At 50.4% G+C, this 67500-nt stretch overlaps 1 protein-coding gene across 6 annotated transcripts; it reads right to left on the reverse strand.

Annotated features, from left to right (window-relative positions):
- Window positions 1-20947: 20947 nt before the first annotated feature.
- Brpf3 (bromodomain and PHD finger containing 3) lies at window positions 20948-54268 on the reverse strand. 6 transcript variants are annotated; one of them, XM_023720406.1, is made up of 13 exons: window positions 54114-54268; window positions 48967-50440; window positions 45813-45969; window positions 43489-43620; window positions 41661-41789; window positions 41056-41368; window positions 40059-40334; window positions 37883-38389; window positions 34775-34868; window positions 30660-30757; window positions 28059-28156; window positions 24081-24235; window positions 20948-23051 (listed from the first exon to the last, which is right to left on the reverse strand). In XM_023720406.1, exons 2-13 carry the CDS (start codon window positions 50412-50414, stop codon window positions 22868-22870), a joined length of 3591 nt encoding a protein of 1196 aa, XP_023576174.1. In that variant the 5' UTR covers window positions 50415-50440; window positions 54114-54268; the 3' UTR covers window positions 20948-22867. The 6 variants fall into 6 exon arrangements, 5 of the variants coding, with proteins under 5 accessions (XP_023576174.1, XP_004624247.1, XP_023576171.1 ...); XM_004624190.2 differs by having other exon boundaries at window positions 40059-40355; XM_023720403.1 differs by lacking the exon at window positions 54114-54268 and adding an exon at window positions 52389-52470 and having other exon boundaries at window positions 40059-40355.
- Window positions 54269-67500: the final 13232 nt, after the last annotated feature.

The following is a 67500-nucleotide window of genomic DNA, read 5'->3' on the forward strand; positions in this document are numbered from 1 at the left end:
TATATAATATTTTAGAACCGGGTGTACAGAATCTCACTGCGTAGATCAGTAATCTACCTGTTTACAGCCTCCGGAGGGCTGGGATTACAGGCGCGCACCACCACGCTCAATCTCAATTGCTGTTTTAGTGTGCCCCGGGGGCAGGGCTGGCACCGCACGCTGGGGATTGAACTCCCTGGCCCTTGCATCTGCCTAAGCAGGCACTTTAATCCACCGAGCTATTTAGCCGGCCTACCCCAAAATATACACAAGGGGTTTAAATACAACATCAGCTGTAGTAGCAAGGACCTAGAAATAAGCTGGAAACCTATCTGTGGAAAGCTGGGTAAATAAATTATGGTATAACTGACGTAATGTGATGCTCAGCAGCTATTGAAAAGAATAAAGCTGGTGGGATGTATTCTTAGGAAAAGATCCCCAAGGCACATGGGTAAATTGTAATGTTAAAATAGAAAACAAAACAAAGGATTCAAACAGCAAGTATAGTGTGCTACGGCTGACAGCCATAAGGGCTGCGGAGACGCCTCTGAGCGCCGCCGACAAAACAGCTCAGGGTGGCTGCCCCTAGGAGGAAGGGGCAGGGCTGCAGAGGGAGGCAGAACAATCCTCTGCGTAGTTTCCATTGTTGCTGCACCCAGGAACCAGCAGAGGCTCGCCGGTGTTCACACAGGCTGCCCCTGTTCTTGGCCTTCGGAGTCCTGGGCGCAGCGGGGCTTCCAATAGCTAAAAGAAGGAGCTGAAGTGCTGGGGCCGCAGGGCACACGCACTGGCCGATGGGACCGGGGCTCACTGGCGTCTGTGGGAAGTGGGGTGCGTGGGATTGGGGGGGTCAGGGATGTGGATTGAAAGTGGGGCATCTGTGAGCCAAGAGCATCTGCTGGGCCCCTGAAGTCTGGGAGGTCCATGGTGCAGCTCTGGGTCCCCCTGCCTTGAGGGGACAGGAGAAGCCCTGAAAGCTTCCTTGGGACAGCAGAGCCCCCATCCCCCTCCAGCTCCAAGCTCTCCCTGTGAAATGCAAGAGGAGGCAAAGGGACCTGCGGACCAGGCTCCATCCACAGAGCAGACAGAGCCGTCCCCAGCGCCACAGACAGTGCAGCCTGCTAGGGGTCAGGTGGTGGCGGCATGAGTGGCACAACTGGGAAGCTATTTAACATCTCTATGCCTCAGTCTTCACTCCAAGAAATGGGGATGTGATGCTACTTCTGTAGTAGGGGCTGTCTGAGCACCTGGGCACTCCTGCTCTTCATTATTTATGGCCGCCCAAACTTTAGCACGGCTGGAGGCTCAGACTGCAGGGTGACCACAGCGGGGATGGTGGATTTTCATCTGAGGCCTGCGCACTGGTGGAGGGCGATGCCTCAGCTGTGTTGACTAGCTGTGAGCTGCCGTTGCCCCGGGTGGAGCTACGGCCTCCCCATCACGGCTGTGGGGGCTGCGCTCAGGCTCCCTCGGGAGGGGACACATCTGGCTTTCCCTGAGGTCCCCTGCTGCTCCTGCAGCTTGTGGCTGAGGCCCTCAGGGGAAGGCACTTTCGCTCACAGCGGGATCCCGAATTATGAATATTCGCCGAGCGCTTCAGTGCTCACTGCGAGTTCTCCGTGTTCTAACGCGGGTGGGCGGGAACCATCTAGCCGGCCCAGAGCAGAGACTCGCCCGCTGCACGTGGGGGCCTCCGAGGCGCACGGCACTGAGGAGGACAAGAGAAAGGATTACACGGAAAGACAGAGAAGGGCCCTGGAGAAACAAAAGAACTGAAAAATGGTCGGAACCGGATGTCGGCCATCTCTATATTTCAGGGGAAAAAGTAAGATTCAGAAAAGGGCGGACAGTGTGCAAATTCATGCAAAAAGGGGGCAAAGAATAGAAGACTTCACAAGCAAACGTCAGCAGACAATGCCTGCAGTGAGGCACTCAGGACGGAGCAGTTGGTGGCTGCTGGAGCAGGGACCTGCGGAGGACAACAGAAGGACGGTGGCTGCTGAGACCATTTCCGTGCCTGAGTGTCGAGCGATGAGAATGTCTGACTCAAAAATAAAAACACTTTCTGGTTTTAAAATGTGCCTACTTTTCTACTACGTGCTTCAATTCTAAGGTACCTATTGTCCCTTCCCCAACATTTTAGGTTTTTGGTATCAGAATGAATCTCACCATCAAGAGTCATTCTTAGCCAGTAGTTATGGTGTTTGGTGTTTTTGTTTTTATTTTTTCAGACAGGGTCTTCATGCAGTTCAGGCTGGCCTTGAATTCACTTTGTAGCCCAGACTGGTCTTGAGCTTGTAGCAACCCTCCTGCCTCAGCCTCCTAAGTGCTGAGATTATAGGTGAGCACCAGCGTGCCTGGCTCAACTCTTCCTTTAAATAGAGTTTAAACTGTTTTCAGGGGACAGTCAGTGGTTAGCACCAGGGTGCAGATAATCAGCAAGGTGACAACCCTGGGAAAACGGCTATTTCTGCAGCTCATTTGAGCATAATCATGGACCAAGCATGCCCTGGCCCTAAATTGAGTTGAGTTACAAGGACAGCTTGTTCTTGTGTGGCAAGATCTCTTGTCACGTGGCCCCAGTTCCAGCTGTTGGTTCAGACCTCAACTTTGGGGAGGACCATTACTGGGGTTCTCAAGGTCACAGTTGAGTTGGAGACACTGGTAAGACCCAGAGCCCACTGGTGAGACAGCAGTGTGGTCACACGCACTGAACAGTGGGACCAAGTGGCCTTGGAACTCCTCTGCTTCCAGAAGTTCAGACCGGTCCTGACATGTGCCCCGTGGGTAAGAGGCTGACTCACCAAAGGGACACAAGCAGGAAACACTGCAGCTGAGGCTGAGGTGAGTCTCCGCAGAGTCACACCACCAACCTTCACATTAAGGCACCAAAAGGTCCTGTGTGGCAAGACCCGCTGGCTTATGGCCTCTCGCCTTTCCTCCCCCTCCCTGACCCCTCCCGGTGAGCAAGCCCTGACCGTGTTTATCTTCTTTGGGGCAGCTGTGTCCTTGGGGAAAGCAGGCCTTGGAACAGGGAGATTAGAAGAGAGCAGATGAACAGCACTCTGGCCGATAAGACACGGAAGGAGTCTGCTGTGGCATTAGGAGGGTTTCATCCTCGACAAGAGCTCTGCATCCTGCGGCGGCTTGGTTGCTCATGCTGGACGACAAACCACTCACAGGACAAAATTCTAGAAAGCAAGGGAGAGGATGTAAAACATGGCTATGGGGGCAGGAGGAGGGAACAGCACTAGGCTTTTGATTTTCTTAGAGCTTTTTTTGCCTGAAGGAAGCCCTTAGGCAGGAGGATCATTTTCAAGTCTGAGGCCAGCCTGGGCTACAAAGCGAGTTCGAGGCCAGCCTGAACTCTTTTTTTTTTTTTTTAATTATTTATTTATTACATTTATTTATTGTGTGTGTGGCCAGCTCAGCCCACCAGGGGGCGGGGCTGGCTGGCATGTGGTGCTGGGGGATTGAACCGCGGTCCCTGTGCTTTGACAAGCTTGTTTCAAGTAGGTGCTTTAGACCACTGAGCCATCTCTCCAGCCCCCTGAACTCTTTTTGATACCCTGTCTCAAAAAAACAAAAACAACATAAACCTGCAGTTGTCCTGGCATGAAAAGCCAGAGGACGGTGTGCTGAAAGCAATCTAGCTGGAAAGCGAGGCAGGAAACCCTGGACAGAACGAGCCACAGCAGGAAAGCCCAAGTTCTGAGTGTAGACTCTGCAGGCCTCAGAGCCTACACATGGGACAGAGGCCTGGCTAAGGCTGAAGGCTCTGCACTGAGATTTCAGCTCCTGTCCCATCCAAGGAAAAATAGCATTTTCAGTTTGAGAAGTCAGGCAAGTTAATTAACTGCTAAAAATAAATAAATAAACAACCCCCTCCCAAACAATATTCATCAGCAAAATGAAAGGTAGCCAAAGTGCCTACACTCACAATGTTTAGGATTCAGCCCAAAGACACTCGATATTAAAAAGAATGGGAGGGCCGGGGAGATAGCCCAGTGGAATAAGAGCTTGCCTGGCAAGCTCAAGGTCCTGAGTTCAATCCCAGGTACCTCAAAAAAAAAAATTAAAAATAAAAAGAATGGGGAAATCTGGCCCTTATAAAAGAGAAAATAGAACCAGTGGAAACCAACCTCAAGATAAAAGAATCAATAAAGAATCAATAGACAGCATTTTTTTTTTTTTTAAATGTACAGGGACTCGCCACACAGCTCAGACTCGTAGTGATCCTGTTTCCAGTCTCCCCAGGCACTGGGATTACCAGTGTGTGCCACCACACCCGGTCTCGGGGGCCAGCTCAGTGCACCCGGGGGCGGGGCCGGCATGGCATGTGGTGCTGGGGGTCGAAGCCCTGTCCCTGAGCTTGCCTAAGCAGGCCTTAGTCTGCTGAGCTATCACACCAGCCCTAACAAGATTTTAAAGCAGCTACAATAATTATGTTTGAGGACATAAAGTATTTGCACAATGAATGAAAAAGACATGAAAGCTCAGCAGAGGAACAGAAACTATAGAAAAGAACACAATGAATTTTTATTTTATTTTATTTTAAGGAAGGCTCTACATGGTATTCAGGGTATTGGGTATCACTACTAGATCGGACTCGCAATCCTCCTGTTTACAGCCTCCCAAGAGCTGGATTACAGGGGAGTGCCACCACACCCCGTCTCAATTGCCTTCTCAGGGTGCCTCGGGGGCGGGTCCAACCCCTGGCCCCTGCGCCTGCTTGCAGGGGCTTTAATCCGCTGAGCTATTTGGCCGGCCCCTTAAAAATTTAGAACTAAAAAAATACAAATATGTAAAAGAGAACCGAGAAACAAGAGTCCGTTTTCGTCTCCGGCTGTCCTTCCTTTGGCCATCACCCTCAGACTGTGATGCTTATTTTCCTATAATCAGCTTGAGGTCATGAGGACGCCAGCGCAAGGGTGAGGTCCCTGGGTGGCAGAGCGGGAATAAGGTCTTGGCTCCTTAATGATATCTCGTCTGTTTGACTGTTTGAGACAGGGTCTTGCGGCGCAGTGCAGGCTGGCCCTCCAGCCGCTCTGCAGCCCAGTCGGGCCCGCGCCCTCAGTGATGCCCCCGCCTCAGCCTCCCGCAGGTTGGAATCACAGGCGTGGCCCGCCACAGCCAGCGTGACAACGTCTTTAAGCCACTGGGTATACTAATCTGTAAACTTCTCTGTTGCCATATTTCTGATATTAAGGGAAAATAAAGTGTCCTTATTTATAGCATTTCTCTTTTTTCTTTTTTTGCAGTACCAGGGATTGAACTCAGGACCCTGCGCTTGCCAGGCAGGTGCTTATTCTACTGAGCTATCTCCCTGGCAATTTATAGCATTTCTGTTGCACTCTGTTATGTATATGCGAAATCAAGTATCCTAACGATAACGCTCAGAAGTAAAGAACTTGGTCTAACTTGTAGTTTGTTGTTCTTGAGACAGGGTCTCCCTATACAGTTCAGGCTGGCCTTGCGCTCACTTTATAACCTACACTGACCTCAAGTTCAAGGCAATCCACTGCCTCAGCCTCCTGAAGGCCAGGATCATAAGCACGCACAGCCATGCCTGGCTTAATTTGTCTTCTATCTAAGTGTATCTCCAAAGATCCATGTGTTTATATCGATTTGTTCTTTTGGGGGGAGTGGTAGGTGTTGGGGATCGAACTCATGACCTTGTGCTTGCCAGGTAAGGAACTTATACCATTGAGCTGTTTCTTTGGCTTCGTGTGCTTATAGGTGAGGACTTTGAAAGGTGGCTGGATCATTGGTGTGTGATGCTAGACTCTAGGCCTGTGATAACTAGATCAGTCTTCTGATTGGTTTGGCATAGTTCTAGGTATGGATATTGAGATGGCCCACCCTGGGTGTGGATGGTACCAACCAATGGGCTTGCAGCCTGGGTGGAATACAAAAGGAAAGGAGGCATTACTGTTTGCTACCCCTGCCTACCACGGGTGGGCTTCCCTCTGCCACACCCTTCTGCCATTCCCTACCTTGGAGCCAGCCAACTCAGGCCTGGAACCTCTAAGAACTGCGAGCTAAAAATCTTCCCTCTTTAACTTGTTGCTGTTGGGTATTTTGTCCCAGAGATGAGAAAGTAACCAAGACAATTTGTTTAATTTAAGGCTCACAAATGTATGTGACCACATCTTCCTAAAGTGACATATACTGACATATCAAGCATACTTAGGAAAATCGTGTGTAGGCCCTGGATTCTGCCTTCTAACCTACACTGTCCAAGTGTATTACTCATAGGATAGAAAAGGCCACAGGTGAGGTCAACAATATAACAGGTAGGGTACAGAAACCACCATTGTAATTGGTGATGTAAGTCTGCCAGGAACCTACTATTAGAGATGTTCAGGTTTGTAAATTGCTATAAACCTCATTACTCAGAGTGAGGGGCACCCAGCCTCAATAATCTCTGCCTACCCCAGGCCCACTGAATCGAGGGGCTGGTGCAGTCGCAAGGTCCGGGCTTGAAGCCACCCTAAAACATTAAGGTTTGCAGAACCACAGCCTTTTGTTTCCAGAGCCGCAGCCTTTCCAGGGTGTCCTGTGCAGACTCATGCACATCAGGCTCTGAGAAGACACTTGTCACTGCAGATTGAAACATAGGTGTTCTCTGCATTATTGACAAAGCAAAAACTAGACTAATAATTTTTTAACCTGATTTTAGAGAACATCACAGAATCATCTCCTTTGGCTGCCACAGCAATACTATACTTCTGTGCCTATTTTTAAAATCCCTGCTTGTGGAACGGGACATGAGATTCAGAGGTGTAAGGAGACACTTCATACAAGTTGTAGCTAGTCCTATAACCTAAGGACATGAGCTGCACTCTCGGCTCAGACCCTGAGCTATATCCCCAACCCCTTTTTATTTTTTTATTTTTTTGTTTTGATACAGGATCTGACAACATTGCTAGCCTTAAATTTGTGACCCTCCTGCCTCAACTTCCCTAAATTCTGGGGTCTCAAGCATGTGCTGTCATCCTACCTCTATTTGCTTGACTATTTAATGGTTATTTTGAGGTTTTTTTTTTTGGTGGAACCGGGGATTGAACTCAGGTCCTCGCGCTTGCCAGGGAAGTGCTTATTCCTCTGAATCATCTCCCTGGCCCCTTAATGGTTATTTTGTTTCACAATTTAATAAAGAGTTATGACTTTTTAATTAGTTAATTATTTATTTATTAGGTGCAAATCTCATTATACAACTGGGACATAGTGCTCCTCCTATCTCATCCTCCCCAGGGCTGGGATTATAAGCACGTGCCACCACACCCAGTTCAGTGGCCGGCACAGTGCACCCAGGCTTCTGGGGCCAACATGGCACGCAGTACTGGGGAGTTAATCCAGGTCCTTGTGCACACCAGGTGGGCACTTAGACCACCTAGCTATCTCCCCATCCATGACTTGCTTTTTTAGGAGTTGTAAGGGAACATTACTTTCTAGCTCAGCTATTGCACTATCTGCAATTTAGGCCCTACAGTCACACGTAGGACTGGGAGGAAATCTAAGGACCCAAGCAGAAAGGGATGCTTCCGAGGCCTGGCGTCTGTCTTGCCGCTCCAGGCGATCACAGCCCACGCCTTCAGTGTTAGAATTCTCATGGGGAATGATAAGAACATTTGGAACATGATCTGAGCGCTTATAAAAAAATTCCTAGGGCTGGTGAGATGGCTCAGTGGTCTAAAGTACCTACTTAGAACAAGCTTAGCAAAGCACAGGGACCGCGGTTCAATCCCCCAGCACCACATGCCAGCCAGCCCCGCCCCCTGGTGGGCTGAGCTGGCCACACATGCACGCACACACACACACATTAAAAAAAAAAAAAAAAAAATCCTAACACTTGTGTTTTAGGTGAGACTTGCTGCTTTCAGTACCTCTTTCAGTGAGCAATACTCTTTCAAGGCATTTACCCAGCAGAAATAATAATTAGAAAATAAATAATAAAAAAGAAAATTTGCCCAAAGGTAATAACCCCAGCATCAAAAAAGTCTAGACAAAAGTGGTCCTCACATTATTTTCAATATTCAGGCACAGAAAATCCATGTTGTCTGAGAGGAAGCGAACTCTTAGATGATCTCTGCTGCACACACCTGATGAGGCATGAAGTAACCCTGTCTTCACTGCTCACATTCAAGGCACACCTGGTGTACGCCTAGATCACCCTCTCTCATCCTTCTATTCCATAGGTGAAAATGCTTGGAACAACGTTAAAAAGGAAAACCGCAAGGCGAACACTCTCCGTAAGGCCCTAGCTATAAAGTTTGCTCTCAGGCCAGGTGGACCCAGCCCAGACTCTGGCCATCTCGTCTACCCGCATCAACCCAAACCCCGGTGCAGCAGGCTTCGTGCCTGCACAGAGCAGCCTCCAACCCGGAAGCTCTGTTCTTTCCTTTTTTTTTTTTTTTTATTGATGAATAAGTTTATTGGTCTTTATCTGAAAAATCTTCATAGAATTTTGGTTTAACTCTCAGCAGCCGGCTCCTGAGCTCTGAGCACCTCTTGCCTTCTTTTGAGCTACCCGATCTTTCTTCTGGGCAAGGGACATTTTGGGACGGTTCCACCTCTTCTTTTTAACTTCTCTCTTCGGCTTCTTTTCATAGACTGGATTCTCTTGTACAGCAGCATGAGCTTTCTCATACATCTCCTCCATCATGTCTGGAGTTACATTGTTCTTTATGTACTGAGAGAACTGTTTCTTGTAGGCATCTTCATCTTCTTCCATTGGGTAGCACATATAGCCTGCAACATTCTGCCCCATGATGTGCTTCCGATGTACTTCTGCGCTGAACTCCTTGCTTTCAGAGTCATAACCAGGGAATCGTCTGGTACAGTGAGGGACAGACAAGCCTCCATCCACAGCACCCTTTAGGGCTCCAAAAACTTCATTGCCAGTTGTAGTTCTGGCGAGGCCTGCATCCAGGTAGCAGGTGGAGGCACCAGGTCTGCCGTCAGTGCTTTCCACATTGTGTTCATCCCCAGTCACCTCCACCCGGCCTTCATAGAGCTTATCCACGCCAAACCTACCGAGAAGCCCGCAGGCCAGCAGCAGGCCAGTGCAACACGCTGCAGCAGAATTTGTTAGGCCAACTTTCACACCGTATTTTGGTAGTTCACAAGCATATGCTGCGCAGACTATCATATCCCCTTCAATACGGGCATAAGCAATCTGACAAAGGATAGCTCTGTTAGTTACACGAACTATCATCCTGTATTTAGGCGTGTTGTACTTATTTTTGTCCCGTATTACCAAGCATTTCCTAGCATAGTAATCATATTTTGCCCTCTTGTCATCTTCTAAACTTCACTTGGTATCTCTTATTCTTGACAACCTTAACAAAACCCATCCTGTGTAATATAGACCCACGTCCGTGGCCCTCCACAGACCTGCAGGCCCAGCAGCACCACAGGGGAAAACGTTCTTTCCTTTGTTTGGGAACAGCGCTCTAGAAGATTGTCCCCAGGGACTGCTCTCTGGGACCTGCCCACCACCAGGACGATGCCTCAGCCCCAGGGGAGGCTGGGAAGGCCCTGGTGGGGCCCTGTCCATCTTTCCCATGGGACACAGGCTCTGGAAGGAGGAAGGTGAAGGTGCAGCTCCTACTAGTGGGGAACCAACATCATCTCTCCCACCTCCCTCCATGGGGTCCTCCACCACTGTAATTTATTCCTGACCCTGTTGCTACTCATTCATCCATGTATCCATCCATCCATCCATCCATCCATCCATTCAATTATTCATTCATTCAATGAATTATTCATTCATGCATCAGGCACTTTCCTCTTGGTTATGTGGCAGGAACAATCACCTGTCAACCTCCAGTAGGTCAAAAGAACAAAGGCAGGAGTTTGGTCATCATGTGAGCAGAGAGAGCACAGGGACCTGCAGCTCCCCACCCTAAAGTGACACATATCACTTCCACTCACATTTTTCTGGCTCAATCAAGTCACATACATAGCCTCACCCAGCTCCATGGTCACCTACAAGGAGCACAGTAATCTTTTGTGCAGGGCTACCCTCCTGCCTCAGCCTCCAGAGCTGGGATTACACACCTATGCGCCACAGCTGGCTGATCCTATCCTTTCTTGTAAACCTAATACCTAGAAGGGTACCCAACACTACTAGAAACTTTATTATTGTTTGCTGACTGGTGTACAAAGTAGGATGGACTCAGGTACAAGGACACAGCGAGAAGTCTAGCAGCCAGCACCAGTAGGCTTGATGTCTCTGGTCAGTAATGTCATTCAGACTCCTACACTCTGATATCCTCAGATTTGTAGGGTTTCCTCCTTATGATTTTGCCTCACAGTCACAAAACTGCTACCACAACTCCAAAAGACACAACACAGTCATATTTTAGATAGAAATATGAAAAACAAAAAAACAAAAAAAAAAACCTTCCCAGGAGTTTTGCTGGGACAGAGGCCAAGCAAATACATGAATTTTCTGAGTCTATTTTTGCAACCCTATGACGGAAGTATTACCAAATCTCTGCTTTACATATGAAGAAATTAAACCCAACATCCTTAAGCACCTTGCCTGACTTGTTCCTTACTAGCTCACAAGTGACGCAAGAAGCCTTTGATGCCCAGCCCGGAGCTGAGAGCTGGATTAACACAGTGCTGGGACGGAGGCCCAGAGATGAGGGGTGATGTGCTGAGGTCACACGCAAGCCCAGCTCCTGCCCAGGACAGGGTTCTCTCTGCCACCCTGGAGCAGTCTCTGTCTGGACACTTCACATTGACCATGAATCTGTAGATCTTTGGGAGAATGAAGTGCCAACTACAGACCCTGTCAGTGATTTAAAAAAAAAAAAAAAAATTGTATTTGATTTAAAGCTTGGCACATGAGATTTAGGAGAGTTCTTTTTTTGGAGTCAAAGGTTGGTGATAAGTTGCTTCAAACTCTTCCCCGTCTCCATGGCAACTCTAGTCCATTCTCAAAGTGCAGGAGGAAGACCGTGATGGCCACACCTCCCGTCCATATTCTGAGCTCAGGACCAGGACCAGAAATACTGCTCAGCTGCGTCTTGCCTCACAGGGGCCTCGGGCGTCTCCCGGCACAGCAGACAGTGGCCCCTGCTATCTGTGACATCTCCTGTCCCAGGCCCATGGTGGGAACGAAGCAGAGCAAACGCACAGCAGCACCCGAGACATAGCACTTGGTCACTGTCTGTCCCCTAGGCTGCTTCCTCACGGCGCTTCTCCATGACAGACATACGGCCAGCATCCAATGTTACCAGCGTGGTGACAGTGCTCCACGCTAGTTCTGCTCCAGGAGGATCAAGGGTTGGTGATGCGAGGTCTTGGTTCTATCCCCAGTGCCATGACATTAAAATTAGCTGGGCAAGCCCAGCCCCAGCAAGTAGGCCCGCGGTGGCTCTCAGCCAGAAGTAGTTATCTGAAGACAGAGACCGCGGCACCCTCGGCACCCTGTAGAGAACCCTGGGGTCTTAGGATGGGGAAGGATGAAGCAGGAGATTAGGACGAGGAAAACTGGCAGGCAAAGTGGGCGTGGCCTGTCCTTCATGGAGCTTCGGGATTTGCATGGAAAAACGGCTATGAGGCCTGAACTTGGAGCCAGTCAGAAGATGCTGTCTTAGGGCCAGGGAGATGGCTCAGTGTAATAAGCACTTTCCTGGCAAGCGCAAGGGCCTGAGTTCAATCCCTGGGTCCAAAAAAAAAAAAAAAAAAAAAAGAGAAGACGACAACGACGACGCAGCTGCCGCAGTTCAATCCTCAGTGTGCTGTGCCAGCCCTGCCCCCGAGGCGCAAAGATTGAGACTGGACATGGTGGCATGTGCCTGTAGTCCCAGTGTTTGGGAGGCTGAAAACAGGAGGATCACTCTGAGTCCAATCTACATAGTGAGACCCTGGACTAAATACAAAAAAAAAGAAGAAGAAGAAAGAAAATTAAGCAAATCTTTGATAGGACAGCATGGATCTGGGGTCACAATGGGGGAGGCAATAGCCATTGACCTTGAGGCTGGTGTCAAGGTGTCATTCTATTCACTGGCCTACACTGCCTACTGTGGTGGTACACACCTGTAATCCCAGTGCTGGGGAGGCTAAAAACAGAAAATCACTTGGACTCCTAGCTGCACAGTGAGACCCTGTACCTTTTTTTAAAAAAGTGGTCCAGACTCACTCTGCAGAGCGTGTTTCTTTTCCTGTCTTTGATAAACATAAAATCTCACTTCAAAAGAAACGTAGTGGAGTGTCAGCAGGCAGTGGCACAGGCCTGTGACCCCCGCGCCCTGTCTCCAAATACAAAATGAGAAAGCATCTGAGGATGTAGCTCGGTGCAAAGGCCCTGGGTGACTTGTAGATCGGTCGAGTCCTTTGGAGCACTCAAACCTTCTAAGAGCCGGGCCAGCGAGATAGCTTAGTGGACTAAAGTGCCTGCTTAGGCAAGCACAGGCACTATGGTTTGATCCCTTGCACCCCATGCCACACTGGCCCTGCCCCCTGGGCAGGCTGAGCCAACCAGAGTCCCAGTGTGATGGTGCATGTCTGTAATCCCAGCACTGGGGAGGCTGAAAGCGGAGGATCACCATGAGTCCGAGCTGCGTAGTGAGACCCTGTAACTACCAAATGCATAAAAAATAAATAAACTGAAGAGCCATGGGTGTGGTACAGAAGACAGCTGGAGAGCAAATGCAGGGTCAGGTACCCTTGAAACCTGCTGGAGCCCTAGGATTGCATCTGACCTTGGAGCTCATCCACTGTGATTTCATCTACAAGTTCAGCAGGGGTTGGGTGACACCCAACTTTTTCTCTACTTTTTTTTTTTCTCCAGTAATAGGGATTGAAGCTAGAGCCTTTCCCCTGAGCTACAGCCCTAGCCCCTTTTCATATTTTATTTTGAAACAGGGTCTCACTAAGTCCCTAAGTTGCCCAGGCTGGGCTCAAACATGGGATCCTCCTGCCTCAGCCTCCCAGAGGGCTAGGACTATAAGCATTCACCACCATGCCTGGCTTCTCTCCTTTGAAGGGCGTCTCAGTTACTTTTCTCACGTTGCTGGGACAAAATATCCGATACCCAAGATGAAGAAGGGAAACATGTTTATTTAGCTCACAGTTTGTGGAGGTTTCATTCCATACTCAGCTGGCTCCAAGGCAGAGGGCGGCAGTTCATGGTGGTGGAAAACAGCAAAGAGCAAAGGCAAAAGGGAGGGGCAGTGGCAGCAGGGGCAGAGGCGAGCCTCTCTCCTTTCCTTCTGTTGCCTTCAGACTATCTGCCCCAGGGTGGGTGTAGCACTCACACCCTTAATGCCAGCCTTGGATCATGAATTAATCACAAACTAGAATTGCACCCCAATGACACCCCAGTGTTTGAGGCTTTGGGGGGACAACTATACTCAAGCTATAACAAAGGGTGAGGACAAGCAGACAACCAGCTGCATGAGACAGCAGCGTTGGGCAGCATGGCTGTAGGTAGCAGACCAACAGAAGACCTGGGTTCAAGTCCTGACTCCCAGCAGTGCCCGGGATCTTTCTGTTTCCGGATCCTCATCCTCTGTTGCAGGAGCTAGGTGAGGTGATCAGCTAGGTCACTCCTGGCGTTAGACAGTGGAGGGATTCTGGGTGTCCCAGCCCTCCGCTTGAAACCCTTCAGTAACCGAGATGCGCAGGAAGCAGTCTAGTTGGCAAAGGTCCGGAATGCTGTCGCCTGAGCTTATTATAGGCAGCTAAGTTGGATAGAAATATTATAGGCAGATCAGACAGGGCCAGGCCCTCTAGGAGCCAATATGGGAGACAAGGTGACTCTGCGGCAGACTCTCCCGCTGTGGGCCAGACCTCAAGACAAAAGAGCAAGCAAATGCGGCCACATCCGTCCCTGGGGCTGGGCATCAGGGACTGATATTCTAAATAGGTATCAATCACCTTGAAAGATCCCAGAGAGGGCCGGCCAGATAGCTCAGCAGACTAAAGCACCCACTTAGGCAGATGCAGCAAGCGGGGTGCAATGCCAGTCCCACCTCTGGGGCACCCTGAGTCTGCAGCACTGAGACTGCAAATAAGACTGGGCATGGTGGCAAATGCCTGTAATCCCAGTGCTTGGGAGACTGAAAACAAGAGGATCAGTGCAAGTCCAATCTGTGTAGTGAGACCCTCGTAGACCCTGTGCTAAATACAAAAGGAAAAAAAAGAAAGAAAGAGCCTGAAGAGTCACTTCCCAGTAGGCAGAGACCTGGCTCCATAATCATGCCGGCTTGCCATGTGACTCATTTCCCTACTTGATTCTGATTTAATCAGTTTACCTAAGCAATGGTGCTTGTAGTCTCATTGATTGACCATACTTTTGTCTCACCTAAGCGAGTTCCCTGTTCTCCAGCTTAGACCCACTGCACCTCATGGTTTTGCTCTATAAAAATCCTGGGAAGAGCCAGCTTCCCAGGGCAACCTGTCTGGGTTCCCCTTCTGTCCCTCTCTCAGACAGAAGCTTTCTTTCCCCCATATATATTCTGCTCCTAACCTCCATTGGTTCCTAAAATGCGTAATTCATTCTTCGGTTTTAGAGAACACAAACTCATCTGGGTACCTTTCAAGTTGGGAGTTTTCATTCCCCCCATATCAAGCTATGAATGAAGAACACCCCCAAAATCACCATCTGGAGCAGGAAGAGCTAATCAGCCTCCTCCTCTGGCAACCTGCCGCAGCCCAGCCTCCTCGTCCTGGCCTGCCCAACCCTCCCGAAGCCGCTGGTACCCAGAGCCACTTCAGCCCATCACTTTCTTCCTACATCCTCATGCAAAATCACACTCAGATCCCACTCCACACTCAGAAGGGGAGGCACCTGGCTTTTCCCTCCTCTCCCCTCCACTCCCCTCTTTTCCCTTCTTTTGTCCTCAGAGGTGGACAGAGCAGTGGGCAGACTTGGTGGGGCTGCTGCTTTGGCCGAACAGAGGGCGGCAAAGCAAGCAAGGAAAGCACACGGGAGCTGGAGAAGCAGCCCCAGGGCTGGCCTTAGCTGGGTTGGGGTGAGTTCAAAGTCTGCTGGTTTGTCAGAGCTGCCTGCTTCTAGGAAACAGGAGAGCTACGAGGTGCCACCATCATCCACGCCCTCTGGGGGGCGTCAAAGTGAGTTCAAACCAGCACGCTGCGGCTGTGAGGAGCTGGTATAGGTGAGACCAGCCCTGTACAATCGCGGTGCTCAGGCTGAACAGGACAGCTGTGAGCACCGGAAGGGACCGTAAAAGGAGGTGAACCTGGTAAACCCTGGGGCCTCAGGGAGGAAGGCTCACAGGGACGATGGTGGCATCTTTGGAGGACTCAGGCTTGACCCTGGGACTGAGAGACCAAGGCAGGTAAGGCAGAAGGGCAGGGACAAGTGGACCAAGAACTGGGAAACTGGGATCCTGGGTTGGCCAGTGGGTGGGGAGCCACTCTGCACTCAGGCAGGAGGAGCTGGGGAGAGGACTGGGCGGGGGACACTAAGGGCCCACAGGGGATTCAAAGAGCAGCCTCTGGTCAGCATGGCGATGCCCAGCAGGGTCGGGCTGGTTGGGTAGTCTGTGGAGACAGAGTTCATTGTACAGCTCCATGTACATCTGAGGAAATGCTGATTCTCATGCTAAGAGCTAGGAGAGGAGGAGGGCTGCTTAAGCCACAAGAAGCTGGGCCTGTTGGCGCCAGGACTGAAGAGCTTCGGGGCATGAATGGCACAGTCACTGAGGATGCAGAGTTGGCGGGAGACCCAGTTATCCACTGTGTTGGTGGAGCTTGGAATTATATCAATAGTGCCAGTTTCTTGGCATCATGAGCTGAATGCCATGAATTGAGGCCAACCGAGTTGAGGGCAGAGGGCGTGGATGATGGTGGCACCTCGTAGCTCTCCTGTTTCCTAGAAGCAGGCAGCTCTGACAAACCAGCAGACTGTGCAGATCAGGAAGTGTTGGCCAGCGGGTCTCCTCTTTCTAATCTTTACGGACAAGAGAACAAGGCCCAGCTTTTAGGCCCTGGGTCGCCGCAGAGGCTGCCTGGGGAAGGGAGAGTTGGTCCTCGCTTGGCCAGGAAGGCCATGGGGGCCCTGGGCTTCCTCCACAGCCTAAGTGGCCACAATCAATCCCAGCCAAGGGCAAACTGGGTCATCCCTGAGCGTGGGGTGATCCTTCGTGCTGGGGCTCCATGGTGTGGCCTGAGGGCCAAGTGCAGGGAGGGCAATACATCAGGAAACTATGCAGCCCACTGCCCTAGGAGACCTCCTACTGTGTGCTGGACACACAGGACAACGCCCCCTGGCCCCTGCGGAGGAGCCCCAGAGACAGCACCAGTACCCAGACAGCCACATGTGTGGAGAAGGTGCTGCCAAGGGAACACGCGGGAGGGGTCAGGTAACAGAAGGAAGAAGCATTTTTGTGGCTAAGTCTGAACAGGTCTAGGGACAAGAACATCTATGACAGATGTACCCACGCCCGAGCTCAAAACTGTGCCCACAGAACGGCCTGCGACAGAACAAGGTCAGAAGAGCCCAGAACAGCCACTGCACGGAGGGTGGGTGGGACATGTGGGGGACAAAGCAGAGGCAGGAACACTTGCTGAGAGCTGATAGGATAAGATACTGAAGCAAAGCAAACACCTGCGTGAAACAGCACATACAGGATGCTAGGGTATTTTTATCCAGAAAGTGGAGGAGATGTCTACAGGATATACTCATTTACACATGCAAAGAATAATCTAAAACTAGTTATAAGAAACAGGTGCATTTAGGTGTCAGTATAAAGGAAAATGCTGGGAACTAGAATGCCACTGTTACGTCCTTTATGCCCTTTGATTTGGGGACCATGTGCAAGTGACATTTATCTGAGAAACAGGGAGACAGGGACAGAGAGGCAGAAAGGGTAAATAAAGACGAGGAGGGAGGGAAAGGCGTGGCTGTAGAAGCAGAGGGACTGGAAGAATTCCAGCTGCTCCACGTTCCCAGCTACGCGCCCTCCTCCGAGCTGCTCACCGGCTCTGAGGCTCCGTTCCTGCAGGCAGAGTAATGTCACACCACCTGCAGCTGACTGCTCAGACGGAGGGCCAAGCCCCCACTGGAGTGGTTGCTGGCACTCTGAGACCACTCTGAGCAGCCATGGCAGATGCCCCAGGCACCCAACCCAGGAGAGGAGGGGAGGGGAGGGGAGGGGAGGGGAGGGCCTGCCCACAGCTGCGGGTCAAGGATGACTTTCCATGAATCAGTCTGGAAATGCAAGAAGTGGTCAAGGTGAGCTCTCAAAGCAGGAGTGTGGTGTGCATAGGCATCAGCACTTTGGGAAGCGTTGTGTCACTCTAGTGAAGCTGGCGCGCAGTCCCTGGGACTCCAGAGATAGTCCCACCCCACCCCACATTCCCACCCCACGCCACATTCCCACTAGAGGAACCGTTTAGAACATGCTCACCCTGATGCTCCTAGAATTGAAAGCAAACCCAAGTGCCCTCACAGATTACAGTGAAAAATTAATCACGGTGTCTTCGCACAATGGGATTCCGGAGAAGAGAAAATGAACTTAGCACCGCTCTGCTCCTGCGCCCAGGACCCTAATCAGAGGTAAAATAAAAGCAAGTTGAGGAGAACTATTTATTCAAAATCCAAATTATCAAGGAACTATTCATTATTACATTCATTTTCTTTAATATATTCATTATGTATAATGTATAGTCATTATATTATATAATAGATATTGTATCTATGATATATTATATGTTTACAATATTTGCTGATTATGGTAAATGCATATTTGTTATATTATAAATAAATGACAGGATTATAAAGGGGGGAAAAAGACATGGCAAGCATAAACTTCAGGCTAGTATTTAGCAGATGAGGACTGGGACTAGGAAAGGGCTCGGAAAGAATTTAAAAAGCCTGGATAAGGGGTGATGGGGCACTACTGTGGTGCCCGCTAGCGGGGACACAGAGGCAGGAGAACCACTGGAGCCCCGGAATTTGAATCTAGTCTGGGCAACATAGCCTGTTTAAAAAAAAAAAAAAAAAAAGGAAAAAGGAAAAAGGAAAAAGGAGAGGGGAGGGGAAGGGAAGGCAGAGGCCCAGCTTCTCTGTCTAGAGCAGGGTCTGGATACTGGGTGGGTTTATTGTATCATGAGTGGTTTTTATTTTCTAACTACTGCTTTATGCCTGCTCGAATGTTTAAAAAAGGACTCACTGTGTGCTCTTGCCTCCTACCCTCCCCATGTCTTCTCACAAGACTCTCAGAACCAAATGATTCCTGGCCAAGATGCAAAAGCAGAGTCGCCCCAGTCCTCAGTGGATTTGGATGAAGACTGGTAATAAAACCAGGTTCAACGCTGAGAGGAAATGCTGGAGGGGACCAAGCTGGGGCTGTCTGGAGCTGCACAGGGGCTGCGGCGCATCTACTCTGTGAGCTCACAAGACGATCCCCCCTTCATCATGGCCAAGACAACACTGAATCAAGTTTTTAAAATGATCATCGCCTGGACAGTGAAATATACTTAATCAGAAATCTTAAATTTTTTTCTGTGATCAGTACTATTAAATCAACATTAAATTTTTGAAACCTTAAAAAAAATCTTATTTTTCTTTTTTGAGGCAGGGTTTCCCTATACAGTACAGGCTGGCCTTGAACTCGCTTTGTAGCCCACCCAGGCTGGCCTCAAGCTCATAGCAGTCCTCCTGCCTCAGCTTCCCAAGTGCGGGTGTGCGCCACCATGCGTGGTTTAATAGAGACAGTATTTTAAAATGAGCCCTAGGACAGCATGAGCAATGCTACCGTTTATATATGAAAAGGTCTCTCTCTCTCTCTCTCTCTCTCTCTCTCTCTCTCTCTCTCTCTCTCTCTCTCAACTTCTAGAAAGTTCTTTATAAACTGGAGAAACTTGTAGCCTCTGGGGAGGAAAGATACTGGATACTGGGTGGGTTTATTGTATCATGAGTGTTTTTTATTTTCCAACTACTGCTTGACACGGTGAGACAGGCTGAGGACCCTGGCCAGCCTGTACTGTATAGAGAAACCCTGCCTCAAAAAAGAAAAACCCTGTCAAGCAGTGACAGGCTGAGGACCAGGAGTGAGACCTCCCTGAGATTTTGGAATTCTCAATAACATAAAAACCACCTGGAATTAAAGCCATAAATCTAAGGATCCTGAGAAGACTGAGAGGCAGAGAGAAAGAAATAGTAGGGGAGAAACTGAGCTCTGGTCCTAGAAGGGACAGTCTGAGGGGAGGACTGCCCGGCTCTGGCTGCCTTGACCCGGGTGGGCCGGGTGGGCGAGCACGGAGCCGGGAACCCTTCTTCCAGCTGGGAAGCCTGCGCCCTCCGCTGTGTAGGCCCCAGGCCCTGCCCTCAGCTGAGGGCGTTCGTGGGGCCTAGGGACAGGGCCAACATCAGTGGCCAGGGCCAATCCTGGTCTGCAGTCTTTTGTCCCCAGAGTGGAGCTTCCAGGCCAAGGTCCCTCCTGTCTCATTGCCTGACCCTGTTCTTTATCTGCGACCTTCACTCCCTCCCTCTGGGCCATGCCTTTGAAGTGGCTTCAGAGCTCTCCCCACCTTCTTCCTCTGTGGCTCTGAAATTGTCACAGCAAGGAGGACAGCCAGCACTAAGTGGCCTTTATCCTCCGCCTTTCAGCCTCCCCTCAAGGATCCCGTGTCCTTGCTCCAGGGCCTCAATCAAACTCACTCCCAGGTCCCCATCCATCCCAGGCCACCAATCCTTTAAAGAGCCACAGCCCCACTGCAAGGACCGACCAGACTCACCACCTTGAGCCTGAGGGTCTTGGCCTAGACAGGTCAAACTTAAGTGCTAGTGGCAGATTTGCAGGCATCGCTCTGAGCAAGGAAGGGTTTGCACAGGACAAGGCGCCTGTGCCTGTCACCGGGAAGCTGGAGGCCCTCGGACCCAGTGGGCCAGGAGAGGAAGGAGGCAAGGAGGATGACCTGCGTGAGATGGGATTTTGCTGCAAGCCAAGGTGGAGACCACTGCAGCGCTGGGAGGAGACGGTCAGGCACAGTGCACAGGGACAACCCAGGCAGCTCTCCCTCCAGCCCTCCACCCTGCAGGCGTAAGGGTCCCACAAGGGCAGTGGGAGGAGAGGCCCCTAGGTGTGCACAGCTCCACAGAAGCTGCCGGCGATCGGGCAGGCCTAGAGTACGGACCAAGGTGGCCACCCTGTGAGCTCCAGGAACGTGGCATCACTGAAAGACTGTTGGATGTAGCAGCTGTAGACCCCGGAGGGCCCCTGCCGCCCACCTGGGGCGCTGGGTCTTGGCCCTGCCCAGGGAACCTTCCACTCTGCGGTGCTGAGCCCACTGATCCCAAGGACCGTCCCTGGCCCCCTTCCCACCTGTCCCTCTGCATGTGGGCCTTCCCAGCCTCACATGCCCTCCTCAGCCAGTCTGTGGCCTAGTGGGTTCCACTACCCCCACACCTCCAACCTGGGCTCCTACCTGCCTCTTAACTCTGACTTACCCAAGATTAAACGCTGCCTCCTCTGAGCCCCTTGACCCCTCTGGTCAATCAACAGCTCCTTCCTTTTGCTTGAGGCTGAATTATTTGCCAAGCTCCAAGGAGTCTTTCCTGTTCAAATCCTCCACAGATGCTGCCAGCCACCAGGACGCCCTGCGTTGGCTTTAGGGTCCTTTATGACATCTATTGTACCCCAGGTCACACAACTGGTGACAAAGCTTTAAGCTAGACGCTCACATCACCAGCCTCTGGTCAGCCCCTGCAGTTGGATTCAGGGGCCCTACCTTCCTGAGCCAGGGCCACCCCCCAGGCGAACGAGGGGCTCCTAGAGGACCATGGCCACAGGCACGCCAAGGCCTGGCGGGTGGCCTGCCCCATGCAGAAGGCAGCACTGCCCTGGAGGGAAGGCTCGGGGTCTCCTCCACAGCCCTCCTGGGGCCACGGCCAGAAGCTTCTCTAGTTGGGGTCCTCACAGCCAGATGACCCCAGCTTCGGGCCTGGCAGTGACCACACCAGACACGGCACAGTGACTGCTGCCCATTAGAACATTTATTTCTCAGAGAGAAAATAAGTTTCCGACAGTCATATTATAGTAGGGAAAATTAACTTCTGTATTCTTTACAGGCATAGATTTTTGTTTATTATCTCTCTTATACCATCTGTTATAAACAATTCTAGAAAGCAAATAAAGTCACTTTCTACAATAAATAGAGCATCGTGTGCTTCACAGCAGACGTGACAGAGACACGGAGGCCCGTGCCACAGCAGGGTCTCAGCCGTTTCCTGTTCTAAAAGAGCATTTTAAAAATGAGACTCAGAGACTGAAAGATTGAGACTGAAAAATAGAGACTAAGAAGAGAGTGTGAGGAAAGAGCGAGCTAGACATACGCAGAAAGAGCGAGGGAGAGAGCCCCGGGATCTCACGACACAGGTTTAGACAAAGGCCACAGAGCCCACAGCAGACCAACTACCTGGGGAGAGGGGTGGGGGCTCCTCCAGCCCACCACACCGCGGCGGGGGGGCAACTCCAGCAATGGAAAGCGGAGGCCTGAATAACTTAGAGCAGTATTTTACAATTATATACACCATGTCCTTCCCTAGCCATATGCTCTATTGTTTTTATTATTGTACAAAATCCCAGATCCCATCCTGTGTGAGTTTTGTCGGTTCCCTTTTAAACTCTGGCTCATGTCCCAAATGTTTAAGAAGTTGGTGTGTCGTTGCTTGCAGTTTTAAAAAGTTGAAGTGTGTAAAAATGGCAGTGAACTCCCCAGTGACTTTGTTTTGTCCAAAACTCCCCTGTGAAAAATTTAAAACAATTAAAAAGAACATCGAGTTAAAAATCAACATGGCGATCAGTGGCCTGCAGCCGGGCCCTGCGACTTTGGTGCTTACGAGGTGAAAGGAGCGACCCGAGAGCAGACCTGGAAGCCTCGGAAAGTTGTGTTGGTTTGTCAGTCAGCGTTCCCCATTCACAGTTTTTTTCCTTCCATTTTTGAGAAGGTGAAGGCGGGGAAGAGATGACAGAGAAAGAGGGAGGAGACAGGTGCGAGAGCAGGGCTGCGATCCCTGCTTGGCCCTGGCTGGGAGGGCACTGGCGGAAGCTAAGGCAGGGCAGCGCATGCCACCCGCCGGCCCGGCCCCCGGGAAGAGGAGAAGGGGCGGGGGCGGGGCGAGAGGCCCAGCTCCTGCCAGGCCCAGCCCCCGCAAGCCCCCCAGCCTGGCCTGCTGACAGCAGCCAGCCCTCCCACAGCAGGCCTGGCAGAGGGCACGCTCCACCAGCCTCGAGATCGGCAGCAGGAGTGGGGGTCTCTGGGTGTAGGGGTCCTGGGGGTAGGCTGCCCTCTGCCTGGGCCCTGACACCCAGCTAGCAGAGCAGCTGGTGAAGGGAAGGAGACGTGGAAGAAAGCTCGAGTTTGGTGATGGTTCTGTCAGTTTGGCACAAGAGAGGCAGGACGGGAAGGGGGCACAGGGAGCCTGCGCCTCAGTGTGGAAGACTGAGGGGAGGTGGGTGGAGGGCTGGGGAGCTCGGTGGGAGGCCGAGGGCCCCAGGCACCCACAGCACCTCTGGGGTCAGGGTCAGAGAAGTGGCAGCCCCGGGGGGATGGGGGAGGGAGCCAGGCAGGCCAAGGAGGAGCCCAGACTGCTCACCTCAGGGCCTGGGCCTGAGCCTGGGCCAGCGCCGGGCTGGCCGAGCCCACAGCAAGTGGTTCTTCAGTGGAGCAGCCCAGAGGAAGCCCTGGCAGGTTTTGGCACACAGCAGGTCCTCCAGGGAATGGTGTGAATGGTCAAAACGGGGGCCTTCCCTTTAGTGCAGACACAGTCTAGCCCCCGGGCTACCCTGAGGGGGAAGCTGCCAGCTACACGTCTGGCTGGGCTGAAGGGGCTTCTCCATGCCCCAGGGAGAGGCCCAGCAATGCAGGGCAGGCAGACGCAGGGTCAGTCCTAGCCTCACAGGTAGCTCGAGGCGACGAAGGAGTGGGGGCCCCGGACCCGGCTGAGGTGGATCATGGCGCGGTCGTAGGCCACCTGTACCGACTTGCGGATGCTGGTCTTGCGGCCTTCTAGCATCTTGAGCTTGTCCACCGTGTCTTCCACACCCAGGGGCAGCACTTTGTCCCTGGGAAGCCACTGCCTGAAAGGCAAGCACAGTTCAGAGGCTGCACTCTGGGGCCCAGACGGGCTCCTCTGAGCACCCCCGGCCAGCAAGGTCCAGCAAAGGGTACAGGGCGGATGCCCCAGGCAGGCGCCCCAGATCCAGGTAGGCCAGACATGTGGGGCTAGAAGCCAGGTCGTCCCCTGAGCCCTCTATGCTCCGAGGGTTGTCGAGTCCTGGAGTCACAAGAGGCTGCTCTCTAGCCCGAGGAGCGGGGTCTGGGCTTCGTGTGCCTGTGGGAGCTGGCACACTCAGGCTGGGAAGAAAAGCTAATGCCAGGCACCCTCGGTCTCCTGAGCCTTGCCTGTGTGTGTGCACATGCGTGTGCACTGACGGCCCCAGCTCATTCTCACGTGGCTGGGCGCACAGCCTGCGCTGTCAGAGCTAGGCGTGAACGCCTGCTGAGCAGTAGGGTTGGGCTCTTGACTTTCTGAGCCTCTGCCTGCCCACATGAGAAATGGATTGAGGGCGTTAAGATGTGAGCAGGAAAAGCCAAAGGATAAGCACCAAGCTACTGATCAATACATGGTGGCTACTGTCCTTACCAGTCACTGCCACCTCCTCCCTCTGTGGAAGCAGGGGAGAGAGCACCCTCCTGCTAGTGCCAAGGCACCTTTAGGGGCATAAGCAGTGAAGAGCAGTCCCTTTTGTAGGGTGCCCTGCAGGCCTGAAATGCACTTTTTCACCGCTGGCAGCTGCGGGGCACCGCCCAGTCCCTCTCCAGGAGTCACCACCACAGCTGCTGCCTGGCCTGAGGTTGCAGGGCCCCCAGGGCCAGTGGCATAGGGCACAGAGATACAGCCTAACGGCCAACAGCTCTCCTAAGTGCACTGGAGGCTGGGCTCAGCCCCATTCAGGTTTGCTACTGCTGTGTCCTCCCCTGGGCATGCTCTCTGCACCTGGCCTGTGGTCAACTGCAGCCTCAGCTGGCTGCCCAGGAACCGCAGCACCACACCACACCTGCCAATTGCCACAGCGTCTATCCTCTGCTGGGTGCCCTGCACTCACCAGGTGCGCTTGTTGTCAAAGAAGAGGACAAGGAAGAGCTTCTCTCCAGCCTCGGCCTGTTTCTGTTCGCCCAGCTTCAGCACGTCCAGCGGGGGCACAGGGATGGGGACGCCATTGTGCAGGAGGCCCTCCCGGGGCATCTTGGGGTCGATGATCTGGAGGGAGAGAGGGAGACGGGTGCTCAGGAGGGGGGCTCACCTGGGCAGCACTCCACACTGAAGCCACACAGAGGCCGGGCTCTGCCCACACCAAGCGATGGAGGAGGTGGCATCTCCCTGGCCCTCTCACACCGTGGTGGGTGGCAGCTCTGCCCCAGGTTGCTGCCCTCGCTCTCCAGCCCTGCCCAGCCAGTCCTGAAGAGGGAGCTGCTGCACGGCCTGTGGGCCCAGAGCTGTGACGGTACTGGGAAGCACGCAAGGTAGGCAACACCTGGCCAGGCAGGGAGAGGTCATTTTCTTGCCTGTCAAGTTCCCTTTAGAGCCTGCAATTCATTGCAAGTGCTCAAGGGCCTTGCCCAGGCACCATGGCCCCAGGGCTCGGCATCCACAGGGGGCATCCCACCCGACGCCCGCCAGCCCTCCTGCGGCAGTTGTGCCACCCCCAGACCTGTGCACAGCTGGCAGCCTGAGCCTGCGGGGCCAGCAACACGGTGCTGTGGTCTCGGAAGTGCACGAGCTGGGCCTGTCCTGTTCAGGTTGGATCCCAGCACCCAGTGTCCCCTGCCTGGCTCAGAGCACTTCCTCAGCAAAGCGCCTGGAAGCGCCAGCACACCACTAATTCTCCAGGTCTGTGGAGCACTTTCCACACGTCCAAGCTGTCCACACCTGATTACACTTAATCGCGTGCTGATGCCAGGAGTGGCAGAGGTTCATTGGCAGAGGAAAAGCCAAGCACAGAAGGAAGGGGCTTGCTGAAGCCATGGCTGGGACCCAAACCCAACGCCTGGGCAAGTCGGGTCTTGGCTATGACCTGAGTCCAAAGAAGCTGGCTCTCAATTCCTGTGCATGGAGCCAGAGACCTCGGAAACACACGAGGAAGCAGCCTCTCTGGGGCTGGAGTAACTTTAATGCCTACACCCTATCCCAGTGGCCTTTCCTCAGAATGAACTACTTTTATTCGTCCCCTTTGGGCATTGCCCAGTGTCCCCACATCCCTTTCATGACCAGCTAAGGCAGGTGCCCTGGAGAGCTTACTCTGAAGAGGAACCACACTCAGCCCGCCGCCAGTGGTGTCACTGGTCAAAAAACTCCCCCAGTCTCCAGGGCTGGAGCTCAGGGTCCTAATGAGGACCACACAGCCCTCCCCGGCCTCCACCATAACCCTGAGACACTCATGGCGAGGGGACTGGGGAAAACGGGAGGGCAAGAGCAAGCTGGACATGGTGGCTCCTGCGGAGAGCTTTCCCATCCCCCAACAGTAATGGTCCATTCACTCAGAGAAGGCTATGCAGATGCGAAGCACACAAACGACACACTGGACGGTACGTGTACACATGCGCTACTACAACTGTACTGGGTGAACACGCAGTAAAAAGAATGACATAAGGACCTGAGTCAGCTTGTTAGAATGATAGGGTTTGTGATGCTCCCCCCGTTTTTATTTTTTATTATTTTAGGGAAGGGTCTACAGGCTGTTCAGGTGTCACTACTAGATGGGACTCATAGTGATCCACCTGTTTATAGCCTCCCAAGAACCAGGATTACAGGCACACGTCACCACGCCAAGTCTCAATTGCTGTCTCAGTGGGGCTGGCCTGGTAGGCCCGGGGATCGAACCTCTGGCCCCTGTGCTGCTTGCAGGCACTTTATTTAATCCGCTGAGCTATTTGGCGGGCCCTCCCCCTACCCAATTTTTAAAAAATGTTAATAATGTGCTACATTTTACAAGAAAACAAAAATACTGTATTTATTTAAAAGATTAGACTTAGACCAGACACGGGCACGCATGATAGTCCCAGCTACTTGGGAGGCCGACAGGGCAGTCACCTCAGTGTAGGAATTATAGTCCAGCCTGGGCAACACCATGCGACCCTTGTGCCTATTCTACTCAGCCATCTCCCTGGCCCCCATGGGACCAATCTAAAAAAAAAAAAGAAAGAAAGAAAGAAAGAAAGAAAGAAAGAAAGAAAGAAAGAAAGAAAGAAAAGACAAAGGCTTAAAATAGTTTAAAACACAATGCAGTGCCCACATACATACTGCAGTATGCTCAGGAAAAGGACTGCAGCAGCACACACCGACACAAGAGACACAGTCATATACAGGTGGTGGCTGAATGTCTTTCACCATGAATGAGGCCGTGTGAGGACGAAGACAACTGGCAGCAGCTTAGGGGGAGTGTGGTCGTCTAGCACATGTGAAGTCCTGGGTTTGACCTCTGATGCTGCTGCCGTCCACAAAAAGGAATCTTAAAACAGCATGAGTCTTGAATATATATTTGTGCATCATGAGGTTAAGAAAGAGTCATGATGAGAAGCCTAAACACACACAACCCTGACCACATCTGTAATGACCGAGCGCTGAGGGCTCCAGCCTTGTGAAGTCAGGCAACCCCTGGGCCAGCTTCTCCCACTGTGAGATCACAGCGCGCCTTTCTGTGCCTGCCCCTGCCAGGGAGAGCAAGGCAACCTGTATGGCCCCTAGGGGACGCTTTGTTACCTGTGCAACAGGAGCAGAACTCCAGCCCCGTTCACCTAGTGGGGCTGTGAGTTAGGCTCCAGAGCCACAGGCAGGGTAGGGCAGGAAGAAGCTAAAAGCTCCAAGGGCCTGGGGGAGGAGGTGGGGGATCCCAAGGGTCACACCATGCAGGAGGCTTTGGAAAAAATACCCTTTGCCTCCCTCTGACCCCAGAGAATCTAGCTTGTCCTAGGGTGGAGCTAACTTGGGCCTATGTGCTGCTTAAAAAGCTCCTCCAGATGGTCTTGACAGGCCCTAAGGTTTATAATCAGTGGCATCTTCCACAGCAGCTAGACATTCCCTTCCCTACTGAGAAAAAGAGCTCTAAGAAATAACAGAGGTAAAAACAAAAGTCTTAGCTACCGCTATCATGGAAGACAAGCGAAGCTGAGCTACTGCTGTGGGGAATATAAACCCAAACTTTCAGGCAACTTGTATCCATATTTTGTCCAGACTTAGCCCCTAGAAGGCATTCTTAAGAAATCACTGTGAAGAGACAATTGTGGATATACAGAAAGATAAAGCTACAGTATTTATTGCCAACTGTTTATTATAGTGAAAAATTCACACAATCTAAATAACCAGGGGATGAATGAACTATGGCACACGGGCACAACTGAGGTGGATGTGGTCATCCAATGTCATTGACAAAGAGTGTGTAATGGCATGAACCGTGCATGTTCTTGGTGTGCTGTTAGGTGAAAAGGAGGTTAAGAACAGTGTCCGGCCTCGCATGTGCACAGCTCTATGCCCTGAAGGAAGGCTGCTTGCATGCCAGCTTGTCACTAAGAGACTGGATGACGCTCAACTCAGCGGCGCAGAACTCAAGCTTTGGTAACACACATTCTGAGCGACGGGCTCAGACCCCAAGCCCGCCACTGACGAGGTGGCTGACCTTCCTTCCTTCCTTCCAAAACAGGAATAACCATGCCTTCTTCTAAGACTAGAGCATGACAGATGTTCAACCAGACATCTAAGCACTGTTAAGAGCGGTTCAAATCTCCTACATTAAGCTCATATTACTTTAATGTGGAAGCAAATAAAAAATGCTATTAAAATGCTACCTAAGAGCTCTCGTTTCTGTCCGGCCACTTTAAGCCTTCTTAAAGTTCTTCCAGCTGGGAGCCTTGCTGGTTTGCCCCACAAAGGCCAGGGCAAGCCCCCCACCCCTCAACAGCTAAAGGCACCCTGACCCCCACCACTCTGCTGGCTCCAGCCAATCAGATAAGCCCCCAAGGCAAGGCAAGGCAAGGCCGGGCCGGGCCAAGCCGCCCGGGATGAGGAGCGGGCATGTGGGCAGACTCACCAGGGCAGGGTAGGAGGGATAGCCTCGGCACTTGGCCCACACCAGCTCCAGGGGCTCCAGGTCTCCGCGGTCTTCAAAGGGCATCAGGAGGCTTCTGCCTGGGGGTGGGGGAGGGGAGGAGACAGTGCCCAAAGGGGACTTGGCATGATGCCCAGAAGCTCTGCTTGTGGCTTCCAGATGACTGGGGTGGCCCAGTAATGAGTCGGCAACATCCCCTCCACCCTTCCTTTTCCCTACCTTTTCCTGAGGAGAAATTCCTAGATTGGATCAGAGGTGGGCAAATGAGCTGTCAGTGGCCAGACACACAGCTTAGGTTTTATGGGCCTCACAGTCTCTGAGCCAACTAGTCAGTTCTGCAGCTGCAGTATCAAAGTGGCCACAGACTCTAAAAGCAAGTGACTGTGGCTATGTGGCCAATACAACCCTGTTCTGGACAATGAAGTTTGCATTTCATGCATTTTCACATGTCATAAAACTTCTGAGTTTCCCTTTAACCATTTAAAAAAAAATAACAAAAAAACCATTCTAAGCTCACGGACAGACAGTCCTATAGCTCACCAACCGTGAACATGAGCCCTAGATTGACTTTCCCTGGGAAGATGAAACTGCCTCTTCCCCACAGCTGGCAGGAGGGCCCTGCCCTACTCGGGCAGAGCCACACCCCAATCTTTGGTCCCGAGCAGGGAGTTCTCAGGGCAGAGGCTTTGTGGAAAAAGAGGCCTAGAAAGGGCACTCCAGGAAAAGCACCTGCTACATGGGTTCTTCTCTGACCAAATCACACCGGGCCATCTGGGACACCGGGCCGCACAGCAGCAGAAGCACCCAGGTGGGCAGCCCTGCGTGTCCCTGCCAGCACCTTATTCACACTACTGTCCCACCTGCCGCTGACACTGCTTGTGCTCCTGGGCCCCAGAGGGACCCCTCTTCCCTCCCAACATCTACAGACTGGGAGCGAGCAGGGAGGCGACTGCACTCGACCAAGGGAAAAAAGACCCAAACTCCAAGCGAGGCAATTATATTTCCAAGGAAAAATTCCACTCTTACAACTTTTAAACGCCCAGCGGAATGTGACCTGGCCGTGCGTCTCTGAGCCATTAAAAGAAAACATATGAGCCATCTGCTCCCCAGTAAATTCCTTCCTTGGTTATTTATTCTAAGAAAAATAACTTTCAAATAAATAAACATTTTTGTTTTTGAACAAAAATGTGGGCTTTCCACATCATGTGCAATGTCAGAAGTCCGAGAGAACCAAGTCTAAGCCGTTAGCAGACCAGGTACACACACTGCATTGTTAGACCCAGGGCGCCACAACACGAGACAGAAAGCTTGTGTGTCCGCATGGAAAAAGTATGAGGTAACAGTACAGAAAGCAGAGTACAAAAGTACATGTGTTTGGGATTAGCACTTTGTTAAAAATGTGCCTAAATAAACAGAAGGCAACACGGAGAAATGAAGACAATTGTGTGGAGATGACAGAACTATGAGAGCTCAATTCCCTTTTAAAATTTATTTTGGCATCATTTTAAGTATGTGTATTTTAAAAATAAGAATGAAATGTCACCACCAGAAGCTCCAAGTGTGCCAATCCACTCCTGGTCTTGAACTTAGATGTTGCCCAAATTCATCTGGACACAAGTCCTGCCTTCTGGGGGCTGACAGTCACAGAGTAATGAAACGCACAAGCACACACTCATCAACACACACACACACACACACATACCAGAAACTGAGGCTATCGGAGGGGAAAGCAGCTGGGGAAAAGCAGGAGGGGAAGAGAAAGCCCACAGCTGGTGTGCTAGATGCAGGCTTCAAGGACAGCCCCTGGACTGCCCGGGGCTGCCCTGGGTGAGCTCAGCCCCCTTTGCACCTGCTGTACCAGGGCGCCACCCCTGCCCTGTCCTGTCCATCCACTCCACTGGTCCAAGAAGACAAGATCCATGGAGCTCCAGGGTTCCATCAAAATTACAAATGCACATTTCCTCCAGCCAACAATTCTGTTTCCACAGGAATTCTCTTCATGAGTACAGGATGACCTATGCACACATAAAGTTGCTCAAAGCAATAGAACTAAGTGAAAAGAACCTAAGTATCTAAAGTTATGGGTGGCTAAACTTATAGGCGCTCCTATAACAGGACACTAGGCAGCCACTACAGAGCAAAGAAGGATCGCTAAAGTATTTTATTAACTGGAAAAAAAAAAAAAAAACAGTACCACAGAGGAATGAGGACATGGGACATATCTGCCACTTTCTGAAGCACACACACAAGTTCTAGCTTCTCTATTCATGAGCACCTCCGTAAGGGCACCAAAGCAGACGCCAACACTGGTGCTCCAGGAAGAGAGTGCGGGCTATCATTACGTGCCCCTGGCTACCTTGCAGATTCCTGTTACCATGGGCAAATATTACATATTCACATTTAAGACTTTTTAAAGGGAAGTATGAATGACCTAGGAGCTCAGGCCATCTCTCTGGCCCGCGTCCAAGGGTTCAGGGTGCTCGGGGGTGGCGGACTAGTTCTGTGCTCCAGAAGCACAGCAGCTTGCCGCAATGGCGCCTGGGAAGGCCTGGCCCCCCAGCTCCACCTACCACTGCTCCTCACCTGAGCCGTTGTACTCGGAGTCTCCGTTCACACCTTCCAGGAAGGGCACTCGAGACAAGGCCGGCTTCCCACGGCTGCGCTTGGGAGGTGTCAGACCGCTGCACACAGAGCATGGAGAGAGGGGTGAATGAGCAGCTCCAACGACCAACTCGCCACTTGCAACTTCCCACCGTGGGCAGGTGGGGAGCTGCAGAAACCATCAGGGAGGATGCTTTTCTCAACTTTCCCCACTCACACTGAGCCACGACATACTTCCCACCTGGAAGCTCCCACCAGGTTGACAGGAATCATTTCATAATATGCAAGGGATGAGCCTGGAAGGTCCTCGACAGACTAAACCTGTCACTTGTCAATGCTTCCAGAAGCTCAGCACTTGTCATGTGCAGTGGCTGTTATGGCTTCTATCCAGATGTCCCCTGAAGCCTCATACACTTATAGGTGGGGCTCCTGGTACTGACTGGGTATGATACTGCATTGACCACTAACTGGGTTAGCATAGTTCTGGTTGTGACTGAATGCATTTACTGAAGATGGAAGACCTGCCCTGGGTGTAGATGGCATCAACCAATAGGCTTGTAGTTTGGATAGAATAGAAAAGGAAAGGAGGGCTAGCTGCTTCTCCACTGCCAGGCTCCTCGGACCTGCCGCCCTGCCTTAGAGCCAGCTGACTATGGACTGAAACCTCTACAAACTGTGGGCTAAATAAACCTTTCTTCTTTTAAATTATGGGTGGCCAGGTACTTTATCCCAGCAATGAGAAAGTTAGACAGTGGCCACATTGTATTTGCCCAGAATTCCTTACTTTGTGGTCTATGAGCTATTTCATTAGAAAGCATTTATTTTTGAGGTACAAAAATTTGTCTCTCTTCCAAATTTTCTATAATGGACATGTCATACTTTCAGAATTAGAAAAGACATTTTTAAATTGAAAACAAAACTTCTCACTTCCAAATAGTTTATATGTGAAGCTTTTCTTAGAGATTTTTTTTTTTAACTAAAAAGTATACCCATTTTTTAAAACATGGCTACAACAGAGGTAAAATATATACTAGAAAAAGCCTAGAAAGAAACAAGCAAATCTGTGAATAGCAATACTACAGCAGTGATACAAATGAGGCCGCCCAACCATCAGTGTGGATCCATGTGCAATTCTAGCATATGGCCACATGAGAGCCCCTGGACAAGGATGTGGATAGGTCTTTTTTCTACCTAAACTTCAAAAGGTATTACTGCTATATCACTTTTTCAAATTAAAAAGAAAAAAAAGACTGGGTGTGGTGGCATACACCTGTACTCCCAGCACTTGGAAGGCTGAACACAGACAGGCAGATCTCTACAAGTCCGTACATAGTAAGACCCTGTAGACCCTGTCCCAAAAAAAAGCTTAACAGATAAGTCATCAGTTGCATAAAACAAAATACCTCAGAAGCCCTGGATAAGTAACAGCCAGGGGTAAGAATAGCTGGAGAGTGAGACACTCTATTTTACTGGGTCAGAACTGACTTTACCACATACTAAGAGAACTCTGCGGCTAGGCACGGTGGTGCCCCCTGTAATTCCAACACTCTGGGTGGCTGGACCAGGAAGATGTCAGGCTTGAGCCTAACATGAGTAGTTTGGAAACTGAGTAAGACCCTGTCTCAAAATAACTAAAAAGGACTGGGAATATAGCTCAGTGTGAAGGCCCTGGGTTCAATCTTCAGTACTGAGGAAAGAGGGGGGAAAAAGGAAAAGGAAATTTTTGCTTAATCAAAACCCATGAATCATAATCTTTCAAGTAAAGAGTAGTTAGGTTGGAAGTATTTTCTTATTAGTCAAAATGGGTGAAGACTGAGATTATGCACGGATGTGAAGTACCAGTAATTTTATTAGGAAAGTCTTTCAAAGTTCATCCTGAATCTGGGAAAATACCTCCAAATATAGCAGGAAAGAGCACAGCAAAGCAGGTAAGAGCTTAAACTCTGGGGCCAGACCACCTAGGCTTAAAACTCAATTCTTTTCATTAATTCTGTGCTCCTAAGTCACTTAACTGTTCTGAGGTTTGTGCTCCCCACAGTGTTGTGGGGAGTTAATGAATCAATACACACAAAGCACTCAGTAGAGCACACACCACAGCCTCAGAAAATGGCACTTGTGGTTACTACTTGAAAGGCAGTAAATTTTAATGTGTTACTTAATGTTATCCTACAGAACGATGAGCTCTGAGAAACAGGAGCTCAACCAAATACAACATCCAAAATGCCTGTTTCTGATTCGTAGCAAAAAGCACAACTGATTCAATCCTGGCCAGCATGCCAGCCCCTGCTCAGGTGACTCGGGCCCAGCAGGCCACCCAATCTGTAACTATCTTGTTTGCTGGTTTAAACTCAACCTCCTGCCCAGAAGATAAGTTCCACAAGAACAGATACGGTATCAACACCCAGAGCAGTCAGTGTGGGCACACAGCCAAGGCACGATCGCTGAGTTACAAAAGCAACATGTGCAACTGCCCGGACGAAGTACCCGCTCAGGTCCCCCTCCTGTCTCACTCTCAGACAGGAGCTTTCTCTCCCTCAATAAATATATTCTGCTCTAAAAAAAAAAAAAAGCAACATGCAGGACGAGAGTGCGGCTCTAACTTGCTCAGAACCAGCAGAAAAGAGCAGCCAAAGGGCAGGCTAGGAAGAGGGAATGGGCAACACATTGTTGCATCAAGGTTTTTCTAATTTTGAGATGACATAATTTCTAATAAACAAGAGCTTCCTTTTTGTTTCTTATTATGACAGAAGAGGGAAAATATAGAGAAAAAAGCCTGCATTTGGGGTCCTTGAATCTCATTTTGAACCCTGAAATTCCACGGAGAACCACTGAGTTCAAGAGGAAATGCCTTCCAAGGGCACTGGTCCCACATCAAGCAGGAGGAGCACGGTGAAAACAGTGGTACCCAGCTCTGCAGAAAGGCAAACGCCGCCTGAATCAACAGGCTAAGCTCAGCCTACGCCTTGGCCCGCGCCACTGGGCAGTGTCCTGCATGGAGGGCACTTTTAGTCAAGGAACAGAGAGGGCTGGATGGCCTGGCTTCTACTCCAACTCCAATGAACTAGGTCTCTAGACTCTGCAGGAAGCCTGGAACTTGAATGCAGGACCAGAATTAAGGTATCTTCTAAGATTCCGCCCTATGGCTGCTAACTTTGGTTTTCATGTCTCTCTGAAGGCTTGAAGAGGGGGAGAGGAAGAGAGGGAGGGTGAAAGAGGGAGAGAACATAAGAGCATGCTAGGGCAACTGTGAGCATCTGTGGGAGGAAAACCTCAAAGGAACAGAAGCAAGGACAGTCTAGGCCAAGGGTGTCCCATAACCCAAGCTGGAGCCCACTGGCCAGGATAGGGCACACCCAAGCTGCCTGCAGTGTGCCAAACACAGGCGGCCTTCTGGTGCTGCCGGAAACCTATCCTCCCCAACCCTGGGCCCAGGCACCCCGAGCCATGACATCAGCCTTTAGGACTGGTCATTTTTCCTGTGCAGACTGAGTCTCACTAACACACAAGACCACAGGGCAGGGGCTCACTAAACTTGGACTTGGTAGAAACTTTAAGGTTCTATTCTCAGAAATCCATCACCCAGGTTAAAGAATGACACAAGAAATCCACCCCTTTTCAGTGCAAGGATGGGAGATGAGCTGGAGCTTTTGTCCGAGTGAGAGGCGATGCCAAAGGTCCTCGTCCCTTATTTCTACACCACACGCCTTGAGAGACCATTGCTTTGGAACCCAAGAGGCCGAGGACAAAAACCATGCCTGTAACCAGCTCGGTGACGCAAGTGGGAGTGGTGGGTGGAGTGTTCACACGAGAACGCCCCTGCAAAGGAGATTCAGCCGTTCACTTCCCAGCTCAGAGCCCAACGGCAGGCTGCCAGTCCCACACAGAGCATCAACACCACTCCTCTTAGCAGGAGCAGACCTGGGAGACAAGGGTCACCCCGTTTCCTAGGAGATTCCAGAGTTACTTACACACCAGAGGCCTCAGGAAATAGCATGGTGAAACCCAAGATAAGAAGGAAGACATTCGTCCTGTGGCTGCATGGTGACTAAAGAGAGGGACGGTAACTGCTGACCGAGCTTTGAGGACAAGGTCCTTACCTGCAAGCGTCAAATGCCAGTCCACCGCTGAGACCCAAACTACATTCCGAGTCAGACCCGCTCTCAGTGTGTTTTCCAAAGCCATTGGTCACACCTGCCAAGGACACACAGCGTGAGCCTGTGTGTAGGACTCCCCTCCCCCTACACAGGTGACAGCATAAGGCAGCTGCCCCCAGAAAGCGCAGGGGAGGAAGAGAGGTGGCTGCTCCTCTCTGTGGGAAACAGGTGGTGGAAGAGAACTGCACAGAGATTAAGGCTGGGGGAAATACCGCTGCCTCGGGCAATGGACAGTTGCTCCATCTCCCTTCCCATCTTTTTACTTTTAAGGAAAACACTGCACACGGCTGATTCTGACTAGTGTCATTTGGCCACAGGGGAAACTAGTGAGGCTTCCCCACCTGGTGGGCTCCCAAGTTCCCGGATCTGCTTCTAATTTCTTTTTTATTTTTTAGAGAAAAGGTCTCACTATGCAGTTCAGGCTGGCCTTGTGCTCATTTTCTGTAGCCCCCTAGGCTGGTCTCAAACTCACAGACATCCTCCTGGCTCAACTTTCCCAGTGCTGGGATTACTGGCATGCGCCACCATGCCCGGTTCCAGGGCTGGATGGTGGGCACACATATCTGGGGCGAAGATGGCAGATTTGGAGATCAGGGCCAAGACTGCATGGGCACATGGGGCTGGAGATCAAACTTGGGTCTTTGTGTTTGCCAGGTAGATGCTTATTCCTCTGAGCTATCTCTCTGGCCCCTGCTTCTAATTTCAAACCTCAGGGGCTGGAGATACAGCTCAGCAGCACAGTACCTGCCTGGCAAGTGCAAGGTCCTGAGTTCAATTCCTAGTAAAAAACAAAACAAAACACTGTAAATGTCAATGTTTAGCCAGGGATGTCCTCAGCAGCACAGCACATATGGGACAAGGGCAAGGTCTGAGTTCAACTCCTGGTACAAAAAAAGCCTCCATTATCAGGGGCCAGCTGAGGCCTCCACCTGCCTCGCCTCTTTAGATAAACAATATGTGCCCTGCCCACTGCACAGCTGGCAACAGCTGGCCCCATTCTCTGGGGATGCTGTCGGGAGAGGCTGGGGCATGATAAGGCCTCTATGTGGACCACACCCAGGCGACCTTGCCATGCTGGTTGAGCTGAGGACAGTGCACCTTGCAGAACTAGAGTGGCCCAGACATTTCTAGGCGGGAAATTTGAACCCAGGTTCTAGGTGGGGACCCAAAATACTGGTTTCTTTCCACATTACGTTTTTGGCTTCTTTTGTTGAGTGAAGCTAAGGCCCCCTTCCTTGTGGAGGACACTATGCAGTGTGAGGGAAAGAGTATCTGCCTGCACAGGAACCTTCTGAGTCAGGCGAGCCGGTGACCGGGCGACGTGGCCTGGCTGCATCTGACGTCTCACGGCACTCCTGAGGCCACCACTCTAGCAGCGCGCCCAGAGAAGAGTGGGCCAGTCACCTGACGGCAGAGCACAACAGGCATCTTGCACACGGAGCCTTGAAGTCACACCTGGAAGAGCAGGTGGCCAGCTGTGCCCACCCTAACCAGACCCTGCCTCGCACAAAACGAGCTGACCTAGAGAGCATCAACACCTGTTTCTATGTCCACTGAGGTTGGATGGAAGTGTGCCTGGTGCCAGGCAGCTGCGACGCTGGGGAGGGACAGGTTTCCTCTGCAGCAGCCCCGTGGGCAGAACAGACCTGCTGTCCAGACTCTTCTCGACAGCAGGAGTTTTCATTTTTAGCTGTCTGGCTCAGCCATATATAGCAGAGAGGACGGCAATAACATCGTGTTATATGCTAAAGGCTTTATATAGACTGTTTCTGATTCTCTAGAGCCTTACAAGGTAGCTACCGCTATTTCCGTATCAAAAATAAGGAAACAAGCCCAGAGAAGCAAATTTTCCCAGATTATATAGCTCATAACAAGTGGTGATCTGAACTCTGGCATACTCAGCCCAGGCCTGAAGCTCCTGCCTCTCTATCAACCTTCTGCCCCAGCACAGGTAAGTTTGAACCAGATGGGGAGAGAAGATATTGTTGTAAACAAAATGACAGACACAAAGCAAAACAGCCAAGCGCTGGCCACACAGTGCAAAGCCACCACATGAAAGGACACAACAGAAACACAAGGAGCAAAGGCCCAGAGCAGCCTGTCCCGCCCAGACTAACCCGCTCTGTCTGGTACTTGGTCCCCAAATGGAGTCCCACCCCAGCCACACGGGCTTGGCCCCAGGCAATGCCCCACCCTGCCCTCACCCCTGGGCTGGCTCACCCTCCTCAGGATGCCGCCCCAGCCTGGTCAGCTCAGGTTCTCTAACAGCCCTGCACTGCTACCTGCCACTCGACACCTGGGCACATGGTGATTTCTCGGTCCTGTACAGACTACTTTCTCTACTAGACAATGACACTTCTAGAGCATACTTTGTGGCCCCCATCCTCAGTGACCAGCTCAAGCTGGACATGTAGGTCCAGTCCCCACGACCCACTCCCACCCCACCCCCAACTTGGCCGAAGTTTGCTTGCTGCTCCATGGATGGGCAGGCTCGGTCCCACCCCAGGGCTGCACATTTGCTAATCTGTTTTTCTGCAGTATTTGTCCCCAGATAGGCAAACGGCTCATGCCTTCAGCTCCTTCAGATCTTTACCTCCTTGGCTACCCTCTCGAATGCCACTGTGCCCTATTCCTCCCTTCCTTCTGGGTTTTTCCCCAAAGCTAATATAAGATACTTCATGTGCTTTAGGTCTATTTCCCCTCTGAAAGGAGATTCTTGCTTGTTCTGTTCACTGAGCTTTACTCCCACCACCTAAGACAGTGCTTGATGAATGAACTGAAATGGAGGTAGGAACCACTTTATCATACACAACATACATCCCCTCCAAGCCAGAGAGAGCCCTGGACACACTCTGGCTCTCCGAGAGCACCAGTACATCTGCCTCCCTGAGCCACGGCCCATGTGCCAGGCCCCAGTGCAAGCTACAGCCCCCAGTGTTTCCAGGGCATGCCCAGAAGCCAAGAGGGAGCTGGCTCACTGGGGCAGGCGCTGGCTGGCAAGGCAAAGCGAAAAAGCAGACGAGCAGCAGCGAGAAGCACAGGCAGGGTCACCTGTCTCTTCCTCCTGCTGGGGGGACCGCTCCCCTTCGCTCTCACTACCGCTCCTGCTCCTTGGCCGCTTCCGGGAACGGTGCTCATCCTCAGTGCTGGCGGGAGAGGCGGGAGAGCCGGCCACACTGTGGTCCTCGCCATTCTCTGGGGCCCTATCTGGGCTCCTCTGGAGCTTAACTCCATTCTTGGCCTTCTTGAAGAGGACCGATGTGCGGCGCCCCACACCACTGAGAGGGGCATCGGCAGGGCTGTCGGGGGCCACAAGAGACAGTCTGTTGATGCCACTGTCACTGAGCAAGTGGTTCAAGGGCTCACTCCCCAGCTGTAGGGGTGCTTTCTCCAAGAGCTCATCTTCTTCTACTTTCCTAGGCTTTAGGAACCGGCTTGGAGGTTTGCTATCATTGATGGGTTTCAGAGTAGGAGGGTCCGGGGGGGATTCTTGCTCAGACAAGGAAGGTGCAGGCCCAGTGGGCTCCAGAGTTGGCGGAGGAGGCAGTTTGGAGTCATCTGTTAGAGAAAAAGAGAACCTGCTTGAACATTTTAGAAGGAGTCTGCCCCTACACACCAGATACTGACACTGAGAGCCACAGACCAAAAGCACGGGCTGCTATGAGACTTGAAGACACATCCCAGGTCTTACATCTAAAGCAAAGAGAATGTAAGACACTACACTAATAAATATTTTCACCTATATTAATAAATATCTCTCAACCCTAGCTACATATTAGAACCTCCTAGGAAGTTTCTTAAAAATTCTAATGCTTACAGGACATCCCAGACCAGCTGAAGCTAAATACCAGGTGAGTCTAATGCAGTGAGAGTTGCAAACTACCACCGCGCACCTGAAAAGGTCAGTGCTTCATCAGAGAGTAGGTTATGCTTCAGCTCGGCATAGCAGGGGCCTGCATTTCTCACTCCACTCAAGTGTTCTCTTATCTGCCATCCATTTTGTTTCACATCATCCAAGTAAAAGTAAGTAGAGAGGGCAGAAAGAATAAAATGACAGACGTGGAAAACAGACCCAGGCAGTCACCTCAGGGGCTCTCCAGCAGGCCTGCTGACCCAGCTCCTTGAAACCGTAAAGCACTGAGACACCCACCACACAGCCAGCCCATCTAAATCTCCGAGAAGCGAGGCTGGGAATTTTGTTTTGAAACCCTAGGGCAGTGGTGGTGAACCTATGGCACATGCGCCACGTGGGCTGCTTCTATCACTACGGGCTCTGGAAGGTTCGCCATCACTGCCCTAGGGTATGTACGACAGCTGGTCTACTGGGCCTGACCGCCCTGCCAGCACCTATGAGTGGCACACATAACAACACGCTGACTGCCCCATGGTGAGCTGCAGAGCCACACACACACACAACGCCCCCAGTGCCACATGCAAACTCTCAGGCAAATCCCTATTCCCAGCCAAGCAAAACCACAATGGACATTCCCTGCAAGCTGGACCCCTACCCACCAGAAATAGCCCCTAAGTTTAGGATTATGTGAATGATAGGCTCTTCCAAGTCCCAGGCTCTCATCCAAGAGCAGGAGCAAGGGTGACTACTCTGTCCCCTGATGAAAGACAGCATAGCTCAGCTGAAGGCTCCTGTGTTTCTGAGGATCACTGTCCGGCTCCCTTGCAGCTTGGCCTTTCCGCTTGGGATGAGCCTATAGACTTGGTGAGCTGTGGCCAAAATCAAGAGGCAGCTGCAGAGCCTGGGCCATGTGTATGCTCTTGTCTTTTGGCTGAAACCCTGCAGCCCAACCTAACTTGCCCTGAGAGCCTCTCTCCACGGTGGCAAAAGGCAGGCAGATACCTAACTGGAATGTATAACATGGCCACATCAAGTGCAAAATACTATAAGGTTTCCTACATGTCTAGTAAGCAGCTGCTGAGCTCTGGCACCAGGTACTCCTTGAATTCCCCACAATTCAGCAACCAATCAGCCACACCAGGGGCCATCAGGCACCCAGCCCCCTGTAACAGACAACCTTTACTCTGATAAATAAATCTTGGTCTCTACTAATTATGAAGTGTTCTTAATATCATCCCCTGAGGACGGTACGGAACAGTGACTCTTCCGAGGGTTTTTACTGACCTCCCACGGGGCTAGACCTGAGTAGGGAAGGACTCTCCCGGCAGCTATGAGCGTGGCCCCCACTCCCCACCTCCCCGGCATCGCTCTCACCTCTGTCCCCATCGTCTTCCGGCTCCTCCTGTAAGCCCTGCTCCAGCACCTCTGCATCCCGCTGGGGCACTGCGGGCAGCTCTCCATTGAGCATTGTCTTACTCAGGGAGGGTGGCTGGGGCGGCTGTGCCAGCTTCTGCCGAAGGGCGTTGATCTCCCGGCGCAGCAGGCGGACACGGCGGGTACGGGCCCCGCTGGACCGCATGGCGCTCACCAGATCCAATTTCTCCAGCAGCTCCTTCAGCTGCACCTCTAGGGACAAATGGGCCCGGTTCTCTGGAATGAGGATGTTGTCCACTGCCAGGGAGAAGGGAGGACAGAAGGGGCTCAAGGACCTGCCCAGCCCAGGGCAAGGAAAGGGACTGAGTCCTTCGGATGCAAAAGACTCTCCTGGAATGCCCAGGCCAGTGGCTTCCAGTGGCGTCATCGCGGGCCCTCAGCCCTCTGACACCGCTTTCCGGAAGGTAGCCACAGGGGAGCAAGGTCAGAATGTGGGAAACAGCTGCAGGAAGCAGTTGACAGTCACGATTAGGGCTCCGTGGAGCAGGCACAAGGCAGCTTGGCAATCCCCCGGCCAGAGGGACTGTTTGGCTGCTGCGTGGAGAAGCAGAGCGCGGGGCAGGCCGTGCAGGTGCAGAGGCGCTTCTGTTTCTGGTCCTCCACCTGCACTCTTCCGAATGACCACACGCCCTGCAGTCTACAACCCTGCCCCCGCTCCAGTGCCACACAGAGGGGAGCCGGGAGAAGAGCCTGGCGGGACCTCAGCTTTCTAAACAGGCGGCAGCACCTGATTCCCCTTTCTGACTACTCAAGAAGTGCTCAGCAGCCTGGCTCCACTTCAATCGCGGAACTATTCCAGCCACAGCCTGTGCCTGCCTCAGCTTGGCCTCTGGAGTCCACGCTACGGTCCCCAGGCCCGCCCTGAGCCCTGGCTCCCTGCACTCTGTTCCTGGGTCTCTCCTGGCCCCTCTCCTCCCCACCCATCCAGACTTCTCACCATCTTCCCAGGAGAAGCGGTAAAAGTCTTCCAATTTGGGCGACTCTGGCAGATGGGTGCCCCTCTCGGGGTCATAGCCGATGTTCTCTGCCTGTCGCCGGGCATGCCGTAGGATGGCCCCTCCCAGGTCCCGCAAGCGGACAGCTGCTCGGTGGAAAATTGTGTCTTTAGCATTATACTTCATGCAGTTGGTAACTATAAGGTTAAAGTCCTCCTCAAATTCCTCCAAGGTGCGGTACAGGTGGGACTCCAGCTTCCGCCTCATAGTAGAAAAATCCATTGGCTTGGATATGAATTCCAGGTAATCTGGAACCTAAACATATAAAACCTGTACAATTACAACAACCATTTACTAGCCAAACAGGCGCACCCTTCTCGGGCACTTGTGGCCTCCCGCTCTCTGTGTGGCCTGACCCACCCTGCCTCCAGCTACCCTCACCTCAGCAAGTATCCTGGCCTGGCTTGGCACCACACCCACTCACCCCTGTGCTCCCTGTGGCCCAATCCCTCCTTGGCCTACAGTGACCCTGTGTTGAACTCAGGGTGCTGCTGGGGAAGCAGGCGGCCAGGGGTGGGGTGAGGTGGGGGTGAGGGGACAGACTTGCCTCACTTAGGTTGACAGGTTCAGCAAAGATGTGCGCGGGATCCTTCTCCTGGAGCAGATCCAACGTGGTCCTCAGCAGCACATTGAACGGCATCAGCTCCAGCTCCATGGCAGCCTGCTGGACTTTGACCTGCAGGAAGACGGGAGGTGACCAGGACATCCCTGCCAAGGAGCACTCCAACTTCTCCGCAGTCTGACTGCCCTCTGTCACGGACCACGAATTTTCACAGGAACTGAGCTAAGTGCTATAGGAGCTCTCCACTGCCAAAAGCCGAGGTGCTGCCCCTCAGCCCCAGTGTGGAGTACAAGAGGGGTGTCCCCACTGGCCTGGAGCACCTGTGGGCCCGCTGGTCCTGCAAGGGCAGCCTGTTGCTGAGGCGGCCTCTCCCACTACTGTGGCCTTGGCCCTGCTTCTCCACCAAGACTTAATGTGGAGCGAGAGCTCCTCAGACTCTGTGCTCGGACTTCCCACCTCAGTGTCATGACCCATTTGAAATAAACTTCTTTTCTTTATAAATTACCCAGTCAGTGACATTTTGTTACAGCAAAAGGCAAACTAAAGCAGCTGCCATTTTATGAATGCTTCTAGATATCAATCCCCACATCAAGGCTTAATTAAGGTAGCAAAGTAACTGTGACTATAACAGGTAACACTTGTATACGTCATACTAAGTACCAGGCAATGTTTGAAGCACTTTACGGAAGTGAATGTGTGAGGCAGACAAAGATGAGCTATTTTACAAAGAAGCTACGGAGGAGCCTGCAGGATGCCTCCCAGGGCACCCATGCTAAGTGCGATTACGGCTGCCCAGGACTGGAGGCGGAGACCCAGGCTCCTGACCTGCTGCAGAAGGGCGCATGCTAGAGGTGAGCAGTGATACAGGGCTGGGAAAAGGACCATTTGTAACTCGGGCCTCTGAACCATGTGAGTAGCAGCTGCTATTCCTGGACCAAAGAGAACAGTTCTGGCTCCATCCATTCAATTAACAGTACTGTGCTCTCTGCTGTGCGTGTGAGCACAGTAGACGCTTTAGCAAGACAAAGAGCATCAGTGGAAACAACATGACAGCAGCTGATACTTCCACAGCCTTTGATACATACCTGCACTGTTCAAAGATTTTTTTCCCCACACCAGAAATCGAACTCAGGACTTCGCACCTGCCAGGCAGGTGCTGTGCTGCTCTGTTCCTGGCCTAGAAGATCCTTTTCCATACACAGTCATTGACTCCTTACAACACCGTGACGAAAGCTGCACCTCTGGCTCCATGTCACAGGGGAGGGATGCAGGCACCACGAGATGAAGCAAGCTGCTTAACGTCACACAGGTAGGGAATCCCAGAGCCAGGATTTAACCCCACTCTGGGGCCAGGGCCTGCATCCCTACAGGTATGCTCCACCCGTTTTAACATTTCCCACGCTCCTGGGCGCAGATTCTCTTGGAACTGAGGTTAGACATGTCAAAGAATTTGAGACTGGAAATGTGTAAGGGCCACGTGAGAAGGCTTGGAAGGTACAGGCCACTGCTCCTCAACCAGCGATACTCATGAGAACAGCCCGACAAGCTTTTCAGGGTACTCACAGCTGCTCCTCTAAACATCCTCAAGCAGAAGCCCTAGGAATGTGCCGAGGCTTATGATATACGAAGCTCTGCTGAACCACAAAACCATACCTACCATAGTGCAGTGGGCAGACTGGGGCCTGCAGCACTGGGGCAGAAAGGGGGACAGAAAGCTGGCAGCAGGCCAGGGCTCCTGGGCCTCCCAACGTCACACTAGGAGTGGGGAAAAACAACCTTGAGCAAGAGCCCTGGAGCCGGGACCACTGCTTACCTGTTCCCGCTTGAGCTTTTCCCTCTTCCGAATCAGCTCAATCAGCAGCCGCGCCCGCTCCAAGTCGTGCCGGAGCTTCTGCCAGTATTTCAGTTCTTCCTTCACTGCGCTCGTCTTCTCGTCCTGCTCTCGCTGCAGAAGGCAAGAGGCACAGGGGCTGGGAGCCTCCTTCCAGCCCGAGGTCCTCTCCCCGTTCCAGACTCAGCCAGCTCCAGCACACATGAATCCCGTCCCCCTCCTAGACCCAGCTCTCTCCCCAGGACCCTCCTCTGCCTGTTGAGGCTTTCAGTGTTTCTCCACTGCTGCACGGGAAGGCTGCCACATAGGGAGCCACTGGCTCTTTCTGCCTACCCCCAGGGATGCCCAGATCTGCTGAGGCCCTCAGGGCTGCAAAGAATTTCAGAAGAAAACTAATAGACACCTCAGGGGTGGAAAGAATCTCACCCTAGAGCTTTGGCTTGGCTACAAAACAAAGCAAAATTGTTTTCTATTAGCTCATACAATGTGGCTTGAACAGAGTCTGGTAAAACAACAAAAAGCTGTGGACACTGTCCTAAAAGAGAGTTGCTGGGGGAAGGAAGAGACCCAGGGTCTGAAACACAAGCACCTATTAGAATAATTATGACAAAAACTGATAGTGTAAACTGAATGTAAAATGATGACAGGTTACAAAATAGAGGGCAGGCGGAGTTCGGTAGGAAATGCTTGCGCGGTGGGGGGGTGGGGGGAGTAATCTCACAGGAGCAGAGATCCACCATCTACAATGGTGGACGCAGACAGGCAAAGCCTCTTCTGGTACTGACAGGGCAAGACAGGCAGAAATGTGGGGCATAAGTAATGAGTCTTTGCTTAGTGAGCAAAATGGGCTAGCCTGAGCCAGAACCTGGAGGACCACGAAAGCCTTGGAGCCCCAGGATCCAGGTAGCAACAAGCCTCAAACGCCAGGCAAGAGGCTGGACTCACCCCGCCTGGAGCAGAAGAGTATATTCTGGAAAAAGAATTGACAGCATGGAAAATGGTATGTGAGCAAGACAGGAAGAATTACAGGCTGAAGGCCACCTAGATAGAATGCTACCCCTGAGATCTAGGGACCTGGGGAGGCTGGTTAACTGTGCAATGGAAGTCCCACAAACCAGCCTAGAGGATGATTAACCGCGACCCATTATGGGAGGAAGAATCGAAAGTAATTCCCCAGTGGGGACACCCCATGAGGTCAGAAGGGAGGTACTTTGACAAAAATAGGGGGAAAGTTTACTGAGAATAAGATAATGGATTCAGTTTCCAAGATCGGAGTTATAAGTAACAACATGGAAATAGCCCAGAGGGACAGAAGGCGAAATGAGAGGAGGGGGTAAAGAACAAAACGAAAAATCGAAAACTCGGGAGCTATTGCCACAGTTACATCTAACTATGCAGCGAGCATGCTTTCCAAGCAAACAAGCAGGCAACAAAGCTGTAGGGAACATTCAAGGAGCAAGAAGCAGAATCAACCCAGGGTGCAGTCACAGGGACAAAAACTTAAAGTGGTGCCTCGCTGGAGCTCTTAGACATGGTGACAGGCAATGCCAACTGTACCTGGACAGTCAATACAGTGACACTCTAGGGAAAGATGTGCTGGGAGGAGGTCAGTGATGTTTTAGGGGGGCTTCAGGAAAGCACATGGGCCAAGGGCTTAAGGGCGAGCAGATACTCGCCTGCCTTTCGGAAGCGTAGTTACAAAAGGCAAACGTACTCTGAGATGGAATACTCAAGCACCAGCGTCACACAAAGGATTGCTTCTTCTCTGGAGCATCAGTGTGGGAAGAGTTAAAGACTAGTACCAAAGCAGGTGAAGGAGGATGGAGAACGGAAGATGAGAACAGAAGGGACATTAGGAGCAGGAAACCTTACACAAGCAGCAGCTCCAGCAGCTAATGGCGAGCCCAAATGCACAACAGGCTGTGCCCCCTCTAAGATTATAAGTTCGTGCCTTTACAAGGTCACACTTTTTGGCAGGTGGCGGTATCAGTGCAGGGTCTTGAGAAAAGGGGCCTTCTTCTCTACGCTCACGGCCCACCTCCTCCCTGCTACTGTGGCCGGAGCACTGGCCCTATACACAAGGGAAGCCGGGACAGCCTCCGCTCTCCTGGACCTGCTCCTCAGTCAAGCCTCTCTCACCCAGAAGGGGCTGCTGTCCCCTCTGAAGACCTCTGCAGCAATGGACGCTGTGCCTGGGATGGTCACCCAGAGACGGGGTGGCCCCCTGGAGGCAAAGGCTCCACACAGGGCTCAGGGCCAGGGGCCAGCCCTCACTCCTCTCCATCTCCCCCCACCACAGCACCTACCTGCTCAGCGTTTCTTTGGGACTGCAAGTGAGAGTGCAGACGCCGGATGAGGGGAACGCCATTCCGTGCCTGCCGCTTCAACAGCCAGTAGTTGTGAAGCCGTTGCATGAACTGGGTTTTCCTCTGAAAGGAGAGACCACTACAGATCTTGTTCAACCTTGAGTAGAGGCACAGGGAAGTGAAAGACAGGGTCAGTGGGCAGCCCAGATGATAGCCCACGCATTCTATCCAAACCCTGGTTCATTTCTGAACCTTACAGAAGAACACAGAACAAAGTGGCCAAGTGCCTGACCTCAGAGAAAGCCTTGAAAGGACAGCAAAGTTAAGCAGCTCAGATGCAACAAGAAGTATTTCATTTGCTTTTCCACTTCCTGTCTTGTAGCCCTAACCCTCCAAAAGAACCCTCTCCGTGACCCTGTTTCCTGTGGTCCTGGACCCCTACATCCCCTGTTTTAAGTGAGAAATAGGCCTGTATTCCAAGACCACCCCCATTCTCTTCAGAAAGGCAGCAAAATATAACAGGAACTTGAGTAAGTTATGGGCAGTGTGGCCAGTTTCCTGTCTCCTGTGGTGAGGGGCAGCGTAGGACCCGCGCTGGAAAGAAAACATAGCGAACTATTGCTTTTGCTCCCAGATGCAAACCCTAAGAGCGGCATGACCTCTGGTTTTTCACAGTAAAAATGAAAGTGGCTTAAAAATATAACTTGTTGGCAAGCACAAGGTCCTGAGTTCAATTTCTGGTACCACAAGAAAAAGAAAAAGAAAAACATAGCTTGGAACCAAATGGGAAAAAAAAAAAAAGGATCTAAGGGTATAAGTTTTATGGTCAGGGTTTGAGCCAATAAGTAACACCTGGGGGAAAGGCAAGGCAGTTAAAAAAAAGGAATTAAGAGAGAACATAATCCTTATCCTAATATACACACTGTAATAGGAACAACATTATTCGTACATTGCCAAAGACGGGAAGACTGATTAGGGACAGGGATTGAATTAACTGTCAGAGCAATGAAGGCAGCTAACAGGATGGGAGAGTCTGAGTGCGATCTGAATCCATGACCTCTCCACCATGGGACATCCCCAAACTGCTTTTTCAGAGGGTAAGCCAGGCCTCAGGGCCCCTGTGGTATTTCTTCTGCTTTGATCTCCCCCACACACCCCGCAACTGGAAGAAAGATAAATGTGGTTAATCAAGACAGAGGGACCCTAACGATGGGCACCTGGACATTGCTCAACTCGGCCTTGCTCACCTCCGGTCAGACATTCCTGCCCCAAAGCCAAGCTTACAAAATCCAAGGCCTAGGCCTTTCCCCGAAGGACAGATTCCCAACGCCCATGCCAAGCACACCTGCCCAGACGCAGGCAGCCCCCTCCCTCTACCACCTCTTGGCCAGAGAGGGTCCGACAGCATTGTGCAAGTAGGGAAAAGAATAATAATAAACAGCAGCAGCAGGAGCAGCAGCAGCCACCATTTATTGAGCACTTACTATCTTCCAGCCTCTGTACTAAGTGCTTCACTTACATTCTCACATTCATTTCTCACAATTCTTTGTGACAGGTTCATTTACAAGCAAAAGGCTGAGAGCAGTTTGGATGACGCGGGAGCAGGTCTGTCTGTGCTCAGCAGGCTTAGCCAGCCCCTGGGAGTGGGATGTGGTGCACAGGTATGACGCCCAGAGTCCACGCTGGGCACAGCTACCATACAGCTCAGGCCAGAGCAGCCCGGGACAGCTCTGGGTCTAAGAGACACATTCAGAGTCACCTAAATCCTCACTTGGGTCATGGTACACAAGGGCCTCCAGTGCTGGGCTCCCCCTCGTGCCTTCTTGCCAGCCCGCATAGCTGGCTTCCTGCCCCCTGCACACAACTCGTTCCCTACCACCTTCCACAGTACTACTTTGTCTCTAAGTTTTTGGGGGTTTTTTTTGGTGGAACCAGGATTGAACTCAGGCCCTTGCGCTTGCCAGGGAAGTGCTTATTCCACTGAGCCATCTCCCCAGCCCATCTAAGCTTATCAAGAGAGCTGAGAGCAACAGCATATTGGAGAAAGGCACCAGAAGCCTCCACTGGGTCCAGGATCCTTCTACCTGGTCCCATCCCTTAGAACAGGAAGTGGCATATAGTATGTGCTCAATAAATATCTCATTGAATGAATAAAGGAGCAACTTTACCTCCTGTGGCCGCAGATTCTTTATCTGGGAATGTGGGAGAAGGTGCAAGGACATTAGACGGAACACTCTCCAACACTGCCCCTGCTCTAGCGCTGCGCACCTGCTAGGGAGCCACCCTTGGACCAGCCTCTGCTGGATGTTTCCCAGACTCTCACTTCCCTGCACAGCTAGCTCCCATCCCTTGGTCAGAGCCATTCCCTCACTGAGTTTGAAACGGCACAAAATCTCTGGAGGGCCTGGGGTGGGGGGTGGCAGGCAACTTAGTTATGCTACTGAGCCTAGGTCTAAAGGTTTTTCTAAGGAATAAACTCTCCCCTCGCCACCCCTCCCCCACACAAGTCCCAGTCATACCCAGGACAAAGCTGTTGGCAGAGGTGTCAACCCCCAGGCACAGTGGCTCCTTTTCAGGAATAGTCTAACCCTGGGGGGTTCTGAAAACTATTTAGGAGTGCTTGTGCTTGTCACAAAGACGCGGGAGAGAACAGGCATTTACATATACCAGGGATGTTAGACATCAAGAAACACATGGGACATTCTAACAGTGAGGAATTATCCTGTCCCAAAATGCCACTTAATGGCCTTGTTGAAAAATGCAGCCTGAGGGGGTTGTTTTAAGATGGGATCTCACTACATAGTTCAGGCTGGCCTCAATTCAAGGAGACCCTTCCTCAGCCTGGGATTACAGGCGTGTCCCACCACACCCAACTGTGATAAAAGTCACCAGTTTCTAAGCAATTTAATGTTTTGTTTCACCCTAAACCAAAGGAAACACTTTACCCTGCGGGCACAATCAAAAACCACAAGACCCGACAGATACTACCTAGGCTCCAGGCTCCAAAAGACACGTTTAAATTTAGGGGCACAGAAAGGTACCTACATCTATCAATCAGACATCTATCAATCACATTTAGGGAAGGGCTCAAACCTTCCTAGGGCCAGGACCAAACCAGAAAGAAACCTAGAAGAGCCCCCGTGGGCAGGCCCACCTGTAGGAGGGTATCTGTGGGACGGTGACCACGGGAATGGTGGAAGGCGTGTCGCGGCCTGCTTCCTCTGGCTCTTTTTTGATCTTCTGTTTCACACTGGCCTTGTTCTTCTTGGGCACCGCCTTGAGGGGGCTGCCCGCCGCGCCGTGGCCTTGCCGCTGCTGCTCCTCCCCTGTGTCCTCCTCCTGCTGCTCCCCACCACTCTCCTTCGGCCCGTCTTCATCCCCTGCCTCACTGAGGCTCCTGGGGGAGTCGCCCTTCTTCCTGGCCGTGGCTGTGCTGGGCGGCGAATGGGCCTCGCAGTAGGCGGTCTTGCGCACAGTGAAGATGGTACCATTGAGGCTGGTCTCGCGCATGGGCTCAATCTTCATAAAAAGCCCAGCACGCTGAGCGCAGGTCACGTGGAAGGCTGTGTAGCAGTTCACTTTGTGGCACTGGATGGCCGCGCCCAGCCCCTTCTGTTTGCAGATGTAGCAGGTCAGCTTCCAGCGGGCAGGCGGGATGTTGTGGATGCCCTCAATGGGCTCCAGGAACACAGTGTTGGCAAAGCACACCTCGGGGATCCAGATGGCGCACACCACGTGGGCCCAGTGCCCATCGCTGGTCTGCTTGAAGGCACCACCCTTATTGGGGCAGAGGACACAATCCACAGGCCGGGAGGGAGACTGCAGGCAGCAGCGGCACAGCCACTGGCCCTCGGGGATGTAGGGGACACCGTAGCACTCCTGGTGGACGGCCAGGTTGCAAATGTCACAGAAGAGAATGACGTTGCTGTTGTGGCACTCATCATCCAGGCACACACAGCAGAATGCGTCCTCGTCGATGAGCGACTGCTGGGCCCCAAGGCTGCGGCTCTCCAGGTACGACTCCTTCTCCAGCCGGTCCACCAGCAGCTCAAAGGTGTCTGCTGACACAGAGCTGTGCCCGTCTGCCCGCCGCTTCTCGTTCACCATGTCCAGCCAGGCCAGGTCCTCCTCATCCATGTCATACTCTACCTCTGCATCCAGGTCCTCGGGCGGCTTCTCGATGTAGCGATAATAGGCGGCAGGCAGCGGGGGCGCTTCAGGCTGGCTGCCTGGCTCCAGCACCCGGAAGCTGGGCTGCGGGAGATGGAAGGAGGTCCCAGGTGCATGCTTGGAGCAGGGCTCCTTCTTCTTGCCCTTGGACGAGGGTTTCTTGGATTTGCCAGGGAACTGAGGCTGCTCGCTGTTTTCCTTGTTACTGTTGCATTCAGTGATGTCCTGAGCAGTCAGCTCATCCTCAGTGATGATCTTGAGAGGGTCGTAGATGCTGATGCGATGCAAGCGTCCGTCAATGTCAACCTCGACAATCCGCTGGGCCTGGGCATAGGTCAGTGTCTCTCGGGTTGGGGAGCACTTGAGACTGTAGGGGGACGGGGAACGCCGGCCCTCGGCATTCTGCCGCAACTTCCGGCGGGGCTTCCTCATGGCACCCAGGCACCAAGGAAATAGACCTGAAGGGAGAAAGCCAAGAGACTGAGTTGGACACGCATGCATGCTGCTCCACTTTTCCATCACACCTTCTTCTACCATGCTACGTAGTTCACTTATTTATAAGGTTTACTTGGCTTCCTTCTGCTAGAACGTGAGCTCCATGGAATTGAGGGTTCCTGCCTGTCTTGCTCACCGCTCTATCCCCTGGAGATGCCTGGAGAGATACCACTTCCCCAGGTGAGCACCCCATAAATGCTATGTGAATGAAAGGAGAGCAAACCTCATGAGACCTATGCTCCAGGAGTCAGAAAAGAAATCCTTACAGGGCCGGGGAGATGACTCAGTAGAATAACCACTTCCCTGGCAAGTGCAAGGGCCTGAGTTCAATCCCTGGCTCCACAAAAAAAAAAAAAAAAGAAAAATCCTTACAACCCAAAATAAAGATGTAACTAATGATGCATATTAGGCTGTGGGAAAGCTAACTATAAAAAAGCAGAGGGTGGTGGTTGAGGATTCAGAGAAGACACACGCTGGGTGTGGTGGCAAAAAGCTAGTCCCGGCTTCTTGGCCAGCCTGGGCAACATATCAAGACCCTGTCAAAAAGTTGAAGAGGGGATGGAAGAAAAAGGATGGGAGGGCAGAAGAAGGAGGGATAGATGAAGGAAAGAACAGCAGCCACTTCTGAGCACTATACCAACACTGGGCCCCAAGAGAAGATCAGAAATGCGCAGGTCTAGAGCGCTCCCCTAGCGCATCTCCCTGGGAGAAGCCTTCTTTCTAGGCCCTGCCCACCGTTAAGGCATCTGAAATGCCTATCACATGTGGACTCAGAGCTTCAAAGTAGAGTATGCAGGGCATTTCCTGTCAAGGCGGCAGCCCAGATAAGTGGCTAGTACACTCAAAGCAGAACCCAGGAACACCGCAAGAGCCCATCTGGAATCCTCACTGGACTACAGGCCAAGACTACTGTAGCAGTATCACGGTACTCACTGTACCACAATCTTCAAAGTCCCTTTTCCCAAACACACACACCTAGCCTGGCCCTGTCTGGCAAACAGAAAGCCCTGAAGTTTTGCATCTCATTTTCGGGGCAATTGGGATGAGCTCCTAAGAAGCTACGGTAGGAAGTTAGCAAAGCCATAGTCACTATAAAAACTTTTAGGGATGGTGCCCCACAATGTGAGCAGAGACGCGGAAAAGTGAGCAGAGAGGGAATTTTATGGAGAAAAGCAGAGTGGAGAGAGTAACTTAGCAGAGTTCACAAACTACAAAGCCCTGTCCCTTTGGCCCTTTCTCATAGCTCCCTTAGGAAACAGGTTTATTATCATCTCTCCCTTACAAGATGAAGAAACAAGCTCAGTGGGCTGGGGAAATAACCCAGGGGTCTAAGCATCTGCCTGGCAAGTGCAAGGACCCGGGTTCGATCCCCGGTACTGCGCCAGCCCCAGAACCCCCGGCAAGCCGTGCCAACCACCAAAACTGGGCACAGTGGTACAAACCTGCAATCCCAGCGCTGGGGAGGCTGAGACATGAGGATCACTACGAGTCCAAGCTGCATAGTGAGACCAAATACACATTTTTTTTAATTTAAAAAATAAACAAGCTGAGGGGCCGGGGAGATGGCTCAGTAGAATAAGCGCTTCCCTGGCAAGTGCAAGGGCCTGAGTTCAATCCCCGGTTCCGCAAAAAATAAATAAATAAATAAATAAAAATAAAATAAACAAGCTCAAAAAGGTGCCACTCAAGGCAAAGTCAGGAAGTGATAAGGCTGCAACTCGAAGGAGGTAAGAGCACTGAGGCAACACCAGTCTGGTACAAACAAGGCTCAGGGCAACCCAGGTTCTAATCTTGGTTTCATGTGACCTGAAAAAGTCTCAATCTTTCTCTGCCTCCATAAGCCGCCCATAAAATAACAGCAATAAAATCTATCTCTTAAGGGTTGCTACTCGTTAATAAGACATTACTTACTTTTGGGATGTGGAAGGGGTTGGAACAGGGCCTTGCTATGTAGTCCAGGGTAGCCTTGAACTCACAACAATCCTCCTGCCTCTGCCTCCCTAGTGCTGGATTCCCAGGTGTGTGCCTGCAAGGTTAACATCCTTACTTAAAAGCCCTTCTAACCCCACCTGCGACTGCTACAAAAACAAACCAAAAGAGTCAGCTAAAGAATAGCTGGGGTTAAGGGAGATGGCTCAGTGGAAAAAGCACTTCCCTAGCAACCGCAAGGACCTGAGTTCAATCCCCAGTTCCGCAAAAAACCCACAAATAACCGCTTTGGGGCCGGGGAGATGGCTCAGTAGAATACGTGCTTCCTAGGCAAGTGCAAGGGTCTGAGTTCAATCCCCGGTTCCGGAAAAAAAAAAAAAAAAAAAAAAGAAAGAAAGAAAGAAAAAAAGAATAGCTCCAGGCAGGGAGACACACACACACCACCTGGAGCCAAAGGACACAAAATCATCACAGCAATTCTGTTCAGGCTCCAGAGGCCCTTGGCTGCTAGATTCCTGACAAAAGCCAATTCACCAGAGGCAACCTGGGCCAATACACCTGCTCTCTCGCCCACTGCTCCAAGGGCAAGGAGCCTCTAAAAGAGTTGCGCGCTTGGGCTTGTGCTTCTTAAATTTTTTGGAGACAATCTCCCTATGTAGTTAAGACTGGCGTTGAACTCACTACAGAGCTCGAAGTGACCCTCCTGCCTCAACCTACTGAGCAATGGGGCTGGAGGTGGGTGCCGAGCTCCCCCGGAGCGGAGGGCACATCACACCTCAACTCCGACTTTCCAGAGTTTAAAGCCACTCTACACCCTTCCTCCCACCTCCCGGGCGGCTCAGGAATCCCTCGCACCACCCCCACGCAGCGCTCCGCACCCGCAGCCAGCCCTTGGGGGAGGGGCTGCTGCTGGAGAAACAGGCGAGTTTCGCCCACAAGGAGCTGACAGTCTACACCCGCTCTCTTTTGGCGGGAGTCTCCTCAACCTACACAGCTCTTCCCACACACGCACCTCGAAAAATACCGTCCTCCCTCCCCAGGTTCTCAGCACCCGCTGCGCCCCTACTCGCCCACCCCCACGAATGGGGAGTTTCTGCATTTAGACGGGACCCCCTGCGCTCCACACAAGATACTCAGACGAGGGAAGACCGCAGTCAAGGCCCCTGCCCCTCGAAGGGACCCCGCTTCCAAAAGAATCATCACCCCTCGGCGAAGGAGAAAGGAGGGAAACAACATCTCTCCACAGGGGAGGGAGTGCGCACCAGAGACTCGCTGACTCCGACCCTCACAGAAAGCAAGCGCCAGCGAACCAGCCGGGCAGAGAGGCAAGCGCCTATTGGATGTCTGACATGCCTATCAAGGGGAGCCGGGAGGCCCAGGGACCCCCACGGGAGGCGGGACTCTGCTCTGGCCCAGCCAATTGGACAGCGTGGCGGGGGCGGGGCTTGGCGGCTCGGTTTCCACAGCCGGGGGGGAGACAAGATGGCGGGTGCGGGAGGGGGTCCTCGCCTTTCAGCTCCCCACCCTGCCGCCTTCTCCTTCCCCGCCGCCGCCCTCGCTCCAGGGCAGAGTTTTAACGCCGCCCTCGCCCAGCTCGGGAAGCCCTCTGCTTCCCCCGTCCCCCACCTCGCTCGGTCGCTGGTCCCCGTAAGGCCCTGCTGCTGCCCCCGCCCCCGTTCAGTGCGGCCCCGCTGCCGCCCCCATTACCTCAGCCACCGGCCCGGCTCCACCGTGCGGGGCCCCTGGGCACCGGCGGGCGGCCTGCCCAGCAGATCTGCGCGGCCTGGGAAGCGGAACGCGGCCTCCTTCCGCGCCTTCTCGGCGCCCTCCGCCGTCCCCCTCCCGGCCCGCGCTGGGGCCCCGGCCCGGCCGCCTCCGCCGCCGCTCCCGGGGGAGGAGGAGGGGAATGGAGCCGCCGCCGCCGCCGCCGCCGCCGCCACGGAGCCCAGCCGAGGGGAGGAGGGATCGGCCCCCAGGCAGGACCCGCCCCTCCGGCCTCCCCCCGCCACCTCCACCCCTTCCCTCGCTCCCTCCCCGGCTCCGCGGCTCTCCCGCTGCACTGGAGCGAGAGCGCGAAAGAGGGGGCACGGGGAGGAATCCCCCCGCCCAGGCCGGCGCGCAGCGGGCCGCCGCCGCCGCCGCCGCCACGGGGCAGCGTCCCCGGCTCGGCCTCACGGGGGCGGTGCGGGCGCAGCTGGCCGCAGGCGAAATCGGGTCTGCGGCCCCGGATCACCCCGGCTCTGGCTGCGGAGCGAGCCCCAGCGGCTGTGCGGGTTCCGCTGGCGAAGCCTGGGCTCTGACACTCTTCTCAGTGGTTGGCGGTCATCGCTCCCTGTCCCGGCGGGGGCTTGGGGGGCCACCTCCTCTCCGAGCTCGAGGGTCCTCAGGAAGGTTAAGCCAGGGCAGATATAGCGAGATCAAAACCGGTGTGTGGTTTCTTAGGGTGCAGGCGGTAGCTGCACGACTCCCCAAAAGTCGCCCTCACCCCCGGGTCTCCAGGACAAAGCTCTGGCCAGGTCCGTCCCCTCCCCCGCGGCAGCAGAGCCCGGGGAGGCCAGCGGGCCAGGCACGGTGAGGTCCCGCTCCTTTCTGCGAGGCAACCTGTCTCTTCGCACTGTGGCATCCTTTCTCTTCTGTATTTAAGAAGAGTAAACATAAAACTTTGACAGTTTGTTTTAGGACGTCTGGTAACTCGTTTGTCACTGTAGGCAAGGGAAACACTTTCTCCTTAAACCTGATTTGGCTACGAGTCGGTTAATTTAATGCGCTAGGCGGCTTTCTAAAAGATGCTTGACAAATGGTAACTTCACACTTTCAGATGTAATCAAACTGGCTGTTTTGATTTTGGAAAAATAAATGTAAGAAAAACAGGTTCTTTTGCCCACCCTTTTTTGCCTATAAATTGGAAAGCTTACCTCGCATGACTGAAATTCCGAGCACCAATATTTAATGATGTTTATGGAGGTTATACGGCTAAGCTGTTTTCAAATGTGAAGATGAGTGACATATTTTGAAAGCATTTCTTCTGCCCGCGCTGGCGAGGTACTTAATGAGGCTTTCACAATTTCTTGCTTGGTTCTGATGATCTGGGACACAGGTTCAAGAGTGAGGATCACTGAAGATGAAATCTTAGTATCCAGACCTCCTAAAGCTCTGCAATGACCATATTGCAACCTTTGAAGAACTGGTGTTCGTTATCCTAAGAATTTAAATAGCTTTACATTTAAAAGTTTGATCAAAGCAAGGAAACTAAATTGCACTACAGAGGTTTTTCTAGGTAGATGGTATAGCATCTTCTGGCAAAGAGAAGGGCAAGAATACTGTTAAATCAATTTTTAAGAACAAAGAGGGGTGGTAAAAGAGGTACACAAGGGGAGGACAATGTTTTGAAAGCCGAGGAGATGAAATTGTATGAGTTGCTGTCAAGTGCGCTAAGGCTAGGGGGAATAATCAGAGGGAAGGTGTGGAAGAAAAGATGATTAATTGTGAAAGGGAAAGCCCCAGAGGCAGGAGAATATTGCAATTACTTTCAATTAAGGGGGGAAAAGTGTATATCCGAAGGTGTAACAGAAACAAACATGCTGAATTTCATTTCGTGTTCTTTTAAAAGGTGAAATATAATAAGCATTTGTACATATGATTCATGTCATATTTCTTGAATGTTCTCAAAATTTATTTAGCACAATCCCCTTTGATGTGATTGGGAGGGGTTTTTGGTTTGTTTGTTTTTTTTCTACTGAAATGAGAAAGTGCCTTGAGAAAATGCCACAGTGTCTGCTTGGTAGTAAAATAATGATTTCAATGCTGTTGAAAATGCACTGTTAACCTAATGCTGGTGATTTCCAGGTTTTTCTAGCCAGTGTGGTCTTATTAGGACATCGTTCAACCAAAGTGTTTCTCTTCCTTTTTCAACTAACACAGTTTTCAATGGTAACATTGCAGTTGAACTCCTTTTCCGTTTTGACACATGGAATTGGCTTCTATTAGCGTAACTGCACGTATAAGGTATAAGCAGTTCGCTGTGATGTAATCTTAAATGTAACACGGAACAATTATGTCATTAAAAACAAATTTGGAACATGTATCAACAATCCCAGAGGCACTAAATTTAATTCGCTTTCATCTTTAGCTATTTTAAAGTTTAAATTCATCAGCTCCTGACCTTTCCATTAAATTGTAGAGCAATTAAGTTCAACAGATGCGATACAGGCCTTCGATTCCAAGTAGCTTTTTGTTTTAACCCTGTATTTCTTAGTAGAAGCTATTTATTTGGACTGGGAGACTGCTTTCCCATTTACAACTAAAGGAGGAAATGTAAACAGAAAAAGTCTCCGTTCCGCACATGTACCTTTTTCCCTTGTGTCAGGGTCTTTTTTCATGCTGTTCTCATTAGTTTACTAGGGAAGGAAATCTGTGAAGCAGTCAGATACTGCATCCACTGCACTAATAAAATATGCATCATAAGAAAAATAAATAGACCTGGTTGCTAAATTATTTTTAATTAAATATATTTTCCTTAAACACTTGGCTAAAACAACCTTGAAAAGCCACAGTTGGGAGGAGTGTGGGAAGTTTGGGATCATATTTTTGTGCTCTAATGCAAATCATGTAAGAACACAGAGAAAGGAAAAAGTAACAGCAGATCTTAAACTGATTATCACAACCTCTACGTTGAAGTCCATTTGTTCTTAAAACATTTGTTGACTGAAACTGTACAAGTTTCTTGAGAAAACAATGACAAAATTTCAACCTAGGAAGGAATAAGTGATCACATGGAAAGATAGAATCCCCCACAACTCTTCAAGTAATATGAAATCAAGAAGCAAGTAGAGGGGGAATCAGAAAAAAACAAAAAACAGATATCGCAGCCAACTGTGAGGAGCTAGCATTATTCAAAGGATTCTTGGAGAATGGGCTTGGTTCTAAATAAGGACAGATGTGAATTGGTGAACAGTATGGGATGTCATTGTTAGGTTGGTGACAGGGCAGCCCAGGCAAAGTGACACTGTGCAGAGAATAATAAGGAAGTGGTCCTAACTGGTCTGTAGGGCAGATGTGGAGCCTATCTTCTCAGTTACTTGGGAGACTGAAAGGAAGATGATGGCTTGAGCCCTGGACTTCAAGGCAGCCTATACAACATAACAGGACTCTCTCTGTCTGTCTGTCTGTCTCTGTCTCTCTCTGTGTCTGTCTGTCTGTCTGTCTCTCTCTCTCTCTCTCTCACACACACACACACACACACATAATAAGGAAGGAGTAATGGAGGGAGGAGAAAAGGCTGAATTGGGTATGGATGTAGCAAAGGAATAGAGATTTTTTTTTTTTTTTAAAGCTAACATGCCAGATACTGAGTTTAAAAAAAAAAAAAAATACTGGGCTTAGTGCTTTACGTACAATATTTATCCAAAAACCTCTGAGTCCAGGGTGCATCTGGCTTTAGGCAAGGAAGGGACTCCAATTATACCCTAGAATGCTTGTTTGCCACTTCTCTACCATCCTGACCTGCTCTGGTGGGGCCAGATCATGTACCACTTCCAGAACCAGAGGGCACTATCAGAGGGTAATTCTCCAAAGAACTGTGGGCACATGTACAAAATACAGTAGGTCCAACATACATACCATACTTCATTTATCAATTTACTCCATGAAGTAAATATCACTAAAATCTGCATTATACACTTGGTAAACTAGAGCCAAAATAATAGGTGTATGGGGAAGAATTGACTATAGGTAATTATTAGGAAAATAAAAAGGCATTAACCAAAATGATAGAAGAAGTGGTTGAGAAAAAAGGGAAAGAATCAAGTCAGAAGACAAATCAGGGGCCAGGGAGATGGCTCAGTGGAATAAGTGCTTCCCTGGCAAGCACAAGGGCCTGAGTTCAATCCCCAGTTCTGCCAAAAAAAAAAAAGACAAATTAGCCAGGTGTGGTGGTGCTTGCCTGGAATCTCAAACCTCAGGAGGCTGAAGCAGGAGGATTACTGGGAGTTCCAGGCCAGCCTGAACTTCATAGTGAAACACTATCTCAAAAAGACAAAACAAAAAGTAAATCTGAGTTCTAATTTGAAAGTTAGCTTTTTTTATTTTTCCTTTTTTTTGGGCAGAACCAGGGATTGAACTCAGGCCCTTGTGCTTGCCAGGGAAGCGCTTACTCCACTGAGCCATCTCCCCGGCCCTCCTTTCTTTTTTAAGCTGGTATAACCACTGTAAATTAAGAGGCAGCAAAGGGTTGGTGTTTCTATTGGAGTTGGGCTCCCGGATGGAGGAAATCAAGAGATCAGCTCAAATTCTCCAGAGCCTCTTTTGGTCACCCTGAAATAGCCATTCAGTAACTGTCTGGGAGCTGCTGTGAGGCTCTGCTTTCTGTGGTACAGGTCACAAAGGTAAAAATGCCACCCTTTCAGAATGCAAGGACTTCCAGTCAATCACAAGAATAAAGCAAGTGTATCCTGTGAGTGGAATATGCCACAGACTAGGAAGACCTCAAGAGAGAGACAGGCGAAGTTTGGAGGAGAGGGATTGCTCTGAAGATGCTGTCTAAGCTCCATCTTGTAGCTCGTAGCTCAAGTGGGGGGCCAGCTAGGATGATGCTTGAGGGAGTGCAAGCCAGCCTGAGCCCCCAACAAGTGCCAGTGTGTGTCAAAGAACCGCATTTCAACAGGTTGAGTTTTAGAGATCTAATTGGCTTTTATTAGCAGTCTGCGAGGTGGGCAGCTTCCAGACTACAAAAGAGAAAGGCGCTGCAATGAGCTAAACAGAATGGGTGAGTTTTATTGGCAGGAAAAAGAAAAAGCTGAGGAGAGCAGGAACAATGAATGAATGGTGGACTGATCTTTTCACAGTTTCTTTATGGGGATTACACAAAATATGGTTGGCTTAATGGGATTGGGCTTGCATCTCCCGATTTCTGTAAAGGTGACATCTTCCAAGTAAATCGTTTAGGTTTGGGTTTGGTGATGGGGAACCTTGGCATGAGAGACTCCATTTTGGACCTGTTCTCTTTAACACGTGGAATGCCTTAAAGGTGATTCAGGAAACACTCAGCTACCCTGTTTGATGCAAAATTGGGTGATATGTGAGAAAGATCTGGAAAGGTTAAAAAATGTCAAAGTGTGGGGACTGTCAGGTAAGGTAATACACCACACGTGGTAGTACAGTGAACAGTGAAGTGACTTGAATAATTTAGTGCTTTAAGACTCAGGAAGACAAGAAAATGTGTGATACAATATGGTTGAAGTTATCCATCAGTATGGCTTGCATTGTCCTCTTTGTTTTTTTGTTGTTGTTGTTGTTGTTGTTTTTGTTTTGTGGAACCAGGGATTGAACTCAGGTCCTTGTGCTTGCCAGGGAAGCGCTTATTCCACTGAGCCATCTCCCCGGCCCCCCCTTTCTTTGTATTTGAATCTAGCTGAACTTCTTATTGTATGCTTCATGGAACAGTAAACTACAATAAGCAAGCCATGTGGAAGAAGCATAAATCATTCAACCTGACCTAATATCTTATTTCAACCTCTAATTAGCATTTCTATTAAACCTGAAGTTCCTAACTATAAATGAAGCCAGGAACCATAAAATATAACTTGCTCCCATACTTTAGCAAAAGAACCAACCCTACAGTAACAGCCATGTTCTTGGTGTAATTTTATTAATAGGAGAAAAAAAATATGCAAAAGTGATAGCACCTGCCACGCCAGAACCTACATTTTAACAAGATTCCCTGAGGTGATTCATATGCATATTAATGTTGAAAAATGGTGGATTAAGGTACTAGAAATTCCAGGATGGGGCCGAGGAGATGGCTCAGTGGAATAAGCGCTTCCCTGGCAAGTGCAAGGGTCTAAATTCAATCCCTGGTTCTGCCAAAAAAAAAAAAAAAAGAAAGAAAGAAAGAGAGAAAGAAATTCCAGGATGAAAATATTTTAAGGTCCTTGCATTAGCTGGGAAAAGGGAAACACTGAATTCATATTAGCCTTTGATTAGTCAAGAATATATAATGTAACACAATGCATGTTTCCATTTATTTAAAAATGCAAACAAGGGGCAGAGAAAATAGCTCAGCAGGAAAAAAATAAAATGCAAATGAGGTAGAGAAGAGCTTGGTCTTAGTCACAGTCTTTTCTCTGGGTCAAAATACCCAGTCCTGCAACTTAGAAGGTCATGGCGCACAGTTTTGGCTTACAATGACAGAGGTCTCTGTCCCTGCGAGGTCAACCAGGCTGATCATGGGAAAATGACCAGGAGGAAGGTCATTTGCTGCTCGCATCGTGGTGGCCAGGATGTAGAGACAGAAGGGAGAAGCTACAGAGGCTGATGTGCTCCTCCAGGTGATGCTGCCAGGCCCCACCTCCAGCCAGGCCCCCTACTCGCAGTATGTCAGCTACACCAGCCCCACAATCCAACACCTCCCAGAAATCGTGTCTTGAAATATAGGAGGCTTTGGGAATATTCTAGTTCAGAACCCTAAAAAGCATCAACTATAAAGGCCACGTGGGACCTTTTCAAACATCCCATAAATTGGTGTCATGGAAAAAACACAGGTACATACATGGGTCAAAACCCATCAGGCTACAAAATAGTTTTCCTTTATTTCACATAATTTTACCGCAACTAAGTTGCGATTTTTAGACTAAAAGAATGAAGAATGGGACCGGCCAAATATCTCAACGTATTAAAGCACCTGCAAGCAGGTGCAGGGACCAGGGGATTTGATCCCCAGGCCTGTCGTGCCATCCCCGCCTCCCAGGGCACGCTGCCCCCAGGGCACCATGAGACAGCAATTGAGACTGGGCTTGGTGGCGCAAGACTGTAATCTCAGCTCTTGGGAGGCTGTAAACAGACAGATCACTATGAGTCTGATCTAGTAGTGTGACCCTGAACACCCTGTAGACCCTTCCCTAAAATAAAAAAAATCAAGGAAATGAATAAGTAAACAAACAAGCTAATAACGAAAAATGAATCACAAAAACAAACCAAAAAAACCCTCCACCACACAAAAGGAAGACAGTGAAGAAGAAGAATATAAGAACATAGTAAAGGTAGAAAAGGATGAAATGGTGGCAGATTTAAACTCGGTTGTTGGGCCGGGGAGATGGCTCAGTAGGATAAGCGCTTGACTGGCAAACGTAAGGATCTGAGTTCAATCCCTGGTTCTGCAAAAAAATAAATAAATAAATAAATAAATACACATTAAATTCGGTTATCATCTGCTTTTCTACCCTATAGAAAAGAGCGTGATAAGGAGTGGGCCACTTGTGGACGAGCTTAACGATAGATGGTTAAGCTGTGTGAGGAGCGCATGCATTAGAGCGTTCTGCCAAGTGTCATTGAGTATGTTGGTAAAGATAAAAGCCCACAATAAATCAAAGGAGAGAAACCAGCACTACTCGAGCCAATCCCAGCACTATGTCCTTGAACCTCCAGAATTATAAGCCAAAACAAACTTCTTTGTAACTACCCTCAGGTATCTCATTTTATTTATTTATTTATTTATTTATTTATTTATTTATTTTTGCGGAACCGGGGATTGAGCTCAGGCCCTTGCGCTTGCCAGGGAAGCTCTTATTCCACTGAGCCATCTCCCCAGCCCTGTCTCGTTATAGTAGTAACCCTCAACACCTATAGAATCACAGAAGCTTGCTGCATTGAGTCTGGGGGGAGAAACCGGTTGTTTTCCTTCCCCAAACATTCCTTTAATTGAATTTGAGGAATTTGTTCTCTTAAACCATTCTTGCATCCTGGAAGTTCTTTTTCTTTCTCTCTTTTCCCCCCTGGTACTGGGGATCAAACTCAGGACCAAGCGCTTGCCCTGCAGGGGCTTATGCCACCGAGCTAATTCCCTGGTCCCACACTTGGAAGTCTTGCTTCCTAATTTCTTTGCTTTTCCACGCTCCATTAACTTGGTTTACTAATATTTTGTTTTGTTTGTTTATTTATTTTGGTACTGGGGCTGGAACTTAGGACGCTGTGCTTGCAGTAGGTACTTAAGCTGCTGAGCCGTCTCCGAGCTCCTGTTTTGCCAACATTTTCATATTTTTGCATATAGCCTCTCAGATGAGACTGGCTATCATTTGTTTGAGGAATCAAGTTTCATCGATCTCACAAAATGGGTTGGGAGATTTCCTCTCACTGTATTCTCTTTTCTGCAAGAGCTTGCATAAAATTCGAATTAACTCTTTCCTTCAGTTATTTCTCTCAGTGAGTTAAGTAGAACTCATTGGCTTCGTCCATTTCTGCTGCTACAACAAGACAGCAGAACTGGGAGACTTATAAGGACCAGAAAAGTACTTTCCCGGGGTCCTGGAGGCTGAGGAATCCACACAAGGCTCCAGCACGTTTGGTGTGGGGAGGGCGCCGGCCCCACTTCCAAGGTGGCACTTTGTTCCTTCAAGTGTCCCTCTTCAGTCCTCACTAACCTGCTCCCTGTTTCCATACTTTCAGTATCTCTCACATGATATTACTTGGGTGGACTCATACGTTACATAATACTTTGGGATTGGCTTGTTCCCCTCAGCGCAATTCTCCAATGATTCAACTAGATTGTTGGCTTTCTCAGTAATCTGTTCATCACTATTGCTAAGTAACAATCCGTGGTATGAAGGTACCACCGTTAAGTTGTTCACCTGTTCAAGGACACCCGTACTATTTCCAGTTTGAGGTTTTTATGGATAAAGCGTCTATAAATCTTTGTGTGCAGGTTTATTGTGTGAACATACATCTTTTTTCCTCTGGACTATGTGCCCAGGTGTGCAATTGTTGAATCGTGTATTTGCATCTTTGGGTTATTGTTATTATTTTTTGTAGATGTGTTTGCTACAGGGTCTCACTACACAGAGCAGACTCCTAGTGATCCTGTTTTTCAGCCTCCCAAGTGCTGGGATTACAGGCGCGGGCCACCACACCCAGTCTCCATCACTGTCTCAGCGTGCCCTTGAGGCAGGGCTGGCAGGGCAGGCTGAGGACCAACCCCCCGGCCCCTGCATGTGCCTAGGCAGCACTCCATCTGCTGAGCTATCTGACAGGCGCAATGCTATTGTTTCTGAGACAAGGTCTCATGTAGTACCGCTGGCATTGAACTCACAGCAAGCTTCCTGCCTCAGCCTCCCAAGTACTGGGATTACAGGCATGCACCGCCGCACCCAGCTGGTTTTGCTTTTTTAATCTTTTATTTAGTTATTTGATACAGTGTCTCACTAGTGTCTCAGCTTCCTCAGTGCTGGGTTACAGGCGTGGGCCACCATGCTCAGTTTCGGGGCCCATGTAGTGTGCCCCGGGCTTGGGGGTAAGCATGGCATGTGGTACCGGGGATCAAACCCGGATCCTTGCACTTGCCAGGAGGCACTTAGACTCCAAGATACCCCCAGCCCCCCAATATTGTTTTGTAAGAAACTCTCAATCTGCTTTTCAGAATGGCTGCACTCATTTACATTCCCACCAGCGATGTATAAACAATCCAGTTTCTCTGCATCTTGCCGGCATTTTATAGTGTTAAAAGTTTTTAGTTTTAGCTGCTATAAGAGAGGTAGGGCCAGTGAGATAGCTCAGTGGACTAAGGCCCGCTTAGGCAAGTGCAGGGGCTGGGGTTTGATCCCCTGCCCCACATGGGGCACTGGTCCTGCCCCTGGGTGTGCCAAGCGGCCACCAAGACTGGGCGTGGTGGCACACACCTGTAATCCCCGTGCTGGGGAGGCTGAAAACAGGAAGATCGCTACGGAGCACGAGCTGTGTAGTGAGTCCCCGTACCAAATAAATTTTTTAAAAAAAGCAGTGTTAATATTTTTCTTGTAGTTTTGATTTGCACTAATAATATCAGACATCTTCATATATACTTGTTTGCCATCTACATATCCTCCTCAGCAAAATGTCTATTAATATATTTACTCATTTTCTTTCTTTTTTTTTCTTTTTGCGGAACCGGGGATTGAACTCAGGCCCTTGTGCTTGCCAGGCAAGCGCTTATTCTACTGAGCTGTCTCCCCAGCCCCTATTTACTCATTTTCTAACTGGTTTATTTGGACTTTTTACTGTTGAGTTTTGACATTTATATATTATAGAGACTAAGTCCTTCATTGGGTAGATGGCTGGTTTTTCATTTGATTTTGATTTTGTTGCGGTTGTTGTTGTTGTTTTGTACTGGGAATTAAACTCAGGGCCTCACCATTGCCACACAGGCTCTACACCACTAAGCTAATCCCCAGTCCTTGGTATGTGGTTTGCAAATCCATTCTTTAGTAAGTAGCCAACCTTTTGATTGACTTAACATAGTTTTGGCAAAGCAAAAGTTATCTTATTTAGATTGCAGTTTATCAAGCTTTTTTTTAAGAATCACATTTTTGGTATCCAGTCTAAGAAATATTGGCGTAGTGCTAGATCTCATATTTTCTCTATTACAGATCTCCATTATATTTATATTTTTGTATTATAGATCTCTATTACAGTTTCTACAAGTTTTCCAGCTTTATGCTGTACATTTAAATCTGTGATCTATTTTGAGTTAATTTTTGCATAAAGTCTGAGATTTACATCAAGGTTTTGTTTTGCTTCGGATTTTTGCCTATGAGTGTCCGGCACTATTTGTTGAAAAGGTTTCCTTTGCTCCACTGAGTCACTTTTGCGCCTTTGTCAAAACTCAATTGGGGCGGAGGAGACAGCTCAATGGCACAAGCACCTGCCTGGCAAGCACAAGGGCCTGAGTTTGATTCCCACTACAAAATAACCCACCAGTTGGGGATTTCTGTGTAAGTCTATTTCTGAGTTCTGCATCCTGCTCCACTGAGCCATGGCTCTGTCCTCTGCCAAGGCCATGCAGTCGGTATTAGTGTAGCTCTATGAAAACTCTTAAAATTAGGCACTTTAGTCCTCTCACTTTATTCTTTTTTTCATGTTGACTATTTTAGTATCTTTTAATTTTCATATGACTTTTAGAATCATTTCGTCTATCCCACATAAAACTTACTGGAATTTTAGTAGGAATTACATAAAACCTGTATATCAATTTGGCAAGAATTAACCGCTTTAGAAGTATGTTTTTAAATTTCTGACGATTGGGAGGTTTTTTCTTCTCTTTCTATCTCTTTGTTATTAGCACCTAATTGTCGCCAGAATGTTCAGCATTATGGCAGTTCTTTGAAATGTGCTGAGGCTTGCTTTATTACAATTACAAATTGTATAATGTTTTGCACATGCTTGAGAAGAATGCATATTCTTCTATTTTTTACTTCGCATTGAATTGTGCTGCATTGTGTGACCAAGAAGCCGTTGTATTATTTAAACTTCTATTGTAATTTTTTATTTCTAGTTTTATATTTTATTTGTTTATTTTTTGTGGTACCTGGGATTGAACCTAAGGCCTTTGCACTGAGCTACATCCTCAGCCATCTGTGTGTGTGTGTGTGTATGTGTGTGTGTGTGTGTGTTTTACACTGTCTGGGTAAGAATCAAGTTCATCTTGTTGAAGAACATCTATCTGGGGGCTGGGGAGATGGCTCAGTGGAATAAGTGCTTCCCTGGCAAGTGCTAAGGGCCTGAGTTCAATCCCCGGTTTTGCAAAAAAAAAAAAAAAAAAAAAAAAAAGAGAACATCTATTTGTGATTCTTTTTGCGTATCTGATGAACCAAGTACATTTTAAAACAGCAGGGGGAGTGTTGATATTTTTCTTGTGGTTTTGGTTTGCACTTCCTGATGTCTAATAATATCATGCATCTTCGTATATACTTGTTTGCCATCTACATACGTATGATATTATTAGACATTTTGAGACAGTGTTTCACTAACTTCTGCAGGATCACCTCAAACTTGTGATCCTCCCGCCTCATCCTGCCAGAGCGCTGGGCTTGCTGGTTGTGCCTCCACACCCATTCTAAACTTCTACATTTTTGCTGGGGTTTTGTGTGTGTGTGTGTGTGTGTGTGTGTGTGTGTGTGTGTGTGTGTGTGTCTGTGTGTGTGTCTGTGTGTGTGTCTGTGTATCTGTGTGTATGTGCTTACAACATCCTGGTATATTTTTCAGTTATATAATGAACTACTTCCTGCCTAATGGTGTTTTTGTTTTGAAATTTATTTTACTCTGCTGTTACTACTACTGCCTCTGCTTTTTCTTTGTCAGTTTTAACCTGAGTGAAAAAAATCTTTTCTATGTTGACCTTCAATCTCTCTGTGGGATTACATTTTCAGTAGGACTGTTGTAAACAATATATATTGGATTTGTTTTATTTTACATTTAATTTAAGTATTTCTGTCTTACATGATGTATTGGATTTTTAACTAGTGGTCAACCTACTACACCCAGCTGAATTAAACTAGCGTGGTGCTGGGTGCGGGAGGCCCAGCTGAGGTTTGTTGCCAGCGGCATGAAAGGCAGAGCAGGAGAAGCCGTCCTGCTGGAATGCTGTTAGGGGTGCTGTTTGGAGAAGCTGTTGGAGCCCCTGGAGGCTGCTAGTTCTCTTGGGCTGTTCTGCTGGAGGACCTTGTCATGCTGGCTTTCACGATGAACTTTGGAGGAGCTCTGGTCCTCATCTTGAGCATCGCTTCCTGGCTCTGGTGGGGAAGCTGGTGCACTGCTCAGCCTCACGGAGGAGCTTGTCGCATTGGCTTTCCTGAGGGGAACTTGGCTCTCCTCATCGCTGGAGGAGCTCAGAGCCTCCCTGCTGCTGAGGTCGGCTGTGGTGCTTTCAGGGGTGCTCTGGCGCTTACCTTGAGCGTTGCTTCCTGGCTCCGGTGCAGGTCCCTCCGCCTGCTGGCACAGACGCTTCATCTTGCTGACCGAGACTTCCTCGCTCCCACCACTGACCCTTGGGCCTTCCCAGCACAGACCTGCGAAGCAGGCCTGCAGGAGACACTGTCACGGGCTCTAGGCCTCCAGTCGGACTTGTGGGAGGCGTTGCTATGCGCTCTAGGCTTTCGTCTGGGCTCATGCAGGATTATCAGGGTCCAAGCCTCAGCTGGAGTCTAGTATTTAGTGTGTGGACAGACTTCCTGTGCTTGTTGCATATGATTCTTGGGTGATTCCTTATAAGCTAATACTATAAAATGTGTCCTGTACTGTATTTTTCACCTTGCAAAAACCCCCAAACCATGGCACATGACATTGTTATTCTTGA

The sequence above is a fragment of the Octodon degus genome, unplaced genomic scaffold (assembly GCF_000260255.1).
Source record: "Octodon degus isolate 3935 unplaced genomic scaffold, OctDeg1.0 scaffold00005, whole genome shotgun sequence".
NCBI classification, from domain to species: Eukaryota; Metazoa; Chordata; class Mammalia; order Rodentia; family Octodontidae; genus Octodon; species Octodon degus.

Excerpts from the sequence above, each read along its gene's own strand:
- Brpf3 (XM_004624190.2), bottom strand. The coding sequence starts at position 50,414 with ATGAGGAAGCCCCGCCGGAAGTTGCGGCAGAATGCCGAGGGCCGGCGT. Across the intron at positions 40,356-41,055 it reads CCGCTTCTCCTGGGAAGATG|TGGACAACATCCTCATTCCA; the intron begins GTGAGAAGTCTG and ends TCTCCCTGGCAG. Across the intron at positions 28,157-30,659 it reads CTCCGAGTACAACGGCTCAG|GCAGAAGCCTCCTGATGCCC; the intron begins GTGAGGAGCAGT and ends CCCCACCCCCAG.